Source organism: Macrosteles quadrilineatus, unplaced genomic scaffold, assembly GCF_028750875.1.
Source record: "Macrosteles quadrilineatus isolate MER2022 unplaced genomic scaffold, UCM_ALF_1.0 Scaffold_2__2_contigs__length_208266976, whole genome shotgun sequence".
Taxonomy (NCBI): Eukaryota; Metazoa; Arthropoda; class Insecta; order Hemiptera; family Cicadellidae; genus Macrosteles; species Macrosteles quadrilineatus.
Genome location: NW_026542595.1, coordinates 133,570,632 through 133,635,893, shown reverse-complemented (window position 1 = coordinate 133,635,893; position 65,262 = coordinate 133,570,632). Strand labels below are relative to the sequence as shown.

The window sequence follows — 65,262 nt, the reverse complement described above, 5'->3', positions numbered from 1 at the left end:
GCAGAACAGTCTGTAAGTATTTTCACCAATTTTTTGTACTACTTCATAAGGTCCTTCATAAATGTTAAATAGTTTAGCTGTTTCACCATAACCGGCATTTGATGTTAAATTATTTTTTAACAGAACTTTGTCTCCTTCGTTGAAACTATTATGTTTTATCTTTTTATTAAATTTGTTTGCTCTATTTGTTTGTTTCTTCAAAATCCTATCTCTTGCTATTTCACACTTTATTTCCCAAGGTACATCTTTGAGTTCAGGCATATTTAAAATATCTGACCAAAAACGTTTGTTTCGCTCATTCAGTTGTAATTCATTTGGTGTAAAACCCGTTGTTTCATGAGTTATTTCGTTCAAAAATTCATTAATAATAGGTATATGATTTGCCCAGTTGCTTTGATTAGAATGACAATATGTTCTCAAGCATCTATTCACTTCTTTATTTATTCTTTCAGCCAAATTACTCTGTGGTCTTCTGACTGCAGAAAAGATCGGTGTAATTCCATTATCCTGTAGAGTTTCAACCCATTTTTTACTATTAAACTGTGTCCCATTATCAGATTGTATCTTGTGAGGTGTCCCATATCTAGGGATGTAATCTCCAAATACTTTTTTTATTGCAATGTCGGTTGTTGCTCTTTTTACTGGATATAACTTCACAAACTTTGTGAAAATGTCAGTAATAACCAAAATATATTTTACTCCACCTATGCTTGTGGGGAAAGGACCAGAAAAGTCTATGGCTAATTGATCTCCTTTCTTGTTACATTTTATACCCTTTATAACACCTTGATTTGTATAATTTGATGTTTTGGCTTTTTGACAGGAATCGCATGAGGATAATAACTTCCTAATTTTTCTACCCATATTTTTAAATATGAAAGTTTCTTGAAGTATCAGTAAGCATTTCTTCGCTCCACAGTGCAAGTGGTATAAATGACATTCCCATATCAGTTTTTCTTCTAAGTGTTCAGGAACAATTATTTTCCATTCATCTTTATGTTTCTTAAACAACACTTCATTATATAATAAATATTTATCATATCCTTCACTGTTTGATATTTTTGAATCATATATTTCTTGTAGTTTCTGATCATGCCTTTGGTGTGTTTTTATATCTTTGAGCTCTTCAATCATCTCCATATTGACTTGTCTCTGGATTATTGTAATTGCTAACCCAGGATCTATTTTCATTTCATGCTCACTGCTTGTTTTCTGTCTACTCAAAGTATCTGCCACTATGTTTTCCTTTCCACTACAGTGTTCTATAGTGAAATCATACTCTTGTATTGCAAGTATCCACCTGGTTAAACGGGAATTTAAAAGTTTACATGTTTTTAGAAAAGTTAACGCCTGATGGTCGGTGATAATTTTAAGCTTTGCTCCTAAAACTAAATATCTTGCTTTCTCTAAACAAAATACTATTGCTAATAATTCCTTTTCACTTGTATAATAATTGAGTTCACTTCCTTTAAGAGTTCTGCTCATAAACATAATTGCTTTTTTCTCCCCAATGTCGTTATATTGGTAGATGTGGCCTCCAACAGCATAATCTGAACTGTCTGTTTGTAGGATGTATTCCTTGTTTGGATCTGGGTGTTTGAGTATACATGTATCCAGGAATAATCTTTTAGTATTTAGGAAAGCTTGTTCTTCTATATCGGTCCAAATAAACTTATTCTTTTTTGATGTAAGTTTTAATAGTGGCTGTATCGTCTTTGAATATTGGCCAACAAACTTGCTATAATAGTTTATCATTCCAAGGAATCCTTTTAATTGTTTTGGGTTACGAGGTCTTTGAAAGTTTTCTATAACTTCAAGCTTACTGGGATCGGCTTTAACTCCTTCAGTGGTAATAATAAATCCTAAAAATGGAACTTCTTCTCTGCAGAATAGTGATTTATTAAACTTAATGGTCATTCCAGCATTTCTAAACTTAGTAAATATAGTTCTTAAATGAATAAGGTGGTCTTGAAATGTTTCGGAGTGGCATAATATGTCATCAATGTAGACCATAGTGTAATCTTCAACTTCATCTCCGAGTACCAAACTTAGTGCTCGCACTAAAGCTGCTGAAGATGTAGCTAATCCAAATGGTGTAACTTTAAATTGGTAAACATTTCCTTGAAACATAAATGCTGTGTATTTTCTAGACTCTTTAGCCAGTGGTACCTGCCAAAAACTTGAAGTAAGATCAAGTGTAGTTAGCCAACTTGTGCTTCTTCCTTTTGCCATTATTTCATTTACTCCTCTATTACATTCATGGTCTGGAATAATCATACTGTTTATTTTTCTTGCATCTAAACATATTCTTATTTCATTATTCTTCTTTACAACTACTACAATTGGGTTTATAAATGGGCTATTACTCCTTTCAATAATGTCCTCTTCAATCATTTTATTTAACTCTCTTTTCACTGCATCTTGGTACTTAAATGGTACCGGATAATTCATTTGTTTAAAAGGTTGATTCTCTTTTATTTCAATTGAGTGTTCATAAAATATTTTTCAAAGTCTTCAATATCGTGTACTGAAGTCCTAACTAGATCCCACCATCGTGCTGCAGTTCCTTCCAAGCATATATCTAAGATTTCTTCTAAATTCAGTGATTGTTCATCCTGTGAAAGCCTTCGTTCATTTTCCCTGTTATAATAGTTTTTCAGCCTAGAAAGGAATTGATTTGGGTTTTTTGATTTTCCATTGAATTTTGGTAAGTCTTTAGCTATGGTGCTAGGACATGTGATATGTAGGCCTACTGGTTTCCCACTATTCCCAGCTTTTAACTTTGCCTCAAATTCCTTATTGATTCTTTCCTGATTCTCTTGAATCATTGCGATTCTTTCCTCAATATGGTTGTGTACTTCTTCCCTTAATTCTGTTATTTTTGTATCAAATTTGGATTCGATTTGTCTTATTTCGATGGTCAGATCCTTCCGAACTTTTTCTATTTCTTGTTTAGTTTGTTTAAATTGTGACAATACTTGTTCTTTAAACTCTTCAAGTGTCTGTAATATAGGCCTAATTATTGTTTGGTCCATGTTTGTGTGCTGTGTTCTACTGGGACTTGTTACGTTACTATGATTTAGATTGTCGCCAGACGCTAAATTTTGATTGTCGATACTGTATAAGTCATCTCCGGGATTGTCATTATTAGGGTTTAATAATTCTTCCATATTGATTTCGTCTAATTGCCGGCTCATATTTAAGTGTGCTTCTTGTGCTCTAAGTGTAGGTGTTATATATTTTCGTAAATTATATCTCTGCATTAAAATAATCTATAACCGTGATAAAATCAAGCCACCTAGTTGGGTGCCAATTTGTAACGTCTCAATGACTTAAATCTGAATTTCATTTAATTGTATTTATTTTATTTTGTATTTTTATCAAAGTTTCTCAGGGATGGGTTCTTTGCCACGTGACTGATTTTATCCTAACTGCAGAATGTGTGAAATGTGAGATGTAATGTTAAGTTATACAGAGCCACTATGTGTAAGTGTTATTTGGTCGCAGCACTCTTAAAATAAGGTGCCAGACAACTACCAAATATGCGTGCTTGTTTAGTGTTAAGCCGCAGCACCAGCGGTCAGCCGGGGCCTGACAAATGCTTTGTATGGAGTTAAATTGTTAGTGCCACTACTTGTAAGTGTTATTTCGGTCGCAGCACTCTTTAAAAAAGGTGCCAGACAACTACCGAATGTGCGTGAGTGTTGAGTGTTAAAGCCGCAGCACCAGCGGTCTGCCGGGGCCTGACAAATGCTTTGTGTGTAGGCCTATTCTAATTTCTATCCTACTTACTTGTCTAATTCAAATTACCTTATTAATATTTCAAATGAGTACACAATTGGGACTGACCTTATTCCTTGTTTTTATTTTCTTTTACAAATACAAATTTGATTACTATTGATTATTGTTTTATTTGCGCCTGGCAAATGGTTTAAACCCGCAGCGCTGACTGTCAACTCGTGAAGTGAAGACTGGCCCGTGGACTGCTGTATTTATACCCGATTTGGTTGCTATGGAGACCATGGAATGTTCTAGAACTTTAAACCCAGATGTTTCCACCAAAAGTTATCTTCCTTTTCCGGCAGCCTGACGTCATCGCTGCCCACTTGATCGTTCTTGATCCATCAGCTGCTGTCGGCTGGAGCTCGAGCTGTCAGAGAAGCTATTGTAAACTAGTAAACAAACATTGAAACAAATGTAATAAATAAATATGTTTTAATTATTTAGTTAGTTGTTAAATTTACATGTTTATCCCTTTGAATGTGAAATAAAATAGTAATGTACATTCATAACTGTTATTGTGTTGCTGAAATATTTACAATGGATAACCTAACCTAAATACGGTAAGTGGGTAAGCTAACCTAGGTACGGTAAGTGGGTAGAAATATTTTTTATTACCACTATTTACAAAATAAACTATTAGAAACATTATTTCATTAGTAATTTAAAGAACATTAAGAAATATTTAAACTATGAAAAATGTGAGATAGGCCTACTTTTATTACAATTGATCTAACAAAAACCTAACCTAGCCTAGGCATAACATAGCCTAAAACGGTTACTGGTAAGTTAAATTGAAACATTACAGGTTCTAACGTTTTAAGATCCTACATGTTATAACAACTTCATAGTTTTTTTTTTTTACTAATCCGTTTTGCTGCTTTCAAGCTTTGAAATTCATTGCCAAACTCAAAAATGACCCGAACGATTTTGGCACAACACCAAATTAGCTGTATGAATTACTGTTCAAAAGTTGTAACTTATGTTATTTTATTTTTATACTTATGTAATTGTATCACAACAAACACCTTTTTACTTGCCCTGTTGCAGCAAACCTAAGTACTCGTTAAACTAAATCTATTTAAATAGGGAATAAATGTGATATTTTTAAGGAGACATTTAGTGTAAATCCTTCAGGCAAATGGAAATTCGCTAAGTCTGCAGGTTTGCTGCGGCGGGGGTATTGTGTAATGTCTGGTTACTTTGGTGTTTGTGGATTGGTAATACACACTTTTTTATCTTGTTTTAAAATAAAACTTTAAACTTTGGTAAAAACATTAGAGGACAAACAATGCTTTATGAAGTCTTTTTAGCAAAAATTGATTTATTAAAAAAATAACTATTTTTTTAAATTTCACGTTATGTCCAGTGGCGTTTGTCTTGTTTCAGGGAAGGATATTAATTGGAATGTGGGAATTAAATCTTTCTTTTTCACAAAAGCATTTATCAAATCCAAAGCCAGTGTCATCATGTAGGGAGAGGGGCTAATTTCTGAAACAGACAAATAAAAATATTACAAAATGAATAGGATATGAACATGCTCAGCGATGAAAAATGTACCGTAGGCAATAATATTCTGAACAATACAGAGTTGCTTATGGACCCATGTCATAAATTGTCACTTACAAGAACGTAAAATTACAATTAATTGAGTTGGACCCACGAGCATTGGGACCAGTTGCGTTATTTGTCTATTTTCACTATCCATTCCGTGTCTGTTCTAATATTCGTGATTGGAAATTATCTAAACAAAAACACATAAAACAGAACTCGTCTTCATCAAAGTGTAATTTAAACACATAGTTTGTTTATATGTTAGGTGTTTGGTAATGCCTAAAATGTGTCGTCATTAATTGCATTACTGTTATCATTGACTTAAGTACAGTGTGTTTTTGAAAAAAAATAATAAAAATAAAACAATTAAACCCTCAGACAACACAATCCATCCCAAAACATATAGATAAACATATCGGGTAGCAAAACTTTGCTTAACCTTAGGTGAAAAGATTCCACCCTTTTCTCTAATTACCTTGAAATGTCCCAATCATTGCGATATCCAAAACCTTCCCGTCCAGTTCCCCATACTCTTCTTTGAGAAGTGGGTTCCAGAGAAAACCGCGCCCTTCATAAACTGTGTAGTCTCCACCTATGAGGAAACTAATGCAGAAGAAAAAAAATACCATTTAAATCAGTTAACTAAACCGTGTGTAATTCTATTGAGCCTTGTATATTGAAGTTACAAGAAAAACTGATCAGGCACGTTCAAATTAATAAGAGGGATTGAAGTGGAAATCTTCAATCCAGTAGTAGGTATAAATCGTGATATTTTTTCGTCATAATGCACAAAAATGGCTGTTTGAAATACATATGGTTTTGAATAAGTAGCTCTTTTTTCCCTAGGACAAAAAGTAATCGGTTTGAGTCAAGAACCTTAACAGTTTCATGCATTAACCATTCGTCCGCTGATTTTGCCAAATTTATTGTCCCATCAAAAATATAACTATATCGTTAATTTGTTTTTGCTTTTTATCTTGTCATTTATAGATTTCCATACAATTAAAGGGTGTTCAAAAAAGGTTGGGACATAGTTTACGTAGTGATTCCTTCACAAGTCACAGAATTTTCATATACAGTAGTTAAAGCGATTGTTATTTGGCGGGATTTGAACCCGATACCTCTGGACCGAAGTCCCACGTTCTGCTAACAGACCAGCTCGCCTCCATCGGTTTCATTAATACAACTATACTTAAACTTAACTGTGTTCTACTTCGTTTGGTCGACTTGTATGATGTCATAAATAGCCTATTTGGAGAAGAAAGCTAGCAATGTCAGTGACCCTTAGAGGTAATCAAAGACAATGCACTTACGATGGCGGTACAATTAGTATCAATACTTAAGCTACAAACTTCAAACAATTGCCTACTTCTTGTATGATTGGCTTGTATGGTATGTCTCAAAGCCCATTCGGCAAAGATAGCTACATGCCAAACCTGTAGAAATATTCAAAGACATTTTTTAAAATTACAATTAGTATCAATACTTGACCTACTAAAGTTTAAACTACTGTCTACTTCTAGTTTGTTTGGCTCACTTGTAAGGTATGTCACACAGCCCATTGTTCATATGGTAGGACTGCAACTTCTGCAGAGTTCCTGCACAGCCGACTCTATCAGCGCAGTAGTTACTGCGTGTTGTGGTCAACCTAACGTGGGAAGCGGGCTTGCACAGGTATCCTGAACTGTACACTTCAAATTAAGATTAACACAATATCAAACCTAATTAGGGAGTTATTTAATGCACAAACGCAGTTTTTGTCAGTATTATAAAATGTAAAATTAGTGAATGAAAATTGTTTAAAAAGGTGTAAAAATCTGCTTATGGTACCTACCTAGTCCAAAAATTGCACTAAGCTAGTTTTGGTACAAAATTGATGCTACTCTCAGACTGTGTTTGGATATAAGTTAACGTTGTAAATACTCTGTATGCTGAAGACCTTAATTTTTACACTGTTAATGTTCTGAGTAGGGTAAATCTAAGGTTTTTTAAATTACAAGGGTACTATTTCTCTAGCAATAAACTAATTTCTAGGTCTAATATCCTTCATCAAACTAGTGAATCATGTTTTTTTTATATTTCTTAAGATGCTATGGCCTTTATTATACCGAAGAAATTAGTTTATTGTTGGATAAATAATACCCATATACTTAAGAAGTGCATATGTACTCTGTATTCCACGATCACTGTGCAGTACGGAACACTCCCTGAGGCCATGTCTTTCAAAGGCGGTTTCATCATCGACACTAGCTGATCCAACAACGAAATGCTTCCTTACTTATCCTTGTTATTTTTTTACTACCATACAAATTTTAATTTTACAAAAGTAAAATTCAAAATCAGCAAGCCAAAATATCAATCTAAAAAGCATGAATTAAAATATATTTAAAATGTATTTGTGAGGACAGTTGATTCAACATATTTCCATTAATGTCAGCAGCACGACTATCTGTCATAAGACCTGTACTGCATGGTGAACGCGCAAAGGAGTATAGTTTGAAATTCTGACAAAATATTTTCATGTAGCCTTCTAACATCATCCCCAATCTTTAAATCTAATCTTTACATAATCTTTACTAATCTTTACATCCATCATAAGCTTTTCAACATATTTAAAGTCATTTGAAAATTCCACTTACCTTGGTCTTGGAGGCACGGCTCCCCATTCTTTTCTTGTACAATATTTCACTTCATAATTAAATCCAACATTTAAGTATCCCTTGACACTTCTAGCCACAGGTTCGCCTTGAGCATTGTACTTAATGTATTTATTACTGTATCTGCCTACATCTTCTATTTGCCCATACCTCGGTGTACGTACGTTTAGGTTAGACATCTGCAGTCCACGCTAAACCAGATCTTAGAAAATTAACCTTGTTAAGTTCCTAAAAAATATTTTAAAGATGATACCAGAAAAAAACACTTTGCTAAAAGTGTTTTGATGTAGCCTAACTAGTTATCATTAAGTTTTCAATAAAATTTTAACTAGGTTTTGGACTGGTAACCAGCTTCTAATGTTTAAAAAGATTATAAAGCATACACACAACCTATCACGAATATTAAACAAAACTTAATCTGCACTTACATTTTTAAATTTAATATATTTTTAAACTTATATTTTCAGGAGTGACAATGAGTTTCTTATGTTGGTACCATACAAAAAAACTTAATTTTTTAGATCTATTTTGATACAACAAATATTAGGACGAAAAATGGTTCATTTAAGATGAGCAAAAAGTGTCCAAAATGAAGAATTCATACTCGATTTAAATGAGTTTCAATATTCAAAGACTCCGTTTAAACTCAGCATAATATGTTTTTTACTATTTTTAACCGACTTCCCCACTACCAACAAAAGGAGGAGGTTTTCAATTTGTTTGTGGCGATGTTTTTTTTTTCTATGTATGTTCACCAATTTCTCTGTGATTCTTTGACCGATCAGTGTCGTTCCACCACCAAAATAACCAGGAGAGTTTCTATTTGGTACCTTATATATTATGTTTAAGTATAATATTTGTTTCGGTGAAAAATTCTGAAAACCTTAAATATTCAAAATTTATTTTGTTTACATTTGTGCAGAGAAGGCAATAAATAATGATAACATTCCTACAGCTGTTAGTTGAAACCATTTAAATGAAGCTAGAGACAATTCTTCATGAAACAGTTGCTTCATATTGATCAATAAACTATTTTTTTGCCATGCATTTTGTTTTGGTTACTATAAAAAATGTATTTTAACGTTTGATCTGATTTGTGTATACAGTAATTCTGTTTTTAGTATTGAATATTCTGACTTAAAAAAACATATATGTTTCAGTGAATAGCTGAATGATATTGACAAATAAAGGTGTATTGCGAAAACCAAAGTATTCGTAAAACAGGTCTAAATATAAATTAAATGCAATTATTTCTTACACGATCTAAGAAGTGTGACAGTGCATAATCGTCAATTGTCTTAAAAGTGTTAAATATTTTAATTACTAAACATGCATTTGCAGATGTGGAATGTTTATTGATATTCTCTACCCAGTTACTATATCATATCAATACTATTATGCCTGCTTCGGAAAGTCCTAGAGGAAGATGATTTGCAATTTCGACTAGGCTATATCTTGATCAAACAAAACCACCTACATGGCTTGCACCACTTTTAGCTGAACCAATCTTTCATATACATATTTCATTTTCAGATGTGGAATGTTTATTAATATTCTCTACCCAGTTACTATAACATATCAATACTATTATGCCTGCTTCGGAAAGTCCTAGAGGAAGATGATTTGCAATTTCGACTAGGCTATATCTTGAGCAAACAAAACCCCCTACATGACTTACACCACTTTTAGCTGAACCAATCTTTCATATTTTCCAAAGGTACTATAGGTACGTGTTATCGACCAATTTTCCACTTTTGAGAGATTTTTTAGTGCTGGTAGCTGAGGAATAACTTTCATATTGTTCCAAAAGGCTTGAGACGTTACTGTATTTCTTTTTATAATGTAGAAGTACACCGATTGCAGGAAACGATTATGTCTGACAATTCAATGTATCAAGAAAAGACAATTAGTTTTTCATTAGGCCTAATGTAATGGACAACTCTTTCTTTCTTAAGGAATATCTAAAAATGTTTATTTTCATACCCATTGATTATGTAACCTGAACAGGTGACTCAAGCAGTTTTAAAATAATGATTGTTCTGTGGAACTTTTGATTGTTTCAAACAGTTTTGCTTGTCACAAAACCTCAAGTAATTAATATATAAAAAATTATACAGTCACTAAAAATCATGAAATAATTTATTTTTGTAAAAAAATACAACCGACTTCAATCGCTCTAAAAAGAATGAAATAGGCCTAATTTCAATAAAGTAAACTTTTGTATTAGGCAAGCTCAGGTATTTCAAGTCGGCGCGGCTCAAACTGCAAATATGGTTGAAATTAAATATTGTGTGTGTATTTTGAAATAAATGCATTATGAAAATAACACACACAAATGTTCTATATGAATAGGAAAATAATTTAGTTTGATATTATGATAGGGAAAAGAAGCTAGTTTGGTATTAAAACATTACTTTTCTATGTTAGAAACATTCAAATGCGTTATAATCTTATTAAAGATGCTCGTTAACACCACTATAATGCCAATCTCTTATTACGGTAATAAAATTACACTTAACGCATAACTATGAAAAAGACATGCAGATTAACAACTTTAGTTATAGTCACCTGCAATATGGACACCCTCTTTCAATTTTGTATCAAAAATCATCATAGAGCCGCGCCGACTTAAAATACGTGAGCTTGCCTAATACAAAAGTTTACTTTATTGAAATTATTTCATTCTTTTTAGAGCGATTGAAGTCGGTTGTATTTTTTTACAAAAATAAATTATTATTTTTCATATATTTATTTGATCTGTTTCAACTATTTTTTGATAAATGGATCGTACGTTATCAAAGTAAAATTATTTCGGGTAGTTTCAAAATATTTAACTTTGTAATTTAGTACTTAACTATATTTCGGGGTAGAGGATTTGGAGGATGTTATTTTTTAACGCAAAACGTAGTAAATTGTTGTAGAAGTTTGGTTGTTTGTTTTACAAACATTTTCTTTGAATTATTGTTTGTGTAATTATTTTTTGTGTAGTAATTCGTGCTCAATCAAGTCAGGATTTTATTGAATGTATGATTATTACTCAGTTAATATCTGCAATATATTTTACATTAGTTTACGGCCAATAGAAATCCACACAATTTAAAATTATCAATAAGCCAATAGACATAGTTTAATAATTGACTATTTACAAAATCCAGACAGTCAGAAAACACCGTTACAGTAATCAAAAAGGATATCTCTTTTTAAAAATTAAAGCAAAATATCAAGCTGCATACACAAATGTCAAGCTCTCCTTAGTGTTAAGTTTTTAATTTGTCATAGAAAAAATACATATTGGTTAAGAGCAAATTCAGAGTAAATGATAATTTAACAATTTGTAACTCTGAGCCACACCAATAATTTGATTTTAAATATATTATACATCGTACGGTAACATGTATACTTTATAAATATACATTTTAAAATATCAGCTTTATAATCATACTTACATTACCTTATTTTCACTGATGCATAATGCAATTTTACTTAGCACAAACTTTCATACTTGATTTTAAGTCTCCTTTTTAATCCACAATTGTTTTGGATATACACTCTACAAATTTACATCTAAGTCTAAATATCCATACGAATTACCTAGAATACATCCAAGTTCAAGTAATCAAGAAATTAAAAGTTATCAAAGCATGTTCTATAATGTGCATGGTTGTAGTTGTTACACACGAAACTATACATGAGATCATGCTATATTACTGACCTAGGTTTTACATGGACTTATCTTAAATAGATAAAATACGTATGTGTGTGATAGTATTTGAACACAAAATATTAGATTGACAGTGTTGAACCAGTTTTGAAAGTTTTCCATGTGAATATATGTCATTGGTGTTTATGTATGTATGTTTTATGTTTAGTTATGAGCTTTATTGTAACATGTGCAATAAAGAATGAAACTGGTATTAATCTGAGTCAAATCTATGTCCATGTTAGTGTAACGAAAGGTCACACTCATCGAAGTATATAACACAATAACAAGTTGTGTTTTATACTTCGATGATCACACTACAATAATTATATTCCATACGATTTATATTTTACACATCTCGGTAAATATAATAATTTTATAATAATTATTTTTTACAGCTAAAATACTATATTATTTTTGGAAAAAATGAATCCTTATTACCTTAAACCGAATAAAAAACACGCTTAACACATTGTTTTAAAAGATTTAAAAAAGTTAATTATTTTCACCTACGACCATCTTTAAACTAGACTTTTTAATCCAGTTCTTAGAATTACAAAGATTCACTTTACAGTATTCTTTACTTGCTTTACAGTATTGTATTTTTACTTTACAGTACAAGTTTAGACCAATGAGGTTCAAGAATTGAGAGAAAAGAAGTAACATTGTAATACTTTCAACGTCACCTTATCAGCTGTTAAGACCAATTTAATTTATTAAACAATGAGACTCACAGGGTAGGACAAGTCGTTGAATAACGGTCAGTTGCAATAAAATGTTACAAAATAAAACATAACCACTCTCGAAATTTATGAGTAGTGATTTTTAGTAATTAAAAAACTGTCGTAGGTAAAGTAGGGTACGCAACTCACGTAAATGATCTTAAAGACACTCGTAGAAGTTTTTAAGGCTCTCACCAAGGATCGTGCCTTAAATTTCTACTCGTGTCTGTACACTATCTTTACGTGATCGTTTGATAAACTACTATAACCATATATGTTATAGTCTTAAATATCTTAAGTTGATTATAAAAATAACAAAACTTAATAAACCTAATTTTATTATAAACATAAGTTACATTAACGAGATCAGTCTTCTTAGCATACAACTTTCTCCCTGTAAGGAACAACTCGAAAAGTTGGTAGTATTTGTCTTGTCCGGATGACTCCGTATGCAACGAAGGTGAGGGCAGTTTCCATCATTTCCCATGGAGGGTCTTCAACTAAAAAACCATGATTGTGAAATTAAAAAACCAATTGCGAACCACAATATCATATTGTATGTAGGGTACATGCATATTGCTGATTTTAATAGCTTTAAGAACTTTTTTGACTAGACATTATCTGTGTGTGTGTGAATTAGTGTAACATTTCACTACAAACCTAGCTATTATTCAATTCATCTGGTTCTGTTTTACCAATTGTGCTAACCTAGACACCTACTGAGTTTAACAGCAACTATTTTAGCCTATCCTTAATTTATGGAAGTTTTAAGTTTGAAAACACATGGTTTGTCTATATATTATATGCAATGTCAACTACGTGTTTCTAAAAAAAATAATTTGTTAAAGGCATATCCTTTGAAAGGTTTAAGAGATAGAAAAATTCAGTGAATATAAATAGTTACACATTTTAAAACTGTACTTATATTTAGATAAACCTAATTTTGTAGGCCTAGTGCTGTGCCTTTTATAGAGAAGTTTATTCTCCAAGTCAGAAATAGCTCTCCCCATTTTATACAAATTTCCTTTAATTTTTTTCTAGATATAGAGACATTAACGTCTCCAAGACAAGATCGTGCACTTAAATCATTTGTCCAACCACGCCTCTTATTAAGTGATGACATTAATTGATTACATTCTGTTAAACACTCACCGCTAAAGTTGCCTATGTAAGCGATGTCGATACAGTCGTCCTCTAGATGCGCCAGATGCTTGGGAAGATCTGGTGTGAAATGAGTCGCTCTCCCTTCATAGACTACTTTGTCTCCTCCAATTAGGTAGCTGTGAAAGAGAAAGATTTAAATTTCTAGCAGTTCACAAAACAAAATAAACAACGTAAAATGTCACAATAAGCAACGTTATATAGCTGTAAATAAGCATTAAACACACTTTTTCATGTCGTGTTTAAAAGTTTTTGGGAATATTTTACTCGTTAGACTAATTTCTGCCATATTTGTGACCTATCAAGACTTGTCACATACGTAAAAAAACATGCTCCTCATTTGCTACAACTAGCGCGAGTTCTTTGAAAAGAAAATGGCAAAACTACTTAGACTAACTTGTAAGGTATATCCCAGAAGCCCTTGATTCCAAATACGTCGTACATTAAAATGAAATGATCTACAGGAATTCATTACTCAAACTCTTTAGTTTGTGTCTATAGTCAAAACGTTTCCTGAAGAAAATTCCCTTTCAAAAAAACAACTTTCAATGCATTAAGATTTGTTGTAACAATTAATTGTCCGAGTAACCAAGTCACCATCAAACCTGGTGGCTGATTCGATACAAAGCAAGATCGATTCCTGGATGCAGATGTCCATTGGTAGGGTTATCAATTAATGATGCCCTCCCCTAATAAGACTAGGGTTGAGACCATTTTGATCACCCGAAAACCCATTGGAACATGTCAAAGGAGTGAAGAATTTTTTTCCTAGGAGGCTAGGCACTAGCCTGTGATTGTTTTTGACATTACTTCAGGCTAGACCTAGGTGTTGCTGCATTATCACTTAGATCAAATCCATTGGTGAATTGGCGGGATTTGAACCCTGGACCTCAGGGACTGAAGTCCCGGTCTAACCACTAGACCAGCTCGCTCCCCTAGTGATGAAATACTACAGCTATTAGTTGTGTCACACCACAGAAGAGTAACAGAGGAAACCCGCTTGGGACGACCGTACGCTTTCAGGTCTGGTATGTTTTGCCGGAAATATACTTGTGACGAGCCAAAAGGAAAATACTATAACACAGGGCACATGGTCTTCCTCCACCTAAAACACGAGGGCGAGTAGGGGTTGGACTTTGCCCTGGACACCAGCAGTGCTAGACACCACTTGAGACTTCGGTGTACCATTGTATTTCCTCTGTACCTTACTAGGTAGCTACACTAACTTGTAAGGTATGTCCCAGAAGCCGTTGTCCAGAAAAGTTTCCTGGATGGTCCTGACCATCTTCCCGCAGGAGTAAGGGTCTTCACACCTGGGCGTCTCGGTGTGGCTAAACTTGACCCAGCCTACAGGAGGGCGCAGCCTGTTGGGTTTGATCCTGTACCTGTGTGCCAACCAGTCATCCCGTGTGGCGTAGTTCAAGTACTTGTTCGGCCAAACCTTTATCAGCATCGTGACCTAGCTGTAACCATAGTATCATCTGGAGAAAGGAAAGTGCTTTGGCTGTGGTTTTGAAATATTCTACTTTGGATGTAAAAATAAAAATACCCTTATAACAATGGTTGTATCAAATGTCGTGCTAAAGGAAAAAAGTATTCCCTTCTCAGTTATGCGAAAAACAAATAAATTGTGTTAACTGAAAAAATATGCCGCACATAATACTCTGTAAGAAAATTGTAAAAAATCCCCATACCTGTAAAATATTATTGAATATTCCTCAGATCAACTTAACTGATATAGACTGTTGAAATATTCTTGAAGAATGTAATTAATCAGTTCCATTTTACTAAACCAATTTCACCTCATGTAAAGGGTCTCAAACACCGCTCAAGCACTAACAACCAAGCAAAACATACAACACACTGAGAAACTGTGTTCCACTGAAAACACAAAATTATAACACTGACTCAATTGTTAATATCTTATATTATTTGATAAATTATTTGGTCTCATGTGTTAAAACTGTTGAATATTTTTTTATCTTTTATCTCATCATTACATCGTGTTATCAGTTTTATATACTAATTACCGTAACGTAGTTTGTAATTTCTGAATAATTATTAATGAAATTAGACATACAGGAAACTTTGTAAATTTGAATTAAATACACGAGACTAAAGTTTGAATTATATCCCCTAAAGTGTGAACAGTCAATGAAAAGGCCAATTCTAAAAATATACAGACACAAATGAACAAAAAGTAAAATACATTTGTAAGAACTTTTAAAGCTATCCAAGAATTTATATTAAATTGTAATCTTAATTTTCTAAACCAATCAATTAAACTGTATATTTAGGACCACGATAGATATAATTAAACTATTTTTATTATTAAACTTTGGGGTTTTATATAGCCTTAATTCAAATTGTTAATTAATATTTTTTCATACAACAATTTACAATTTACTACAAAGTTTTTGAAATGCTAACGTTGATTTTTTACTGAATGATGTTGAAGTCGTCAATTCGTCTACCACAGAGAATTAACATGTTTGGCCATCTTTCATTAAAATTTTAATAGAAAATAGTTTTTCTATGGGTCTATGTAGCACATTTGAGAGAACGTTAAAAAATGTACGAATGTTAATTTTTAATTTTTTGATAAAATATCACGAGATGATGATTCAATACTACAAGAACACGTCATAAAATGAGTACAAAATAAGACAAAATTAATATATTTCTTACATTAATAAAACAAATGTTTTCTACATTTTTTATTTATTTTAATAAACGTAGTGTTTATGGAAAATATATTTACTCTTGAAGTATCGATAATGATGTTTACAAAAATATTAGGAAAAATATACAGTATGTACTTTTTAATACTATACGTGACACAGTGGAACCTCGATAAGAAGACCCTTAATAAAGTGGCCCATGATAGCAAGTACCATTTAAAAACAACCTTGATTTTATTTTCCACTAATTGGATGTTATTCCAAACCTCTGTAAGGAGTCTACCTTGACAATAAGTCATAATTGATAAACCCCATGAGAGACTTGTTATTAAGGTTCTACTATATGTAATAACATATGCAGCACAATTTTTTTATTCAGTTTATACAACTATAAATAGTCAAGATCCCTTAATGTAACTGAAAATATAAATGACCAACACGCTTTAGATTTTAGGCCTAAATGAAAGTAAAACTATAGCATCAAATTAGCGAAACTTTTATATTAATTTCAGATGCAACGTAATATATTAATCAATTATCACTTTAAACATAGCTTTATAATCGTACTATAATTGTTAAAAAACATGGAAATAACAAGGCTTCGTTATTATTTTGATGTTTTATATCTTTTCAACTTCTTTTAAAGTCACTTAGATAAGTAAAAGATTGGAAGAAGGGCGTCAGTCGCGATACTTTGAGTCCGTACTTGAGAAAATCTGCAGCTGCCGACAGCATTTCATACGGGATCTTCTTATCTGGAAATTAGTATTTCGTAATATATAACAGTACACTTTTCAATGGATCAATAGTAAAATACTAAAATACCCACGCCACAGCTAACCTGCAGACTAAGCGAATTTCAATTTTTATTATCGATTTTAAGTAAAATATTTCTATACATAAGTTAAATTTATTACCCATTTAAACAATTTACTTTAAACGAATACTTAAGTTTCCTGCTACGGAAAAGGGAACATTGTTTTTGATAAAACATTAATGGTAGCTTATAGAATAACATAAATAAATGTACCTAATTTTATATTAATCTATCCAAAATAAGCAAACTACAACAGTTACCTTTTTTCTCTATAAGAATAACATAGACATTTTAAATGTACAGTTTTTTATTTTCTCCGTAACATTTAATTGTACAACAATGCTTCGCCGTAAGAAATCGTTTGTTTTAAGGCACAATGACACAAACTTACACGATGAAAAAACAATTGTAAATGCGTGAACAATAAAAAAAAACATAATTTTTGAGAAAAACTGTAAACCCCCCTGACACTTAGTTCCAATGACCCGATCTTGCTGGTTCGCGTAATAATTTAAGTTTATCCAGCTCTACACGTTCATGCCAAATTTCATCAAAAAATTGAAAAGTTAAACTTCGTAACTGCCTGCTTATCTATACCAAACTGTAATTTCCCCACTGTAATACAGTATTTGTCTCTTACCAACAAACTGGCCCATGTAAGCGACGTCCACACAGTTCTTCTTCAGCCTGTGAAAGGCTGGTGATCGGTCCGCTTGCTTCATCCATCCTCTGGCGTGGTAGACCACACCATCACCACCGATCAGGAAACTTTAACACATGATATTGTTAATACATTTTTACAGCGTTATAATCAAACAAATTAATAACTAATTAGGAAAACATAATTGGCCTTGGTTTATGTTGTAATTACTTTTCTGGCCTGTCGCTTGTTGGATATTATTTATGTAATCTATATCCGACTATCTATGTTAGTTTACCACTTGCATATTAAAGGGCCTTAGCTCATATTCTTGAGCGAATGTGTTGTCCCGGTTGTTCCCGTGATATTAAATGGAATACATATTTCTCGGGATGAACCCCTATGTGTATTTCGCAAATTGTGGCATAATCAGGGTAGAATGTACAACAGATTCCATGAATCCTGACAGCAATAAGGCAATAGATAGTTGTGTAAGAGCGCAAAGTACGACATTGCTTAAGAACTGTAGATGGATTGGATACATTACAAGAGTGGCAATGACTATCGAAATGGAATATTTTGCGTACTGTTTACAGGTGTGGCAATGTGACATTTTCCATGCAAATTATATAACCAATTGTTTTTCAAACTGAAATGATACATTACTTACTTGTAAGGTATGTCGGGAAAGCCCAGATCCATATAGTACTTCTGTAGGTTCCTACACTCCTGCATGCACTCCGCAGTGGTGGTGCAGTGAAGGGAGCCAGTCTGGGTAAACCGCACCTTGTTGCAAGGGGACCTCAGGGTCGCTCGTCCGTCCGGCTTGGCCGCACCCCAAGCCTCTCTCACCATCCTCTTCAGCGACTGTCCAAACCCGACGTTCGTCGACATTATCTCCCCTAAGTCTGGGAAGAGAGTTAAGTTAACTTTTGTTTCAAGTGTGGAACAAAAGTTAATTTAAAAAGAGTTAGAGTTATTTAAAAAAGTTTAAAAAATGAACCATGTCATAAATTAGGTCTTCGGGTGTTGACTGAGTTGAATGAGTAATAATATGCTTCGGATACGTTTCAGCTATCCATCTTCGTGGCAAACTACAGTACAATTAAACTCAGTTCTCATACTCAAACTACAATTAAACTAAACTGGTTCTCATACTCAAACTACAATTAAACTCAACTGGTTTTCAAGCTCAAACGATAATTTAATTTAACTCGTTTTAAAACTCAAACTGCAATTCAACTTGATGAATCGATCACCACCCAAAGACAAGGAGTTTACAATCTGTGGTGACTCTGAAAGCCCATCATCTAGATTATATTATTATTGTTAGGTATCTCAGGTATCTGAAATATAGGAGAAAGAGTAGATTTATTCATGGTAGATCCTCAGATCGAAATTTAAATGGTGTTTGCAACGTACGGAGAGAAAGATTTGACACTGATTTATTGTACCAACAGTTAGTTCAGCTTCCAGTAAGAAATTGTTATACGTTGATGCATGTAAGAGTATATGTCACAGTAAAGATTATTAGGGGGTTGGATTTTTGTAACAGACTGCCAATGTTCTAAGGACTATTACATGATTTATTGATTTATCATGGTTGAAAAGTGAATTTCAAGAAGTTTCATGGTATTTCAACAATAATCCTCTGACTTCAATAACCAGAAATGGAATTTGAGCAAAGGTGGTGATTTTTATGGCTGAAATTGATTACAAAGTTGGCAAGGACTTAAATATAGTAGGATATTAGAAGTCTACATTCGGTTGAACCACAACATTACGATAACTAAGGAAGCATCAAAATTGATTAACAGAGTTCGAGATTTAGTTTTGACACTTGGGAAGAGATAGAACCTGGTGTATACTGTATATCAATTTTCAATAATAGCCAAGCTGAATTTATGAAGGTTAAGACTGGAAAGGAAAAAAGAAAATATTGACCAATAGGTAAGAATGAAATAAAGGGGCAAAGTAATTGATGCGAAAGCACGGATAGGTCTCAAATAAGATTGTTGTAAAGTTCAGGAGGTGGACCCAAATTTTAGCACTACGCAAACGTGTTCCACAATGAGTGCAACGTTTTGATCATAAGAAATTTATGACACTTCTCTTTTACAATTGGCCATATAGTAGGCTATTCCTGTCAGACAAACCGAAGAAGGCACTTCACAGATCAGGTAAAATGCTCTATTATTCTCAAAGTAAATGTTAGATTGTCCATTGAGATGAGGGTAAGTCTCAGTTAGATGGAAATTCCTAATGTCAACGGTTGTAAATCGGTGTTATTTTTCATCATCTAACTTTTCTCAAGCACCATAGGGAACAAGTGCCTTTCTAGGTTGGTCTCACTTTTTACATTAAATTAATGGAAGTAAATTTTAAAGACCACGTTTACTCACTTGGTTTGCGCAATCCCATTTGGTAATCTTCTCGCTCGAACTTGCCCTGCACCGGTCTTCTAGAAACTCTTCCAGAATACTCCAGATCTTCTATGACGACCTTAGGAGGAGCCTCTACAGCTTCACCAGGAGCTTCACCAGTAACCGACCCAACAGGTGGTCGTTCCCATTCCTTCCTGTCCGGTTCCACACCAGTGTAAGTTCCACTGTACGTTGTGCCGACGCTTTCTTCTGCAAAGTCTTCCTTGTTCCAATGTGCATCTTCTATCTGTTCTTGTTTTACCTCGTCTTCCCACTCTTCACCTTCTCCTTCATTTTGATCCCATTCTTCCTCCATTTTTATCTTGGAAAAGTTAAAGAGCAAGTTACTAGTTGTAGTTCATGTTAATGAAGAGTAGTTGTGAATCAATGTCATAAATTAACTATAGCCGTTATCAGCTCGTGGTACTTATCAGTGACTGGATTATCAGTGGATATTTTAAGTTTGTAGCTCACAATGAAGACTCTTTGGTTATAAAACGATTTTTTTATGAACATTGATTTCTATCTTCAAGTAAAACTAGTATGGAAGGTTGCGGGATTATGTAAAATAGTATAAAAAGCTATCAAAGTGATAAATTTCTTAATCAATCCGTGTTTATTATTTTTATGTTTCGTATTTACCAACTTCCTCCGGATATCATAACAGAGATTTAAATTCTTGAATATTTATAATTTGTTTTCTATTTAACATATATATTTTAACAGATTTTAATACATCCATTTATTTGGATATTGAAGAAAATTTTAATTTTCAACTGAAAATGAGATTTTCCCTTTATTTTCTGTTTTCTAACATCCACCAGTAATTCGTTATAATATGGCATTGCATTATATAACGTATATAAACCCCTAGTTTTAAATTCTCATACAACCTGAGCATGTCAATAAAATTTATTCCATGAGATCAACAACCAAAACTAGCAAACATAAAATGCTTTTTTGACAAGAATAAGTTAGGCGACTTCAAATGCAGAACAAAACACAAGCCAAACACCGCCTCGCCAATTATCAAAGGCAAAGCGGTTACAGCACCTAAATTGCGTGTTCCTTTCTGCAGGCGTTTGTAAAATAATTCGCACACGTTTTTTTGTTTAGGCTGGGCTGTCTACGAATAGAGTGCACAAACTCTTGCCACGTAAATAACTTACAAGTTAAGTTAATCAATAAACTTCAAAAATATCAGAACCTGTAATAAATTATTCGTGATTGGGTCTAGCACGTTGAGATTTTTTTGCGAAAATTGACTTGGTTGATCTTAGAGTAGATTCAGTTCATATTATAAAACTAAATCTAAGTAGTTTTTGTTTAAGATTCGCATTCGTTTGTGTGGATTTTGTTTAATTTTTTAGTACATTTAAACAGGTACTGCTTGTTATAGTAAAATAGATGAAATATCTATTTATACAGAGAAGAAGTATTTGGACAGCGAGTGTCAACCAGGGTTTAATGAAATGTATTAGATAATTTACAAACGAGATTTAATTCTCAAGATAGAGCAATTGGCTTGTACTCGATAAACTTGAAAAATGGGTGTACATTGTAGTTCTTGACTCCATACTTGATGAGGTCCAATGCGGTGAAGAGCATATCAGTGGTTGGCCCGGTCGCTGAAAAATAATGTAAAATGAGCCTAAAAATCAACACTTCTCATTGCTTTGTAACAAATAAAACAAACATTTTGCATAATTTCTACTATGTATGATCTTTTAATAAAAATACTTAAATTTTAAACTGCGTCATAGTTTGACAACAATCTTTTAAATCCACAAAGGTACAATTAAAATCAAATCCAATATATAAAAAAATCTGAATCCACCACGAAACCTTGGATACCCTTAACCATAAGAAAATTGAACTATAAATCTTTATGTTCAAACTATTCATTTTATGACATAAAATACCCGTCAAATCTTTACATACCATCCCTGAAACAGTCCTTGAAATATTGAAATATTTTGAGTATGTAAACCTTTAGTACATTTTATTCCTGCATTTATATTAGTACAAATATCCTGAAAAACTTGTTAACCATTAATTTGATAAAGTCTATTATTTGTATGTGGCCTGTGTCTTGATACCAGTTATTTAAAACACCACGTACATTTGTTCCAATTATTAATTATCCATTTTATTGCATTTCATGAAGAAGGATTCTTTCTTTTTTAGGAAGAAATACATTACTTTTTATCTTTCATTTCCTTATATCCTTATCATATCCTTAATTTATTTTCTACTGTACCTTTCAAAAGACTTAAAGTTCTACTTTTATTAGTTTTTTTTTAATTAGCCATACTAATGACTTTTATTATTATTTCCTCGTACCTCGGTAGTCACCGATGTAGGCGATCTCCACACACTTCTCGTTGAATAATATATTCCCAGGAACAGTCATTGCTCTTCTGTACCATCCTCTACCCACGAACACAGTGCCTTCTCCTCCAATCAGGAAACTGTTCTTAACATAGAAAGTGTACTTCAATATGTGTGCCAGAAACTAGCTAATCATAAATTTTTACAAGTTGTAAAATATTCACAAAGATCCAAACTATGCACTGGCTGAACTGAAACTTCGTAATTGTTTCTTTAAGTATTTACAAAATCATTTTGAAAATGCGTAAATTAGTTTTTCACATGCGATTTTACCTTCTAAATAATAGTTAAAAATGATTTTTTTTCAACCACTGCAAGCTCTGATATGTTAAGAGCACAACAAGCACTTAATCATTGGAAACAAATTAGTTTTAGAATGTAGATGCATGTTCAGGAACATTAGCATGTTAAGCTACCAAATTGAATTATCTTGAAGAGTAAAATTCCTCAAGGATTTTGAAAGTTAGATTGCAGGAAATAATGTCAAATGAGGTACTTGAACGTCGTACAAACCGAAATTGATAGAAATTAAGATGAGAAGAATAGGGTGATGGATGAGATACAACATGAGGCAGAAGCCCTGTTATGAAATATTGGTAAAAGAGTTGAAAGGACCATTTGAATGAGGAAAATGGTGAAAGTAAAAAGTAGAAGAAAACAACTGAGAAGGTGTCAGGAGATATGCCCAATAGAATGAAGCTGAAAAATTTAGAGACTATGCTTCAGGAGAAGTTCTCAGCCTAAAAATATTTGTCCAAAGATCCTTATTTTATTCTTTCAACATACGTTCCGTGCTTTAGATAATTGAGTTACTTGTAAGGCTGGTCGGGGAAGCCCAAATTCATAAAGCCCCGCTGGAAGTCCTGAACTATCCTTGCACACTCGTGGGTCTGGTCACATCCTTCGGTCCCGGTGTCTGTCAGTCTAATGTGGGTCACTGGTTTGTGCATGATCCTGATAGCACCCGAGGGGGGCTGCAGCGCGCCCCAGCCAACGCGGTGCATTATGGGTATGGTCCAGCCGTGGCCAATACTGTACTTCCGTACAGTTAATGGAGCTGCAACGAGATTGGTTGATTAGTAAGTTGGTGTGTTAATGTGATGGTTTGATTACACAGGAAATGTTTACAACTAACCTGTTTTCGACCAAATATCCCAGTGTACTTGTAGTACTCGATAGCTTTAAGTTTACCCCTCTAGAAAAAGTCCCCACCTGATTTCAAGCCAACTAAAAAATTATTGAAGTGCACTTCGATCCACAAGTTGACAAGGCACAGGTAGAATTTTCTTTATTGGTTTCGTACGTACTCGAGGAAAAGTTTTTTTTTATTTTTAATAACTTGCTGTTGGACCTTGTAACCACCCCCCCCCCCCCCCGGTGCAATTGAGCTTTTAGTGTTAAAAAATGTTACAATGATTGGGGTGAGTTATAAAAATGATTAAGAAACCCCACCTTGGTCATTTTAGGAAAAAAGATGTGGAAGCAATTGTTTATTAACTATTGGGTATAGCAATATTTATTGTCTTACCTATTGTTTACATGGTTGTAAGACTTTTCTGCAGTATTTATAAACAACCAATAACTGTCTTAAAATCTTAAAATATTTTCTCCATATTACTATTTTCAGATTCTTTACCTATATTGTCAAGTGCAAATTATCTTTGAGGGAAATATTTGATCTCTTAATCAGAAGTTAGCTTAAACATAGTTGTACTAAATATATATTTTGTCTGTTGTTTATGTTGAAGAGATCTAATCCTTCTACTGTATAAGCACCTACCCAAAATTAATGTAAAAAACTTACAGGTGTCCTCGGCATAGTCGAAGTTATCTTCTGCATTTTCTTCTTTCTCCGAGTTTTCAAGTTCTTCTGCAAACTTCATCTTTATAATTATAGCGAAAACCAAAGAGCACTTTTGTAGCAGTTTAAATGTGTACATCCAGACATTTTTTTATAGTTTACAATAGTTCAACTAGTCAATTGATTGAAACTTTTAAACAAAACTATATCAGTGACAGAATATTTAGAGAAAATATAGCCCAGTGATAAAATTCACGTGTTGGATTAGGATTAGTGATAAGTACACAGGGTTGTTTTTCAATGCGGAACTAGCCCAATAAGGCTACTTGAGTTCATTCCGGTTCATTGTAATGAAGATTATAAAGATAATTTTTCAATTACTATCGAGTATAACCAAAACATATCCGTGCCACCTATCATACAATTAACTAAAACATGAGTGAGTAAATATCCACGAGTAGTTTTACGGAAATATAATTGTTTTATGGTTTTGAAATAAAAAAAATCCCAAATGTGGAAATCATTTGTACGAATACTATAGCAGTTTTGAATGCAAATATGAATCTAGTATCCCTCATTGATCGCATAAAAGTGAAGAGAATTATTTGGTTTTGAAGAAATGTTGAAGAAAGTAGTTAGTTTAGAAAGCCGAAGGCACTTTTCATCTTTATTCGGTCTAATACCTTTATAGGCGTGATTTTGTTAAAAACGTTTTCTTGTAACTTCATAACTAGTAAAAAAACCCTAATTAAATGACTGGAACGGTGGCATCGTCCTGTAATCCAGCTACTAGGAGGTCATGAATTGTTGGGTATTTATAGACATGCACTGTGAATGCGATACTCCCTGGTGTGGATTAACGTCCGCACTAGTGAGTACTACGACTATCTGCAGTACTATCCTGATAATTAGCAATTCGTTAAATACAAGGAAAAAATGTGGTTCGGCTTCCACTATTAACAGTAGGTCCCTTAGTTGCCATAAGCTGTGTGGGCTATTAATTAACATGTGTGTGTAAGGAACATGTCAGCCTTAGTCACTAACAAGACTACAAGATCGCGCTACTCATCCTACACTTATCCTTCACTCATATTTAGGTTAAATAAAATACGCACATTGTAGTGTCTCCTTCTTAAATAATTTATATAATTGAACTGATCGTCCACTGACTTATAAAAAAAATTAAAACACTAATCATTAAATTACCCATGAAACAGTAGAATAAAAATCTGTCTACACCAGCGCTCAGTGTCACCAACATTAACAATACATGAAAAAAGCTTATGATTTTACAATAGAATGAAAAGACTACTTAACTTATTCGTCCGTTTATAAGATACAGACAGACCACAGAGAGTTTTAGAGTTAAACAAACCAGTTTGTTAAAACTCGTTCGCAATTTGACTCATTTTCTGAGTCTAAATCCACAATTAGACATCTGATACGGGACCAGTTCACAAGGGTATCACTAAACCACTATTTAAATGTATCTTAAATACACTTAACCAAATTCAATCTTTGCCAAATTGCAAAGATCTGAAAAAAGACTTTTACCACCATAGGAAATAAATAAGATGACTTACTAGTATTTTGAAAACTAAACTTTATTTAGTTTTTAACAAACCGGTCGAAAGACGTGAATTGAGCTTGGAGATCTTCACGTAACTATTGAGTCTTCGTTGTACTGGATAGTTTGATACAAAGGATGGATTAATCTACCCTTGACTCCATACTTGATAAGGTCAACTCCTGCATTTACCATTAACCAGGGTATAGGTTGATCTGGAAAAAATATAAAAGTTTGAGTAATTATTGAAAAGTGATATCCTGGCTTGTTGAAAATTGTAAGAATATTTTGGTTTACCGTTAAAGATTATTTTTGTTTATTGATCATTCATATACTATTTAAGTTATGTTTGGAATACTGTAGCAAAAATAAACTACAACACAACAAACCTTCCATTCTCTAAAAAGGCTCGAGTGGTTTAGAATTTTCAAGCTATGCATCGTACAACAAATCATACAATAATACATTTATCATTTGAAAACAAGCAACAGTTTCGTTGTCAAACGCAAAAAATGTGTATATGGGCCAGCTGAACTTTTATACATAATTTAATGACCCCTATAAAATGTATGAGTCGTGTTTGTCACTGTGATAGTTGATGTTAAATAAAGTGTGCTTTGGCTTTCAAGATTTGTCCTCTAAATGTGAATTTAACCAAAAGTTTGATGGCCCATATAGGTTTTGATGTTAAGTTTAGTATCCAAAAGTCCACTTTTTTGCTAAATAGTTGGTACCTTTGAATTCTCCGATGTAGCCAATGTCCAGGCATTTCCCCTTCAGAGGCTCAAACCCCGGAGGTCGAGTAGGCTCCACGTTCCACCCCCTCCCCTCATACACTGTCCCGTCAGCGCCGATCATGAAACTGCAAACAGACTGGATGGGTGTGACAATGTGGCATAGAGATGTTGGATTTATGTTTAATAAGATGAAAGTTAAGTTATAAACCATTATTGCAACCATGTAAGTTTTAATCGAAAAAGATCATGTTTCTTTTGAAACAGCAGACCATGTCACTGTTGATCACTGAGCAGACCTATTGATCACTAGGTGAATGAAAGTGGAGAGTGCGACATTTTTTATTATAACTTGGTTGTAAGCTTTTATTCTCTAAAGTCTGTACCACATGTTTTGCCCAAATAATGTAAAGGACATTTTGTTAACTAACATATTCACAAACGGGTTTATTTAAACAATAATTCATATTGATCTGATGGTAACTAGTTTGCACTTCTTTATGCTCCCATTTATTCTAAGCTCCTCATGTCTTTTTTCACTTGATGAAATACTCTTATTACAGTTTGATCAAATGAAGGTGGTCAGAAAGGAGACATAACTGCAGCCAATGAATACAAACCTCATTAATTGGCTGGTAATTCCCACCCCAACCTCTTTCGTTTTTTGAACAAACTGTAGCGATCCGGCAATCAAACAGTAGCTTACTTATATGCTATATCCGGGTACCCCAGGTACTTCATTTGATCATGCTGCAGGATCCTTAGTTCGGCTATACAGTCTGGCCAGAGAGTCATCTCTGTCCCGGTGTAGGTGAACCGGACGTATATGAGGGGTCCAGGGGGCATGTTCTCCTGGTGACTAGGGTCCTTCGCCCTCCAGGAGTATCGGCTCACTAGGGGAATGTGGGGTCCCAGGGGGTCCTTGGAGATGTACCGCACCCATTCCTCTTTCTCTGGGTGCAAAATTTTGTTTCATCATTGCATTATGAATATTGCAAAAAAACTTACATTATCGAGTCTTAAGATAAATTATTCTATTGTTTTACAAATACTCCTGAACGGCTAAAGTGATCTGCACGAAATTTAGCACAGTCATAGCTATGGAAAGGGGTAAACCTGAAATTGTACAAATCGGACAACAGGGGATTTCCCTACCGGAATTTAAACTTTTATGAGTTTAAATATGGGCCAATTGGTCACCATATAAGTTTTGCAAGTTACCAAAAAAATCTTAAACAAAAGAGTCATAAGTGCAAGCACATTACAAAAATACAGAACAAAGGCAAAGCAATCGGATTAATACCGTTGAGCATAATATACTGCAAAACGAATAACCATGTAGAGCCCAAGCACCATTGACTTTGTACTGCAAATAGATATGCCATTTTGAACCAGATATACCATTGACTTTAGATACTGCCAATTACTGCAAGTAGACATCCTATTAATGTGAACCCGAGGCCATTGAGAACAATCGATCGTGGTTACATATCTCAGAAGTATTGGATTAATATGCTTACTCGGTTCAATATTGCAAGCAGATAACTGCATTGTAAACCTAATATTTAGGTGGAATTAAGGCAGCCATGGTCATAAAAACTATCTGCTAGGCCATCTGGACACAACCACATCTGAGAGCGAAGTTTATTACTGTGAAGTTTTGGCCTCGTTTTAATCATTGGAAATAGTGTCATGCACTACCTGCTGGCGTAGGCAATCCTATTCTATTGTGCAGTTCGAACCTTGTTTAGATTTAGCTTTCATGTTGTTAACCTTTTGGAGAGCTACTATCTGGTATCCACCAAAGAATTATCTCTTATTTTGGATCAAGTTTTCATCGAGCGCTTTTTAAAAACATGATTTAAGGTTTGTTGTCAGAAACAAAAATAGACTATAAATTGGTCAAATCAGTCATCTTCTTTGATGATGGGTGATTTTTAAATATACGTATAAAACATTTTTTGTCAGAGCTCTCTTTGCGAGTATATTATACTAAATAACTCTGGTTGGACAATCATAACGGATTATTTTAGAACTGTATAATTTAAACACAATAATATGTCATTAGAACGTACTTACCAAGCTTATCTTCGTCATCTCCAGTTGATCGTAGCACCGTATGATCAAATGAAAGAGACATTTTTTCTATTTATGTTACAAATTTCTCAATTTTCCTTATTCTTTCATCCTGTTTTGTAAAGGTGGCTAATTTCACACAAAAAACAGTTCCTATGAAACCAATAGGCTAGCCCAATGCTTGCCTCTTTGGAAACAAAACAAAGATAGGTAAATGATCTCATAAACATTTCTACAGACCTTTATCTCTGAAAACTATTCCATTAATAGTATAACAAATTATTATCCTAGCAAATGGAATTCATAACAAAATTTTGAAGTTTTAAAACTAAACTTTGATTATAATTGATAACATATCAACCAGTTAAAATATGTTGAATCCAAGTTAGTTGTTTTATCAATAAAAGACAGTGCATGTTGATACGAAATTTGCATTTTTTTAATTGTTAAAGAAAGAAAATTTTGAAAAGTTATTAAAAAAACTAAGATGAATTGACATTTCTCGATGTTGAGATTCCAAACTCATAATCGTGGTTTTACAAAGCTTTATTTATTTTATAAATAAGCATTATAAAATACATTTCATACAATATAAAAACACTTATAGCCCTACTGAATAGTAGAAAGGAAAAAAGGAAAGAAGAAATTGTATATCGCCATGTTTAATACTCTTTTTATTTTAGAAAAATATTGTGTTTATAAACTTTGTATACTGCTTGGAAAACAATAAACTTTGGTCTCTTCCAAAACACTAGAATGCGCGTTTTTCACAAATGTTACAGTGTCAAAACTGAATAGCTTAAAGGCAATTGAATGTTTTCCAAATAATTACAACATATAAGGCCCTTCAATGTTAAAACACTTACAATTAAAATAACAATAATAAACTCCCTATTTATACCATTGTGTACTTCAATTGCTTGATCAATAGTTACCGATGAGGTTTAAGAAAGTATGATGGCCTCCAACCGTCTAAGGGGAGCTGCAGATATGTCGGGGAAATGTAGTTTTTTTCTATACCGTACTTGATGACATCAATAGCTGCTTTGAACATTTCGCTTGATGGCATGAATCCGTCTGCAACAAAATTTTAGATTTACATACCACATACGCATGTTTCAAATAGCATTTTACAAGATGTTATAAAATTCGTGCAATTAGCTTTTTAAAAACAAAATATTCTGCAATACACCAACAGGGTCTGTATTGCATCTTTGGGATGTGAATTGTTGTATACATTAATATATCCATGCAACTTAATGCTTGGTGTGGTGTATTTGCAATAATTAGGTCTTCAAGTCATTCTATCAGTAATTCAAGTAGTTAAACTATCATAGCTTCGAAGTTCTTTGCTTCTTAGGCTCTTCGGATTTCATGGGTTTGAAACTGAGTAGGTTCTACTACTGCAGTAGAATAACTTGGTGATAAACAAGGCCATTCAACCTACTTATTATATATCATAATGATTTAAAGGCTACACCACAATGAAATTGAAGGAAAAATATTTGTTATCTGCCTACAACTCTAGTGATTGTTGGTTAGTATCAACAGGAAAATTCAAGAATATTTTTGCTGGAAGGACATTTATGGTGGTTAGGTTAGGGACTAAAAACAGATTCTGATATAGACGACTATAAAGCGTGGTTTAGTTAGGTTAGCTTAGCTTACACACATATAGCAGTATTTAAAATGAATTATGGTATAAATACCCTATACTGTAAAAGTGATCTGTGAAGTGTACTGTAAGTGTGCGTGTGTAGTAGGCCTATATAGGATGGATCCTATATAGGATATAGGATATAGGATATCCTATATAGGATGGATTTTTAGGATGGCTTTGTAGTGGTATGGATTTTTACCATGACGACTTCCGTTGTAATGAAATTTCGATGTCTTTCGAAGCCTGATGAAGTTCCCCTCGGGAATGAAACTGCAGTAGCCTATATAGACTACAAGGAATACCTTTGACAGTACAAGGTATTCAAACCATTATGTATTACTATACCAGTGATCCGGAGGCTAACAAAATGAAGTATTTAAAACACAATTTTTCCGAAAACATAAAATAACGGACTGGGATAAACGAATCAAAACTAACCTAACCTAACCTCCGTATACTTGCTTTCAGCACAGAATTCCTATATTTTCCTGTTGCTAATAACCAACAGAACAATCTCCAGAGTTGCGGACAGATAATGGATTTTAACCAAGCTGAATATACATCAGTCAAACACATTTTGACGTATAACCTGTATTCAAACAAATGCATTAACTTTCATACTTTACTTTTGATTAAAAATCGAGCAAAAATTGCTTTCTTATCAATGTTACTTTTTCGAACACTACCTTCTAGCGGTTTTACTGTACAACTCCTACTTACCCTCAAGATCGCCAATGAAGGCTATATCCAGGCAGTCACCTAGCAGATACCTTAGCTTCAGAGGTCGGTCTACTTCTACCTTCCAACCAACCCCCTCATACACTAAGCTGTCCGAGCCCACCACGAAACTTAAACAAAAGAAAAGCTTTTTATTTGACCATTTTAGTTGTTTTTAACTATTTTACCTACAACAGTTTTTTTTAAATAGCCGTTTTAGTCCAGTCCTTAGAAATGAAAAGATTAACTTAACAATATTGTTTGCTTACTTAACAGCATGATTTTACTTAACGATACGACTAACTATAATGAGGTTCAAGGATTGAGAGAAACGACGTAGAACTGTATTGCTTCGAACTTCAACTTCAAGCTGTTAAGACCAATTTAATTGTTAATGAGTGTAATGGTACAATGAGTTTTTGCATCACTGTCAGTGGCAATGATAGGTTATAAACGAAAACCAAACCTCTCTTATATAGAAGTTATGAGGAGTGATTTAAGTAATTAAAAAACGGTCGTAGGTAAAGTAGTGTACGCAACTCACGTACACAGCCTTAACGACATTCGTTAAAGTTTTTAAAGCACTCGCCCCTTTAATTTCTACTCGTATCGTTAAAGCCCCGTTCACACGGGGCGAGTTTACAAGCTACACGCCGGCTTTTTTACACGCAGCTAGTAAAATAGCTCAGTGTGAACGATGTACTCGCCCAAAAGCTGCTTGTAAAAAAGCTCTGGAAAAAGTTGACGATGCCGCTACTTTACACGCCAACTCGCCAGCTTTTGAGCTAGTAGGCGTGTAAAGTAGCCCAGTGTGAACACAGTTGCTTGTGCTTGTGCGCGTGTTATTCAAAGATGGTGGAGGATTTGGTTCGAGCCAGCTACTGAGCGAGTGGAAAAAGCATCGTGTGAACGACTACAAGCGCACTCGCCGACTCGCCGGCGTCTTTTTACACGTCGGCGAGTTGGCGAGTGGACAAGCTCCGTGTGAACGAATACAAGCACACTCGCCAACCCGCCGGCTTTTTACACGCTGGTGAGTAGCTTGTAAACTCGCCCCGTGTGAACGAGGCTTAACGCTATTTTCACGCAATCGTTGCGTAAACTACTTATGTAGTAGTACAACTTTTGTTGTAGAAATATTTTAAGCACGAACTTTTATTTTGTAAAAACATGAGCTAAGATTCCGTGGCTTGGTGCAATGATCATGTTTTGGAAATTTTGTTCAAAATCGGAAAACATTTAATATTCTTTCCTGTTACATTTCAGTTAGCTAACTCTGACTAGGTCCGTCCCCTTTTATCACAAGGTACCAACAAGGTAGGTTTGTATGCATGCTTTACTTTTGAGTATAATACAGGGTTCAGGGGAATCAGAAAGTCCCATTTGAAAGAAATGTTTTTACTTTTCATAAAACTAAACGACATTAAAACAAACATAAAGACGAAGAAACATAGAATCCTTCCAATGTTCAAAAGCTTACGATTGAAATATCATTTTTGTTTTACCGACGAGACTTTAGATAAGTTTTGTTGATAGCTGTTGGTAAAATGAATTTATTTCAAATAGTCTTTACTTGCTTTTGTCAGCTGATTATTTAAATGATTTAAATTAGTCATCTGCCAATGTTTTGTTTTTTAGTTTTTATATACACAATTCTTGTTCAGTTCATGAAAATAAAATAATGTTAGAAGTGTTTGTTAATCTGTGAGTTTATCTTAAATTAAGCTTACCAACATGGTGTCAGGTTATTAGAAGAATTACAATAATGAATGGAATACCTCTACCAGATCCACTTGACATTTCGGACAAAACAAATGCAGCAGAGAAATGGATGTTATTCAAGGTCCAATGGAACAACTATCTAACTTTGGCTGAAGCGTGTGGTGGCTCAAAATGCAGCAAGATAACAAGCAAAAAAGTTCAGGTAGCTTTATTCCAGTCTCTCATTGGAGGTAAAACATTACAGCTAATAAATAAAATATGCAATGACAAGGCCAGTGTTGATGAGATTATTGATAGACTAGATGATTATTTTAATAATGCTAAGAATGTTACTTTTGAGCGCTTTATGTTTAATAGTGCTACACAATCACCAAATGAGTCTTGTAAAGAGTATATTAACAGGTTACATGAAATGATAGGAAGATGTGAATTTGAGTCACTGTCAAATTTATCTAGGCTTGAAATTGAAGAGCAGCTCTTATGTGATAGGTTAGTAGTAGGTTTATCAAATAATGACTTAAGAAAACGGCTCTTATCAAAAAAAGATCTGACTCTTGATAATGCGACAAGCATATGTCTTTCTGATGAGCAGGCTAGTAATCTTGCTAAAAAAATCAATGAACGTAGGACTAACGAGACTGAACCTTCTACGGAAAATATAGTTAATGAGTCGTTTAGAATAAACAGTGATCAAAAACTTCTTTCGTGTAAATTCTGTGGGGGAAAACACCAAAGGGGAGCAAGTTACTGTCCTGCGTTTGGAAAAGCGTGTAGTTTATGTCGAAAAAACAATCATTTTGCTAAAATGTGCCTTAAAGCAAAAGAAAAGATTAAAGTAGTAAGCTCTGCTTGTGAAGATACCATTCCTGGAGATTATGTTGACAAAAATGACATATATGAAATGGAAGATGACATTCCAAAAAAACGTCTATTCGTCCATTTGAAAGTCCCATTTAGGAAAGATAATCGAATGCTAAAATGTCAACTTGATAGCGGGGCGACATGCAATGTAATGAGTTACGATATTTTGAAGGAGCTGGTTGGAGTTGATCGTCCAGTCCTCCAAAAAAGTAATACAACGCTTACTTTCTATGGTGGTGCTTCAAAGGCTTCTCTTGGGAAAATAACATTGCATGTTATATGGAAGAATATTAAGCAAAGAATGTCCTTTGAAGTTATCAATACGAAGCATATTCCATTGATTGGAGCTCAAGACTGTTTACGGTTAGGGCTTATTGCAGTAGATGAGGATGTTTTTGAGTTAAAGAATTCTCCAAATCCAAGCTCCATTCTATCTTCTTTTCAAGACATTGGTCAAGGTCTAGGATGCTTTGAGGGTAAACATAAATTTAGACTTGACGAATCTGTTGTTCCTGTAGTGGTTCCACCTCGAAGATATCCTCTGGTTTTACAAGATGAGATAAAAAGTGAAATACAACGTCTTCAAGAATTAGGTGTAATACGTAAGGTAACGGAACCTTCCTCATGGGTCAGTGCTATGGTTGTCGTTAAGAAACCGAACAAGTTACGCATTTGTATTGACCCACATCAACTAAACAAAGCTATCCAGCGGTCACATTATCAGGTCCCCACTATAGAAGAAGTTGCTCCAAAAACTTATAAAAGCCAGGATATTTAGTACTCTAGACCTAAAAGATGGGTTCTGGCATATAAAGTTAACCGAAGAGGCAAGCAAATTAACGACATTTTGGACTCCATTTGGGAGGTACCGCTGGCTAAGGATGCCTTTCGGAGTAAAGTCAGCTCCAGAAGAATTTCAACGGCGAGTACACGAAGAGCTGGAAGGACTAAAAGGAATTTTTACGATTGCAGATGATGTCGTAGTTTACGGCAGTGGAGACACAGATGAACAAGCTTTAGAGGACCATAACAAGAATCTGCATGCATTGCTTGAGCGAGCTAGACAAAGAAATATAAAGTTCAACATGAATAAATGTAAAATCGGACTGAAGGAAGTTAAGTACATGGGACATGTTTTGAGCAGTGATGGCTTGAAAGCAGATCCTGACAAGATATCAGCAGTCTCAAATATGAAAGAGCCTCAGAACAAGGAGGAAGCTCAAAGGTTCTTGGGATTTATCAATTATTTAAGTAAATTTCTGCCAGGACTGTCAGAAGTAGCAGTTCCAATAAGAACTCTAATTAAAGAAGATGTTAAGTGGACGTGGCAGGAATTACATTCATTGGCTTTCAAGAAATTAGTTAACATGGTGACCAACTCTCCAACCCTACAGTATTACAATAAGGACTCTCCTGTGACGTTGCAATGTGATGCAAGTCAGTTTGGTTTGGGTGCTTCGCTATTGCAAAATGGTAAGCCAGTTTCATATATATCAAGGACTTTAAATTCAACAGAATGCCACTATGCTCAGATCGAGAAAGAATGCCTGGCAGTTCTATTTGCCTTTGAAAGGTTTGAACAGTATTTGTTCGGTAAGTGTGATATTACGGTAGAAACCGATCACAAACCTCTTGAGACTATTTTCAAAAAACCTTTGGTCAACGCACCTAAGCGGTTGCAAAGAATGTTGCTGCGATTGCAGAAGTTTACATTTACTGTTGTTTATCGACCAGGTAAAACAATGCTTTTAGCAGATTTTTTGTCACGCGCCCCAGAAACTAAGTATGAATGCAGTATGCAGGACAATTCAGTAATGATTTTTGAAACCTCAATGAACAGCTCGACAAAGGAGTTTGAACAGTGTAAGTCCTTAGAGTACATAAATGTTACGGATGAGCGTTTAAACCAACTGAAAGAACACACATACAAAGACCCCGTGCTTCAGAAGCTTATACCGGTGATTATAAATGGTTGGCCTAATAGAAAGACTCAAGTTCCCAAGGAGCTATGGAATTACTGGCCTTTTAAGGAAGAGCTTGGAGTTGAAGACGGACTTGTCCTCAAAGGAGAGCGGATTGTTATCCCAAGTAGCATGACAATTGAACTAGTCCATAGAATTCATTTTTCACATCAAGGGGTTGAATCATGTATAAGGAGAGCAAAAGATGTATTTTTTTGGCCGGGAATGGCAGGAGATATAAGAAAAGAAGTTGAAAAATGTTTAGTATGCAAGAAATATGCACCGACTCAACGGAAAGAACCCCTCTTACTTCAAGAAACACCATCACGACCATGGCAGCGAATCGGGGTTGATTTTGCTCAAGAAGGCTCAACTCACTTCATTATTGTGACTGATTACTATTCGTCATTTTTTGAGATTAGGAAAACACAAAAATGTACCTCTGAATCATTGATTGTTTTCTGTAAAGAGTTATTTGCAAGATACGGCATTCCAGACATTGTAGTTGGTGATAGTGGCACCCCTATATTAAGTCAAGCATTTAAAGATTTTTCAGAAGAGTGGAAATTTAAGATAATTACTTCCTCTCCATATCACCACCAGGCAAATGGAAAAGTTGAATCTGCTGTAAAGATATTTAAGAGTATTTTAAAAAAAGTGAGAGAAGACAAAGGCGACTTTCAGCAGGCTCTTCTTGAGTTGAGAAATACACCACTCAAAGAAATTGGTAAGAGTCCAGCTCAGTTGTTAATGTCTAGAAGAACTAAAAGCTTTGTACCCACTTGTGAAGATCTGCTGCGTCCTAATGTTCCTGTGAAAGTAATTGAAAAGTGGGATAAAAAGAAAGATGCATACAAAACATATTTTGACAAAGGAGCTAAAGACCTCGCCCCACTGATACCAGGACAAGTTGTTTGGGTTCAAAGGAAACCTCAAGAGAGAAGGGATCCCTGGGTAGAAGGTAAAGTTATAAAAAAAGAAAGAGATCGAAGATATGTGGTACAAGTTGGTGGAAACTTATATGTTCGCAACAGACGCTTTTTAAAGACATAAAAAAAAAGTTAAGAAAGGGAGGATGTTGGTAAAATGAATTTATTTCAAATAGTCTTTACTTGCTTTTGTCAGCTGATTATTTAAATGATTTAAATTAGTCATCTGCCAATGTTTTGTTTTTTAGTTTTTATATACACAATTCTTGTTCAGTTCATGAAAATAAAATAATGTTAGAAGTGTTTGTTAATCTGTGAGTTTATCTTAAATTAAGCTTTCCAACAATAGCTATATCATTTTACTTTATATACGGGACAGAAATAAGTCTAAGAATATGATCCTCAAGTATATAGAAAGAAAGGCCTATATTAAGCTCTGGCATAAGTCATACTTACTTGTAAGGTATGTCCGTGTCTCCTGTGAACATTCTGAACTTCTGAACCTCCTTCATGTACTCTGAACAATCCTCGTACGAGTCGGCGTCCGTCGTCGTATCTAAGAACCTCACAAAGTTCACTGGATGCTTTAACCGCTGTTTCTTCGGCGTCCTCGAAGCTTGAGCTCCCCATTTTCTTCTGGTTATCACCTTAAGAATTGAGTCGGTGTCATCAGTACTCTTATCCTCTGAAAATATTTAACAGTTAGGGTAAAATATTTAAAAAGGGTGAAATCAGTTTTTGGAAATTAATTTTAGTACCATAGTTTTTTTCATAGAAACATTTAAGTACGCCTTAATTTACAATATTCTAGCATGAAAAAAAATAGGAATGAAAAACAACCTTTTTAAATGTTTTATAAAGTATACAGTATTATATACCTGGATCAGGGTTATCCTCTGATGTTTCTTTCATGTTGAATCACCTTAAATATCAATTCGCCCTAAAGATGAACTTGGAATTACATATTGAAATGGTAATGGAAACAAGTTTTAGCTTATCAACATTGATTCAAGTCAATTTTTTTACAATAAAAACTCAATTCAGTGACATAGTGCCAAAAGAATGTGCTGTTTAGATTTGAAATGAATGAAACGTATATCATGACGATTAAGTGTTATCACGGTGCAATTTTTCTGTAATCGTTTTTTGTCAACGAATGACTAGTAAATATGCCAATAAACTTAACCCTTTGCGGTCGAATGGTGAGTAAGGTCGCTGCCCACCATTTTCCCGACTGCTTTAAAATGGCGACCCATACTAAAAAAATAAAAATAAAAAAAGTTTATTTTTGCAGTTAAAGTTGAGTATAGGTCACCGGGCGCCATTTTCCTGACTGCTCCAATGGTAAACTATACTCGGTGTAAAATGGAAAAAAGATTCGACCTCAAAGGGTTAATCTTTGAAATTGTAAACCACTTACAGTTCATAGTATTTTACTATCACCTATCAATATTCCCGCACATTATAGTGATACATTCATTACCTAATTACAATATAACATTCTGTGCTGTGTTATAATTGTAATTATTCTTTAGTTTAGTCAAAGAACTGACATAAAACCCTTTGTACAAACATGTTTTATATTATCGCAAAAGCTACCAAATGCTTTGCACCTTTCATAACTGTGAGAATTTTAGTAGACCATCAGTTTTTAACTCGATTCGGATGATAAAGCTTTTTAGTACAATACCGTCCTTAACTGCCTTCCAACGGAGATTCAAACAAATAATATCTCCTAATATACCCTTATATACTAGATGCCTATCTCTTAAGCTTTGTGTAGGTTTTCAGTGGTTTAATAACTACAAGCAGTGAACACTACTCTTCATTAAACTAGCTCAAGTAATTATATACCACCATACAGTATTTTCATACCACCGCCATTTTGGCTTGAATTAACCGTTATGTCATTGGTCAGTTTTAATTAACCGTTATGTCATTGGTCAGTTTTTCTGACAAAAAGATATATAATTGCTCCACTTTGTACTCCTCATAAAGATACTTAATTTTATTTACTCCCCTTATTCTCATGCTTAAGAATTATCTCGGTTCCTTGTGGACTAGTCTTAGTATGATGATGAGAACATATCGGCTTCAAATAACATAACTTCAACGACTATATTTTTAGGTATGCATATAATGTAAGTAAAGCATCGTTGCGTTATATGCAATGGTTTAGAAAATCAAATTAAATGCTCGTCGGACTGTGGAGTGGACTCTGAATACTAAACTTATGGCATAATGGGTTTGGAACGTATCCTTTCAAAACTATAAAAATCCTTTAGCGTATATAATACACAAAAAGAAAGAAATCAATACAAATAGATCTTGTCATTAATTATCATTATCTATTTTTGGCTAGGTTTTTGCTGAACGATTAACCTAACAATAAAGTCTCTCATACTGTCTAAAAACGAATTTATTGTTTCAATTATTTAGAATGTACATCATACCGAGTCAGTATTAAATCAAGCAGAAAATAAAGGAAATGAAGTGGGTTGTATATTTTGTCTACACAGTGTATAATATGTACTCGGAATGTTACATAATACAATTTGAATACAAGTTCCCTAGATTTTGAACAAGTTAGGGAACAATATGTACCTATTTTCCTTCTTATCTACTATTGTTACACAACATTATTTACCATTTACAACAATTAATCGTAAGTCGTATACAATCAGTGGGGGGGGGGGGGTTTCCACCCTCTGGAAAAAATTGTTATTTTGAAAGCCGTTTGGTGACTTTCTAAAGAAATTTTTACATCTACAACTGTGCCCAAAATCCTAAGTTACGGTTATCAGACGAAATATATGTTTAAACCTATTTTCCAGGGTACAATGTTGAGGGGGGGGGGTTCAACCCCTTTAGCCCCCCCTCACCATTGTATACAATATTCAGTATTTCATTAATACCAGTAGCAATACATTATTTCCCAACAAGCAGCCTTGAAAGAACAATTACCCAGTACACATTAACCTAACATATTATGATTTCCAGAATCTCAATACCCTTAAAACATAAGAAAATATATCACTATTTAAGTTACAATATATTTTGGGGAAGGGTTATGGATGGTTTGATAGTAAAGTAGTTTTTATTTCGGTAGTTGGTCATGAGGTCTGAACGGGATGACCTTGAATTTTGGGTCGAGCACTCTGATTTCCACAGCATAGCGGATCACATCCATGGCACCCTTCAGCAGAAACCAGGGAGGGTCGGACTCTACGGAAAATACACAAAATGAATACAATTAAAAAGGTAACACAGGTTAAATCTGTGTTAGAGAAGTTGCCAGAATAAGAAGCATGTCAAAAAACTTGGTTTGATTTTTTTGTACCGAAACCTTAAAAAATTATTAGAAAGAAAACTTGTCTTTTTCAATTCGGTTAGATATAACAAATATTTACTTCAAGTGATATTTGGAAACTGACTCAACATTTTACTATACTAATACATTACCGTACCTAAAACAATTTAATAATGTTAATGGTTTATTCTAACTGATGTGACGTTATACTACTAAGTAGTATGAGAAATATCTAAACTATTTCTTTTGCAATGTTGACATCTAATATGCAATGATTTGTTGAATAGAAGCCCAGTTGTAAAATTCTAACTTTACATAGTTGATTATGCTGCTGTCAAAGCATCGGTTTGCTCCTTTGGTTTTTGGTACTAATACCATGACATTTGATGTAATGTGAAAAGTGTTATAATTTACAATACAGTGTCTTTTTAAGTTGCTCAATTAAACTGTGCCAATTTTTATTATAAAACTGGATAAATCTTCAACAGTGGATGCTGATGTGTGATTCAATCAGTAGTCAAAGATAAAACATACTTGTTTAAGAAATGTTCGAGTACTTTCAAAACACTATCTAACGCAAACGATACTAAACATTTTCTTCTAGAACATTAGTTTGGAATTCTAAGATCTGAAAGGCAGAATCAGTGTTTCAGTTATTAGATCAATATGTGGAGATACTTACTGCTAAAGTCTCCCATGTACGCGATGTCGAGACAGTCTCCTTGAAGATGGGCAAACTCAGGAGGTCTCTCAGCGTCGACATACCATCCTCGACCTTCGAAAATGGCACCGTCTCGGGAAATCATGTAACTGGGTATAACAAAAAAGAAGAGAAGTTAAATTAAGTATTTCATACTCTAAAATACAAAAGATAAACAGTATGATTCAATGAGGTTTTTTTACCACCCAATTGTTAAACATCTTATCATGTTTAATTTAAGAGTTTCCTTGAAAAACAGAGAACGGGGTTTTAAGAAAATTCTCATTTATAGAATCAGGAAGGTTTAGGTTCCTTATTTTTATACAGTTTTCTCATCAAAGGTTGAGGAGAATGTATCAAATTCAAGGGGACTTCTTACTCTCTCTGACTCAATGGAGTTACGTAAGCCCTACTCCTGTAAATTACTTAGTTGAGTTTTAGGCCAGTCTCAGTTACAGAACAATTGTGGATATTTCCATCATACCTATGACTCAAGTGTAACAAAGGGCATCTAGGTTTCTCGATCCTTGATGATCTCTTGTGTCTATACTGATTTTGTGTTTGGCCAAAGAAAGCACTTAAGTGGTTCTCCGATCTCCGGCTAAAGTTAGACGTATTTTGGCTCTTGTAGTTGTTGAATATGTAATATTAATTAACAAAACCCAACCTTCTGGCTTCAAAAACAAACCGACCTTACTGGCTCTAAAGCGTTACGTGAGTAAGTTTTGTATCTTACACAATAGAAAAATATACCTTTCAGCCTCCCAAATAGGTAATCTTCAAGAGGGTTTGTTCTCAGTTTGGCTCAAAAGAAGCATGTATACAGATAATCAACTTTCAGTCATACAAAAATTGATTTTCTACCCTTATTTCTAAGGGGTAGTGTATCTTCCACAATAAAAGAAGGAATTCTGGTCCTATCAGAGACGCTGATCACCAACAACTCCTCCACTCGACTTACTTGTAAGCTATATCGTCCAATCCATCCTTCCTGTGTTGCTTCTGCATTTCCTGTATGATACCCATCGCCTCAGGGTAGTCGTCGGTCGGGCCGTTGGTGTATGTGAACCTGACATGCTTCACTGGGACGTTCAGTGGCTTCTTGGGCTTCCAAGGCAGCGCTCCCCACTCCTTGCGAACTACGGTGCCGATAACAGGGCCATGGTACTCTTTGTAGAGCCACAGATTGCGGGGGTCATCATCTATATAGCACTTCCCCTTTAAGAGCTAAAAGCAACATGGCGTGGATTAAAACTACATGGATGATTACGATGTGTCTTCAGTTATTTATAGTTATAGTTAGTTATAACCTTCAGTTATTTATTGCAATCTTATGAATTTTAAGGGAACTTTTCTAATGTCTGCTCTCCTTATAGGAAAAGGTCTGACACTGATGGGAAATGTGGTTCAAACCCTTCAAATAATTTGTAGATTTTTAGGGAATTGATTTTTTTTTATCCATTTGACCGTTTTTCATGAGTTTTTTTATGGGAAAATAACATAAGTTACGATAACTTTTGAACCGTAATTTTTACACCGGGGGTTGCACTATGTTGTTAAAAATTATAAGGATTATCACATAAAAATTCAATCAAAGCCGGTTTTTTATACGACTTTATCTTATTTTATGTTTTTTATAGGAAAATAACATAATTTAAAATAACTTATGAACCGTATTTTTCACAGAAAGAGGAGCTATACCATTTGGTTTAGAATTGAAAGGGCTACAACATACTACATATTTATAAAAATCGTTTTGGGCCATTTACGATAAAATCCAATATTTCCGTTATTTTATTGGTTTTTATGGAAAAACATTAAAATCTAAATTTGAAAAAATGAAAAAATGCCTTAAGATACTATAGATTAGTACCTACATACCAAATTCTATCACAATCGGACCACAGGTGTAGTCCGTAGCTCTGTACACATCCACCCATACACACACACACACACACACACACATCACTTCGAAACCCACTTTTTTCGACCCAAAACGGATATATCAACTGAAAACTCAAACTCGAAGATTTTGACGAAAACAATACTTTCTCCATTTACTATGGTATAGCCGGAAAGAGTAAAGAAAACGACGTTAGTCCAGTAAGAAAGCTGGTTAATTAATATAATTTACTTTAAATACTTTATTCTGAAAGAGCGGATTAAATTCTACAATTGTCACATTTCTCGCTCTTTCTCATACTTTGGCTTTATACGCCACCAAAAAATGTTAGAAATAGCTATTTGTTATAAAGCTTAATAACAAGAAAGTAGCAAAATAATAATCTTCTGCACAGTGTTTATAACAATATACCTGTTATTACTGGTATTAGCATGGCCACGGGTCGGCCGGTTGACGTTGCCACACCAACGCCACGGCCTTTGTATTAGAGGATGTGATCAAGGATTTATGTAACTATTATGACATTTTATCATGACACTAAGCTATATACCCTCTCTCCCTCCCTCATGCTGGCCAGTGTTGGTGGTTCCATGTATTTTCGGAGCCATGGCACGATGTAGGTAATGTCTGGCTTACTAGGGTCCACCTTCATGTCATCCTTATCGAAATATATCGGTTTGTCCTCCTCGTCCGTCTCGTACTCAAAAGCATCAATCTCGGGGTCGGACACATCGGGCCAATCTTGAGAAAGAGAACACAACTTTTACCAAGCTCATATAGTACAGTACTTACTAAATATATACTATATTATGAACTACAGTACGTTCCACGAGAGTCTGTAGTTGAGGGAGGAGCCTATTTACCACGTGACTTCGAAGGAGCCAATGAGGACAGTGCGGTGTTGCCAAAGGTAATAATAATAGCCAATTTGAAAATATTGATTAGTATATTTTAATTAGTGTCAAGAATTAGTAAACGGGAGATGTTGCAACGTCGCGCTAGTCCAGTCTTGCTATCGGCTGCAGCCAACTGTAGACTCTCGTGGTCCCTAGTATAGATAAAAATACCGGGTGTCTAAAAAATGGACCAAAAGTAAACTGGTATAAACACTTAATTATCTTTATATACATTTTTTCCTTAACTTCCTAAGTTTTTCCTACCATGGTGACCCAACCTCTACATTTTACTCCATTATTTGCTCAAAGAAAGTCTAATTGGTTTACCAGCTCTGACCACACATTGAGGCGAACTTCATTAGATATTTTTCAAAAGATTTCCCTTATCGTTGCTTTAAGTCTATGTTTGAGATTGACAGCGATAGATACACTTGTTCTTTCAAAAAACCCCAGACAAAAACAATCGCACAGCAGATTTCGGCTCTAAGCCATTCAATGCGCTGTGCTTTCAACTGCACCTCAATTATTATGTTATGAGAATTCAAACGTGCTGACAACAATGGAACAGCTGATAACTGTTGAAGGGTAAAAAATTAAGACACCAGCAGCCTTTAAAACTAGCTTTTCTATAACCCTTGATACTATGTAGATCAAGCTGTAGATTTGATCCATTCTTTTTGGTACACGGTGTTCGATAATTACACTGTACACTTTGTTTGCTACATTCACTACCAACTGGCTTATCCGTTCACATAAGTATTGCTAGGAATTTGTTTGATGATCTGAATCTATGTGATATTTTAAACGTGCGTTTTTAAATAAAGATCCAGGATGTTTGTCCAAATATTAGGTAAAGATAGCGTGCCGAACAGGAATGAACACTACTAATTAATTTATTGCTGAAATGCGACCCCATGGGTGTTGTATTTCTAAAAACCGTCATAGTACTTTCTCAAAACCACTTACTTCTTAAGTTTTCAACTTATATTAAAATTATTGTCAAATGTATATACTGTGTATATCAAGATGTAACTATTCCAATTTCCGTGGTGTCGTTTGAAAGAGGCATTTGGTATTTTGGTTACACGACTCTTAATGATCAATGGATGTTTTCATAATTATTTGTATATAATATTTGAGAGAATGTTTTGAAATAATACAGTATTCAATAGTGTTACAATTAAAATTTAAGTAAAAAAAAGGACATTGAGGTTCAAAATACAAGACTCGCATTTGCCTATACTTATGTGTTTGAGATTTTGGGGAGTGATTAATACTTTTAAATATAGTTTTTGCTGACAATAACTTATATCTAGGGTAACTAAATTAAGTTCTTAAATGATTTTTAATCTTCAAGCAAGTTAGAAATATCAAATGCACCTTACGTCAACATTTAGCCCAAAGACCCAAATGAACTTGTGGATTTCTAAGATGAAAGTTGAAGATCATAATCATCTTTATGAAAGGCAAAATAAAAAGGACGGGAAAGAATACTAAAGGATGAAGTAGAATCAATACACGTCGCCATTCTGTTGTTGAAATTAATGAAAATAAAATAAAATACCCCCGCCGCAGCAAACCTGCCGTCTAAGCGAATTTCCATTTGTCCGAATTGATTTTCAATTGATCTATTTAAATAACATTAGGTTTAACGAGTACCTAGGTTTGCTGCTACAAGGAAACTAATAAAGTAGTGTGTTTTTAGTAAAATATTGATAGCTTACTATAAAATAAATAAATTTGCCAACTTTGATCAAAATATATCCATAAACAAGCAAACTACAACATTTTACAATATTCTCCATAAGAATAACATGGGAATTTTAAATTTACCATTTTTTTAGTTTTCTCCGTAACCAATAACCGTACAAAAACACTTTGATATACTGAATTGTTTGTTTTTTTAAGCTCTTTAAGAAGGTTTGGAGAAAAATTGGGAAATTTTGTGTTTTGAGGGTAAAACGTGAGAAAAACCCATTTTTACCCCATAAAACCCCCCATAAAACCCTGTTCCCATGGTCCGATCATGCTGGATCGCGAACTCATTCAAGTTTATCCCGCCTTACACCTTCAAACCAAATGTCATCAAAATCGGATAAAAATTACTCAAGTTATCGTGTTCACGGACACATATATATATATATAAATCTATATATATACCTATATATATATATATATATATATATATATATACATATATAAAAATTTGAAAGAATGGTGTTTTTGGCCTCTGGGGACATAAAAATGAAAAAGTAAATCGGTCCCGGGCCTAAGTCTTACCATGAGACCTACGGTAATAGCTACTTCCCTATAGGGAAATTCGCTAAAAGCCACCAAAAATCAAAGTTCTACCCACGTTCTCTACCCGTTGGAAGACAATGTCGAGAAAAAAATTATATCAATGTTTTTTTTTTTACTATCACCATGCATCTTAGGTCTTCTAAGCCCAAATTTCCAATACCACTAGCAACAAAATATGTATCCCGATTTCGTTCTATCCCTGTGTTAGCAATAGTTACTTCGAATAAAAACAAAGTTTTCTAAAAGTAATGAACAAATCTACTTCTATAAAAGCTTAACAATTTACTTGGATGGCTTTCCAAAGGATGATCATGTACTTTGTCATCATCATCATCTTGCCAAAGGAAAGGCTTTTCATAATTCAGCTCCTCGTCGTCCATTTTCGAATCCATTTTCCTCCAAAACAACGCACAGAATCAATCGTATAAACACCAAACAAAACTATCGTACATCAGTTTTAACACATACTTATACAATATTAATCATTCTGATCAGTAAGTAAACTTTTCATAAAAAAGTGAAAATTGCAGTAAGTGATTAAATTGTTGTGTCTAGTGTAACTGTTGCTCCACATTAACAAAGTCTTTTATGATAAGATTGGAAAAAATCCAATATGATGTAAAACGTGAGTTGAAATGTAGCATTAATGAATAATATAACAGTGTTTGAAGCAGTTTATTTCTTTACATAATTAACATTTCACGGTCAATATATGTACAACTGTACTATAACATTCGATAAAGTTTAATTTGATTTGTTATCTTTTGTTTGTAAGTAATTTTCTCTTGGAGTCAAAAATTAATAATGGCCGTATTTACAAAATTCAACTGTTGGATCAGTTACACAACAACACCATTGAAAGATGTACACTGCAGGTTGAAATATCTTGCATGTTTCATAATATTCTTGAGGAAAGTGAGAACAGAAAGAGAAATAGAAAATATCTTTTAGAACTGTGGATAAAAACACATAAAATTACTTCTAGCAAAGATTTATACAATTATGTTCTCAGCCATTACAAAACTATAATTTTGTTTTTTGAAATTACGTTTTCGTTAGGTATAAGTTGTTGAAATAAAATGTCAAAGTTAAAATTAACTTTTTACATTTTATTTTACATTTGTGGCATTATCTGCTACTTAATTCGTGTCTATAAATATTTATAGTACAAAAATTTTGGAATAATATTTAAGTACCTCATAAACGCATGAATAAAATAGATTTGGCTTCTAAGAATATTTTTAATGGAATCTTGAAAATAGAAATCACAAACCTGGAATATTTTAAACACATTTTTATTACAAAATTACAAAATTATTTTAACCTACACTTTTTACACAATTATTAATCAATTTTCTGAAACAGGTAAGGACTCATCCCTCCAGTTTATTAAGTTGTATTGTGGAGTTATATAAAACTGTTTGAGACCGTAGATTACTAACCGCATCCCCACCAGAAACTGTTCATAGGGTGGGCTTGAGTCTGAAAAAAACACAAAATATTAAATTAATCGGTTTATGATTTTTTTAATCACAGGTTGTAAAATACAGATATTGTTGTTATTTTCAACTAAATCTAAACCTTTATCAGTTGGCTGTGATACTATAGCGAAATTATATCACAATTTCTTAAATGTACCAGTTGATATTAGAAATATTCAGTCAACATCAACCAACTCCAACTTTTCAATATTTAACAAACATCAAGTCAGGATCCAGATTTTATAAATGAGGTTATAGTTATTTAATTTCAATATGGATGAAAAATACGTGACGTGAACGAGACGTTTCAAGGGAGTTGATCTAGGGACCTTTGTCCTCTTTAGCCCAGGGTAGGAAGGGGTTTTGACGGACACTACTTCTATTACGAATGATGTGGATTACTTTTCAGCAACCTGTCTTAGTTGTTGGTTAGGGCACGATTATGTGGATGTTAAAATATGTTATGATGTCAATGGTGAAATCAATTCTAAATGTAAGAAAGGGGATAACAGTATAATTTTGTTTGGTTATGAGTTTTGAGTTGGGATTAAGGGAAGCTTATGGTGGTCAATGTAGTTGTGGGTATGCTGTTGTGGTTTAGTTGGGTTGGTGTTGGTTTAGTCAAGTCGTTAGTTTGGTAAAATCGGAGTTTGTATTGCTCGAACCTCAGGGAGGTTCGGGCTGAGCCATTCCGAGATGAAGTGGTTAAGGAAGTCTCTAAGGGTTGGCATGGAGTGAATGGTGTAGACATCTTTGTTCCTGGTCCACAATGGATTTGGAATGATCACCATAAGAAATAAGGGGGGGGGAGATGGGTTGCCTTTTGGTAGCTTCTAGGCTTGAGAGAGTGTGCTTGTATTTAAACAAAACTACTCTACTATAGTCTGTATGATGGAACAAGTCTCCTCCATCAACCTGGGGATCGGCCAATGGTTTAAGGCCCGGGCCAACCCCAGGTCCCGTCATACAGACTATAACTGACCTTCGCTCTTGTAGTCTCCCACATAACATATGTTCAAACACCTGTCTAAACCTTGGAAGGCCTCAGGTAGTTGTGGCTGGACCTTCCAACCCCGCCCTTCGTAAACTTTTCCGGTCACGTCAACTATGAAACTGTAACAAAATATGACACAAGATGAATGACACATATTAAGTTTATGTTTATACGTATTTAGACTGTAAATACCATTGACCATCTTAATGTTGTTTCTTATCGTATGTATTGCAGCGGGATGATATTAACTATGCTTCTGTTACACGACCAAGAAGTTCCAATTGGCAGATTTACATAAGTGTCTACTGTATGTAAGTCATTTATGTCCAATCAAAATATTACATGTATCAAAATACCCAAGCACTCACATATTTCTGGATATGCTAGGGATAATTCTGCCCCTCTCTTAAAGACTGCTAAGGCGTTAGTCAGAGATATAGATGGTAGATGGTATACTATTGCCACACGGCTACCATGCCTTAGGCCTATAAGATACTGTGTAGCATTTTAAATACACACTGGAAAATACATTCGGTCTTTGAATGAATTAATTCAACTACAGTATATAGATATAAAAATTTAGGATTAAGCAATTATCTTACTTGTAGGGGATGTCAGTGTATCCATCGTTCATGTATTTCAGCTGCGTGTCCAGAAGGCCATCTATGATGTCCTTGTCTCCTGGGGTGATATCCTCTGAAGTAAACCTCACCCAGGTGATGGGATGTTCCAGAGGGGAAGTCTCCTCCGCGTCCTCAGCTCCCCACCATCCTCTGCCTACGAGTTCTATGTCGTGTCGCTCGTCTACTTCTAGACGCATCCTTAGGACCTGGATGATAATTGGCCTTTTGATAACGCATGAAACCTAGTATAGGCCTCCTAAAATACAAGGCCGTGTCATAGAGGTGTGGCAACATCGCGCCGGCCGGCCTATTGTCATGGCAATAACAGTTGTAACAAACGTGTAGACATTAACAGGCAGGCGCTCCTTTATGAATATGCAAGAGCAGCTGTTTGAGTAGGCCGGGAATTCAGCGTTGCCACTTGTATCTCGCCGTGGCCTTGTATTAGAGGAGGCAATGTTAAAACTAGAAGTGTTCGTGTACTAAGGATTTACAGTCTAACAGTATTAATACTTGATCAGGTCCTACACTACAGATAACAATCAGTCCTTTTTCTTCGTAGAGGGGAAAAATACTTGACAGTAGCTGCAGCATTTGATTCTGTAGGGAACTTATTTAATTATTTACACACATACATATATATATATATATATATATAATACTTTTATATAGATTTTACTTTATATAGATAAAATACTTTTAGTTATAATTACTCGCCAATTCATTATATGAACTGAGTCTAAAAGAATACTCACAAAAACCATTTGCTTAAAACAAAATAAACCAGCTAAAACACCCTACATCCAAACACCCCCCCCCCCTACACCCCCCCTACATCCCCCCTACATCCCCCCCTACATCCCCCCCTACTTCCCCCCACACCCCCCTGCATCCCCTACATCTAAATCTGAAAACCACCGACATGTTTATAACTCCTAAAAAAATGGAAAAATGGAAAATGGATGGTTAATGGAAAATTTAACATGACTTACCTTGTTAAGCTGTATTAACAATCAAGTTGTTCAGCAGCAATTATAAACGTTGAAAGTTGAGCCTCCATATTGTTTGGGCTTTCCGAAGTCATACAAAGAAATCATAAATGATTCATGTTATCTTGAGACTTAAAAGCATGTGTTAGGGCCTACTTATTATTTCAAAATATCAGTGTGTGTAGCAAACGTTATCAACATTCTAGTGATAACAATTCTAGTAGGCCTAATATCAGTAGAAGGCCTAGTAACAGTTCTAGTAGGTTTATTAGTACTTCAGTAGTTTTTTTGTTGTTGATCTAGTTAGTCCTAATTATTAATTACATAGTTTGGCTAAGTAAATCATATAGTGCGTTATGTTAAAACACATTGCGGTTGAATTAGAATACGGTACACATACTAAACAACTATTTTACCAATAAAAAATCTTAAACCATCCCTCGTGTGGTTTATTTATTCTTACGAGCTAAGAGATACATCTGAGATTTAAATTTACCTATTTGCTCTAAAATTAGAGACAGAAAGGCGGCACACCAAATTTAAGTTCATCAGCTTGAGTATTTGTCAAAATAAATGATTCCATAGGAACAAAAGAGTTTCTGCCTACCAAGGTCGTTACCATTTGAAATGACAAATATACATAACTCTTTTATTTTACAAATATTTGTACAAAAGTAAATCCTAACATTAATCTTCCCTCAACAGGTGGCCCTCAGGGGTGTCGCTGTCTTCGGATAGGAATTGATAAACCCCAGCCTTGTCTCTGTAAGGGATGGTCTGGAAGGCAGAACTGATGTAGTTGTTTTTCAGTCCGTGCATGATCAGGTACATTCCGGAGCGGACCATCTCCCATGTCGGGTCCGTTGCTGAAAAAAGTGGAAACAAAGAAATTATTAGAGGAATAGGTAAATAATTGTTGTTTAATCAGTGAGGATATTGGTTCAAAACATCAGAATGTCGTTAGTGTACTTTTTTAAGAGATAGATGACCTCGTTTTCGTCCACATAGGTGACAGAGGCCAGTGCATAGAAAGTGCGTGCTGTATCAAGTAAAGTAAGGAATTAGCTGGATCTGTACAAGGGTGAACTGTGGTGATAAAAATTAGTGGCAGATAACAGGATACGAACCCAAGACATAGGTGCATTGGACCCGAATTCCGTGGCGCTACGGACTCACCAAATTTGATAGACTTAATTTCATTATTTCCAACTTGGTAGTTAACAACCTATTTCCCCAAGGAATACTTCATATAATAATTTATTTAGTTACTTAGTGTTTAATCTTTCATTAATCTTTTTATCGATTCAAATTTTCGTATGGAGAGAAAATTTTATCTGGGTTCAGAATTGGCCACCTTTTGGAATGGAACAAGAAACCAGGTTTTCAGGGATTCAGGTTTTAAGGCGAGCACTTAAACCCCTCCGATACGCAGATAATTTAGCTAGTTTTTGGAAACAGTCAATACAATACCCTAACTTAAATTTCTTCTTACGGGGAGTCTAGGAAACTAGGGAAAATTTGTATTCAATTCCTCCTCGTAAGAATAAACATTTATAAATCATGTAAATTAACTAATTTAGAAGTATATTGACGAATTTGAAAAAAAAACTGCTTGAGCGGCTCGTATATTTAATTGTGAGTAGCGTTTGCTAATTCTCTGTTGCTAATAAAAGAGGAAGACAGATGACATGGAGACAGGCCAAGGCACTTGCTGAGGATCGAGACGGGTGGCGGGATTTTGTCGAGGCCCTATGTTCCACCCACGAATGTTCACGGAAATAAGTCAAGTAAGTCAAGTCAATAAAAGGGAAGAGAACTCATGCAATTTACTTAAAGATAGCACTAAGAGAGCTTACAGAGTATAAAGAAATGTAATGCCTTCTTGAATCTCCTTCGTCTTGAAAAGCGATAATCAAGTTGATGGCAAGCCAATTCGGTTCTAAACTTACGCCTTCTTTAATTCTTGGAGTCATTGATACACATACATTTACTAGCCCCTAAACGTGCTCTATTTTATTACTGTTCCATTACAAGGAGTCTTACTCACATAGGTCTGCGTAATCCCCGATGTAGGCGATGTCTAAGCAACTTTTACCCTTAAGTTCTGGAAACTTTTCCTCGGGCCGCCATGGCTGCGTGTGCCATCCACGGCCCTCCACGATGATGCCTCCGGGACCAACCAGAAAACTGGAGGGGAAACAAAAATATCAGTCTTCTTACAATTTATATTTACTATCAAAGACAATTCGTTTATTGATATAAAAACTATGGGAGACGTTCTGTATGTCAGATTCTTCACTGAACATTTCTGTTAAAGAACTATACTGAATAAAAACTGTAAATGTGTGATAGGACTAATTAAAATAAACGGTATCAGCATTCTGACACATACTTTCTCCCATAAGTTTGTCAACAACCTTTATCATGTGTAAGCGGTGAGAGTAAATATACGGAAATGGGATTTGTAAGATTTTCTTCAGAATTTAAAGGACTATAACATACTAAATTTTTATCAAAATCGTTCGAGCCAATATTGGGAAAATATGATTTTCCGTTATTTTATGGGGTTTTTATGGGGGAAATAACATAATTTACAATAACTTTTGAACCGTAATTTTTACAGAGATGGGATTTGTACAATTTTGTTCAGAATATAAAGGACTATAAGATACTAAATTTTTATCGAAATCGTTCAGGCCATTTTTGGGAAAATCTTTTTTTTCCGTAATTTTATGGGGTTTTATGGGAAAATACCCATTAAAAATAAAAATTCCTAAGAAATGAGAAAAACTATCAAAATTGTAAGGATCATAACATACTATGTTAAATAAAAACGGATTTTTTTTGTCTAAAATCCTATTTTTCGTTATTTTATGGGATTTTTATGGGAAAATAACATAATTTACCATAACTTTTGAACCGTAATTTTTACAGAAATGGGATTTGTACCATTTTGTTTAGAATTTAAAGGGCTACAACATACTAAATTTTTATCAAAATCGTTTGGGCCATTTTTGAGAAAATCCGATTTTTCCGGTTTTTTATGGGTTTTTATGGGAAAATCCCCATTAAAAATCAAAATTTCAAAAAAATGATAAAAACGCCTGGAGATACCATGGATTAGAACCTACTTACCAAATTTCATCGAAATCGGACCACAGGTGTAGTCTCTAGCTCTGTACACATCCAGACACACAGACACACAGACACACAGACACACAGACACACACACACACACACAGACATCACTTCGAAAACCACTTTTTTGGGTCCAGGGGGACCCAAAACGAATATATCCACTCAAAACTCAAACTCGAAAATTTTGACGAAAACAATACTTTCTCCATATACTATGGTATAGGGGGAGAAAGTAAAAAGTTAGTTTGCTAGTGGGAGAGAAATATCTACAAATTTGACTGCCACCTTGGACAAAGGCTGTTATAAAGTCAATGCTGTTATTTAGTATTGTAAATCGTACGTAGACTGAATCAACGAAATAGATTACAGATGCAAAACCGATACCCACCATTCTCTTGTTAAAGTTGTGGGAAGTTTATGAAAACAGGGAAGGCCTAGTTGAACCAAGTCTTTGATTAAATACCTTCTTCGGATCAAACACCTTCAGCGTAATCTTTCTAAATTGAAATAATGCATTTCCAACTCAGCTTGTGAGAGCCGTCAGATAGGCGTGTGTTGGAACAATTATATAACATAATGGTTACCGATGAAATTCCTTTTGATTATAAATTAATAGTTACTGAATGACCTCAAATACATATAAATTAGTCCTCACAAAAAATACTACATCCATATTAGACGTATATCAAGGTGGTCTTCAAACTACCGGCTTACGGAATATTTAAGTGGGAATATGCTATTGCCAAATGGCAGAATCTGTATCCAGACAGGACAAAATAAACACCCTCTAAACACAAGACTAAATAAATGAAATGTAAAACTATACAAGTTTCACTCACTTCCAAGGTACATCAGGGAGGCCCATCTTTTCCATGTAGTGTTTCTGGCATTCCGGCATCATCTGGAACATATCATCGTTGTACTTCCTCAGGTCCTCGTAGGTGAACCGGACATGGGTGATGGGATGACACAGGGGCTCCGTAGACTTGGGGAGGAGTCCCTTCCAGGTCTGCCGGTTGACCAGAGGCACCTGAATACCTCCGTCCATCTCCAAGCATTGCATGGTTGCTGGTGTTCAACTGCCTGAAACGGTGTCAATTTTTACAATTTTGTTGTGGTGAATGAAATTACGTACATTTCTCAATGTTGCTAAGATAATTGACTTTGAGATGGATAAGAAGTCCCAGAACCAGCTACATCCAATATCTCGATGAAATAGAACTTAGTTGAATGCCCCAGAGTGTTCTGCTGTCAAAATAATATTTTCTCCGTTATTTCTTACTATGATAGTAGCTTTCGCATAAAAGATTCTATAATTTAGTCTGTATTCTTATCAGCTTTAGTTTGAAAATTGGCATATTCTGCAGAAATAAGTAATTTAACTCAACGGACTCTGTAAAAAAAAAATCACTCTATTCTTAACTTGGGGATTTAACTTCTATTTGTGATGGCTAGGCTGTAGATCATTCTGAAAGCTTGATACCACTGGCTAAAGGATTATTGTACGGTTTGGTTTACTTAGTTCATACCAACCACTCTTAAACCCGAAGTTTCAGAACTTGTTTTAAAATGGACTTTCTGTACTGCTACAATATTAACACCAATAAACCGTTATCGATCGTAAAAGAGTTAGTATTATGACAAATCAGTACATTTCTTTTAAACAACCATTTTCTATTAGAAAATTAAATTCATTCCATAACCAACATCTATGGTTTACGCTGTGTTATTTACTTATATTTTCTATCTCACCTCTTATGTAAAAAAATCAATATATTAGAACGTAAACATATTTCATTGATTTATTTTCGTATCCACGCACTCACTAAAACATGATGCACCTACCATGATAGGCCTACTACCATTATTGCACTGATATCAATATATTACAAAATAGACTTATCTATTGGATGATAGATGATACTTTTTACATAATGCTATATTTGGGATCATTTGTATTAGTTTCAAATTGGTCAAATGACAGTATCTGAGTCCGTGCCATAGAGATGATGTGTTGTAAAAGTAGTTTGAATTAGTTTTTAATTTAAAGTTAGAGACGAAAAGTTCTCAAATGAGTGCTGTAAGAACTTAAAACTTGTATGACGCATATATGTCAAGCTGTAACTTTAAAAATTGTTTCAAACGTGCGAAAAGAACCATTTTATACACTTAATATTAATTTGAAAATACTATGTTTTTCTACGGTTTAGTTTTTTATGTTTTAACTTATATATAAAGTAGTTGATCGTTGAATGCAATATTGGTGCAATCGATTTTATTTCCTAAAACGATGTAGAATTGAATATCATATAAAATGAGTATATTTTATTCTACCAAAGATTTTGATTCAACCAAACTAACCAAAGATATCTGCGTGATTTGTATTGAATTAAACATGAATCAGTATGAACGAGGGCTCGCCCCGTGGTCGAAAACTCGAACAAAATTATGTTTTTTGCAAACTTCTCTATTTTCAACCCACGCTGTAACGTGTGATTGGAATTTCTTCAGTTTGTTTAGTTTTTCTGTTTATATTTTGTTGTTATTTTGTTACCAGCATGGCAACCCATAAGACCCATGTAATTTTTTTTACATTTCAAATTAACTTTTTGTGCTTATTTTTGAGTCTATTTTAATTTATAAAGGGATTCGGCACACCTACAGGAACATATCTTTCATTTGGTACCAACCGCGTGTAATTTGGTCCAGTAGTATGGTCAGGCTAGCTGTAATAAGTTTTGCAAAAGTTTTTAAGTATATAAGATTATTGGTCAATTGTATTAATCGTTCATTTTGAAATACCATTACCTAGGCCTAGTAAATGTAGTTTATAGCTTAAATTGTACTTTTCTCAGCTTACGTATAATTATAAATAACTAAGTAAATAAATAGTAGAATATTTAAGTATCAGAAATAAAGAATCAATTGCTATTCTCTGATTCATGTTTGACCTACCCTCAATAAGGTTAAGGTTAGTAAATTATGAGTCGGTGACTACATCGGTAGCCCTAGCATAACGGACTGAAAGCTGAAAACCATGGTTCACACCCTGATAATCTTACACGAATTGTCAGTTCAGCTTATTCATACGCTTTAGCTTACCCTTTGCTTTGCTTGATGTGCTCCATCATATAGTCAATGATGGCTTCAATCTTTTACATTGGATAGAAAGTCTACTCCTTGTATAGTCAATGTTAATATTATTTATAGTTGTTTATGGTACATGAATGAGATAAAATATAAAATAGCAAACAGGATCAAATAAAAGAAGAAGCATTTAAGGCGTTTAATTTCCCCAAGGAGCCTTAACAGGTATTGATGAATTGTCGTGGTTTGGGAAGAATTCAAGAGCACTTGGTGGGACAGATGACTTACTCCTCATTGAATAAATGGAGAAATTAATATCTACTAATTTCTTGCGTACTCCATCCATAAGGAGGCTGTGAGCGGCATCACACTTCTCGTAGGACGGCCTTTCATAAGGTCCTGGAAAAAGTAAAATATATAAAAATGTGAAGTTTCAATTAGAGTAAATGAATGCAAATATAAGTTTGTATTGTAAAATATAAATGAACCGCAAAATTTTGTTAGAACTATAATTAACAAAGAGTTCCTTAGTGTAAATAAAACCCCTGTGTGGATTATTGCAGTTGATACTTAAGTGTAGCTTGAGAAACCGTTAGGAAATGTGGATAAAACTTTAAAGGTGAAATATTATTGTAGATGGAACCTTTGTGTAGACAAAACAGAATAAATAAAAAAGTTAGTATTAATTAAACAACTAATGTAAAAGAAATACTATTTATTTAGACGAGTTCTCATTGTAAATTTCTAATAGAGCCTAAATGTACACTTTATAATAGATAAGACCTGTAGGATGTGGAAAAATAATGTATAGTGTTGATGTATCTATTAGTTTTATCTTTAATATACAGTAAATATTCACCCTTGTATATGTAGTTATTAGTGTAAGTAAATCCCTGTAAGGGTATATTTAAAACTGCTAGTAGAAATAAACCGCTAGTATAGATTTAAAAATAATTTACCTCAATAAAACTCATTGCTTAAATAAAACAATCGAAAGTGTTGGTTAAGGATATGATCCAGTGAAATGTCATGTAACCACAACTGTTTTTCTGGATCAAACTCGTCCGTGAGAAAACTTTTTTTGTCTCACTTGATTTTATAATTAAAACTTTAAATAATTAACTAAATTATTTAATTATTATTTAATACTACCGAACATGTATTTAACTAGGAATGAATGTGTTTGTGAAGTTTTAAAGGCTTAGCTTACAGTTGAACAATTATGTGTTCGGATCTTAAAAGTATTCATCTTAAGGAAATAGCGAGCGAATCTACTCAAGAGTAAAATAGATATTGCAATTATAAATTTCCAAAATTAAAAAATCTAACAAAAATGATACAACATACTAAATAACACAGTGTACTTTAAGTCACGGTGTGTAACAAGAATCGAGTTAAAATGGGTGTAAAATGGGTAAAATGGTGTCTTGCTAAATACTTACCATCGTATTTCCCAAGAAAAGCGATTTCAACAATATCATTTCCTCTTGAAGGGGCGGAATTCCACCCTCTTCCCTCGTATATAAGGCCTCCTTCGTCCACAAGGAAACTAATAACAAATCAATAATATTAATAGTTCTATAGTTTTAATGAAATTTTAAGTCGATTTCCGCCAAGTCACCAATGGGTATATAAGTGATAATGCCGCAGACCTTAGGTCTAGCCTGAAGTAATGTGAAAAACAATCCCGGGCTCGTGCATAGCGTCATAGAATAAAAAATAGTTTTAATGCAAAGTGTAAGTTTTTCTTTACTGACAATGGAGTTCAACACTACTAAAATGAAAATCAAATTTATCTGATCAAAATTACATTAAAAATCCTATTTTAATGAAGTCATTTTAAGTTTAAGAAGAAGACATTTTAAGACCTTATGTTGGTTTAGTACTTTTAAGACGGTTTTTAAACCATTTACATTGTTTGAGCGTTGGTTGTTTGCACATCGCTGTTTTTTCTTGGATCTTACAGTCAATGTTTTTGAAAGTAATCAAACATTACATTTTGGGTTAATAGTGACTTGAAACCCAAAAAAATGAATATTCATCAATTAATTCTACAGCCCAGTTGTTCGGTTTACATAGCGTTTAAATATGGAGTAGTGTGAAAACACTGTAATATGTTTTTCACCACACTATGATGTTTTTGGCTGTATTACATACGTTAATTGGTGGCTGAAAGTTACGTTTTGCTGGCCATGCCAGCTGTCGCCAATTTGGGGACCGAGCAGGTTTTTACAGGCCGGGGCCGCAAAATCAGCTGTCCGCTTACTTAATTAAAACATGAATGCGTTTTAAATACACAATCAAAATCCATAGCATTGCAATATAGAATTGTGTTATTGTCACCGTTGCCTAGCAACTATTTATTTATATTTTTGCTGATTCCTCAAATTATTTCTTCACATAACCTTAAAGTTGTAGTTGTTGACTATCAGTGTGCATTATTATAGTGGTGAATAGTGGTAATAGGGTATAGTGTGGTGAAAAATAGCGTTCGTACCACGGACCGAAATGGTTTTGCAGCTCTCGATCGATTTAAGTTCTCGACTTCGTCTCGAACTTAAAAACTATCTCGAGCCGGCAAAACCTAATTTTCGGCCCTAGGTACGAAATATACTATTACGGATTTAGCAGTAATTGAAAAAAATATTAATCCACTAAAAAGCTAGACATATTCCTTGGTGTGTTGCAACGCTGGTTCTATTTGGAAGTTTCTTAGTTTGATGTCTGTTAAGGTTTCGATGATGTTACTAAATTATATTTCCCCGTTTCTGAAAGAGTTTTACCGACTAAACGAGCAAGAGCCATGTTAGCTTTGCATTTCTACTTTTACTTGTAAACAAATAGATGCATGTTGGGGTGCTTCAAGTAAATACTTCAGGTTTAGAGCCCTATGGTGAAATCCTATAAGCAGCTTCGTTTAGGTGTTTCGGGGTTCACTTTATTTTCCTATTTAGTAAGAAATGTCTACTTAGTAAAAGCAAACAGCTTCATCACAGTCTACAAAATTAATTCCTCTACGACAATTCATTACGTAAATCGCAGTACGGTTAAAGTTACCAGTTATTGCTAGCCCATTGCAACATGTATTAACTGTTGCGTAAAAAATCAAACTCATTTTTACTCTATGTAACTTACTTAAAAGGCACGTCATCTTCCCCCATCTTGTCCATATGGAAGTCCTGCATCGCCCTCAAGGCTTTTGTCAGATGCTCGTCATAATGATAGACGTCTTGACTTGTAAATTTCACCTTCAAAATTGGGAATACCATTGGGATCTGCTTTTTTGGGGGGCGAATACTCCATGATGATCTAGGAACGACGGCAAATGGAGTTTCATCCTCCAAGCTTGAGCCTGGTTCAAAAGGCTCCTCGAAGCGAGGCTCGTCGAACAAGTAGTCTGGGAGGGGGAAACCTCCCGGATACTTCTTTACCGGATTTGGAACCATTTTGATCTGAAAATTTAATATACAATGTTTATTAAAGGTAATTGAGGAGCATCTGGGTGTATTTAAATCCTAATATGAACATCCTAATATGAGGGTAGTAAAACATTGAGATGCCTTGTTACTGACTAATACAAACTGAATCCTTGGCCAGATTGAATGAACCTTCCAATAAATTTAAGGACACTGTCTCTAGTTAAATGAAAGATATTATTTAGGATCGAAACTGTGACTTTCTGACAGGTAGGCGAGCTTAATATCTCAACCCTAAAAACTATACTAATCTTTTCAGGATTGCTAAGTACTTACCAGTGTATTTAACAAGAAATACATTATATGTACATATATGTCCAGTCGTGAAGGTGTACATCTGTATACAAGGTAGAAAGGACACATTGTTATTGGGTCAATTGTTTAGTGGGAAAAACATGTTTTTTTTTGTAAAAATACTGATCACTGAAGATATTAGAAGATATTTTTTACACGTGTTTGGCACTGTGCCTGGTTCCAGGAAGAAGTTTTGAATTAAATTTAAGATCTTTATGTTTATGATTTTGGAAGTTCCTGCGTTGTTAAATTTATAGAATAAAGCATTGATGTTTAGAAGAATATTACTATCATACATTTATTAAACAGGCCATGTTTCAAAACACCTTGATTTGAGTTAGTAATTTTACACACGCTTAAAACTCGCTCCATTGGTCTTTCATGGTGTGTCATTATTTTTATGAGTATAATAATTCCACAATTGCTTATGTTTATTGACAACCAACTATGGGTAATGGTTGATTGAAAAAATGTTGTAATTTATGTTCGGGAAATAGTTTATTTTTTTATATACGTTTATTGTACATTTCGAGTGTAAAATAAATGAGAAAATAAAAAATTATAGTAAAAACTCAACTCTTTTTGTGCTTCAGACAGTAGTCAGACCGTAGCCTCAATCTATTTTAATCGAACATTTAATTTAATATTAAAATACTCACTCGTACTTAAAATGTATTATGTTACAAAAAAAAATTATCAAACTACTTACGTATAGCCTATTGTTGTAGATGAGTTTTAGTTGACTATTTCCTAATGGATTTAAAGATCTCGTCGTTTATTAATTTAAAAACACTTCACTATCGTGAACATTTTGGTAAGACAATATATTCAGCTTTAATCTTTTTGTAAAAGAAATTATTGCACGAATTTCTCCCCATGTTTTTATCTTAAATAATGCCTTTATCTCTGATGGAAGTGTAAACAAAAGATAACCTTAAAAAAGCGATTGGTTCGATTCTAACACCCAACAAACATCATTATAGTACACTTCAGAAGATAAAAATATTGCAATCATGTTCTATTCATATTCCTTAAAAGGTATGAGCAACAATGGATGGTTCTTGTAACACTTTCGTCCAAAAACTAATGAAAAATTCTAAATCACTTAAAAAGAAATAACACAAAACTACAATGACAATAAATAAAAAAATATCACCGTTTGTTGGACAATTTAAAACATAAGTTTTGAACTAGCTGGCGTAATAGAAAATATATTTTACTCACATGTGTATCTCTCACTCTTAATTTGTTTTTTTAATTATTTACAAGGTTAACAGACAGAATAACCACAAAGTAAACCCTATTAATTTTTCGTTGCTGATTAACCATCCGTCCTTGAGTATTTTATATGATGAGCTAAAAGAAGAAAAGCTTAGTGACAGAAACCTTTATTACGAAGTTACATAGAAAATGGCATGGGAATTAAGTAAATAACTCATATTCAACAAAAGTCGATACAAATATTTATTTAAAAAGATAAAAAAACATACAATTGGTCCTACGATGGTTGTGGGCTTTCGATTTTGTTTTTTGTGTATGTTTCTAATGAAAAATGTTTTTCGATGTAATTTTCCTTTATTCCGTAGAGAATCAGGTTATGAACAGCGTATATTCTGTCCCAATCAGGATCATCATCTGAAAAGTTTTTAATGATATATATTATAAATTCATAATTTCATAAAGATTTGATTTGATTTGATTGGAGTTTGTAAATGGTAAGTTATTTAAATAGTTCTATACTGATTACTGAATGAATTATACAATTACAATCACGATACAAGTGACTGACTAGGCAATCAATAATCTTCTTCTGTATATTAATTTATGCAGAGAAACAGGAACCGTTAGGATTACCTATTCAAACGTACTAGATAGAGGTCGTCCAGTGGTAAAAAACTCGACCAATAATATGTAATTTACATACTTCTCTATTTTCACCCCACACTGTAAATAAAACTTGGGATTGGAATTTCTTCCATTTGTTTTGATTTTCAGTTTATATTTCGGTGTTATTTCGTCACTAGCATGGCAACCCATAAGACCAATGTAAATGTAAAAAAAATTAATTTTTTGCTTATTTTTTTGGTTTTTTTTAATTTATAAAGAGATTCTGCACATCTACAGCAAAATATCATTCTAACAATAGACGTAGATTTTCCCTGTGATGTACACGAGCTGGGAAAAAAGGTTTTAAAGAAATATGCTTGCCTATTAATATATAGACTAGAGGTCGTCCAGTGGTCGAAAACTCGACCATTCATATGTAATGTAAATTGCAGACTTCTATAAATCAATCCCCAGCTGTAAATGTGATTGGAATTCCTTCCATTTGTTTTGATTTTCTGTTTATATTTTGTTGTTATTTCGTCACCAGCATGACAACCCTTAAGTCCCATGTTAATTTTTAAAGATTTAAAATTCATTTTTGTGCTTATTTTTGAGCCAACTTTAATTTGTAAAGGGATTCTACACATCTACAGCAAAAAATCTTTCTAACAATATGTGTAGATAATAGATTCCCTGCGATGTACACGAGCTGAGAAAAAAGGTTTTACAAAATATGCTTGCCTATTAATATATAGATAATACAGCAACTTATACACACTCGTTGTTAAGATAAATACTTTCCTGAAAGCAAAAAACTACTACAAATTTGGTTAGCTTGCTAGTTTGCTGCAACAGGGTAATTTTTACCTGTGAAGTTGCCGAGGTAGCAGATCCAAAACTCGTTTATTTCTGGCGGGTAGTACTCCCAACTTCGTCCTTCATACACTATACCATCATTGCCCACTAAGAAACTAAAATCAGACAAATAATAGTAATTTTTAATTCGATACAAAAGAGAATTAAGAAACCACATGTTTAAATGCTATGTAAGGATGCACAATCTTAAATATTTTTTATAACAAAGTTTAATCCAAATTTAAATACCGTTTTCTTAGATTCTGGATGTACAACCAAAAAAGAAACACATAAACCAAAAGAAATAAACTAAGCAAAATATAATAGCACTCTATTCTCTGGAGAACAGGAAATTCAGCGTACAAAATCATCATAGAATAATTGCAAATGATCGCTCTCAAAGTACATACAAAGTGAATTTAGTTAGCCTATGTGATTTTTTAATTCAAATTTTTGTCTTTAGGAAGGGATATTTAATCTTTGAATTTGACTAGTCTAAACTGATAAAATTTCAACGATGGGGAGGTAATACAATTAAGGTTGGTAACGATTATGGCTAAGCATGAAATTATAAATAGGACTGATGTTTTACCTACTGATAAATGAATGTAATTTAAAAAGTTAGAGGAAGAAAATTCACAACTAAAGGTGGTCGAAAAGTCATATTATAAAACAAACAAATATTTTTATGTTGCTATTGGTGAATTGTGCTAAGTCATAGTTATAGAGGATTCGGACTTTTAATCATTGTTGTGCATCTAGTGCATTGATATAATTGTTTAATGATTAGTGGTTATAATACCTTAACAACAACAGTCCATGAATCATTGGTTACCACAAGTTCAACGCAATACTCATGCCACAAAATGGAAATTTTATTAGTATTTTTTGGGGGATATGTAACACAAACATTTATAAATTTGGACGTATAAATGGGACGTCACTGGCCGGCATGTTGAAAACTCACTGAGTTTCCTTAGTATTATCGGTTAGCAACTTACCAAATTTCCAACACGCCAGCCACGAAGTATTGACACCAACTAGTTGAATATTTTCCATTTTACCGTTAGTAATTTGTTGACGTCCACTACACAAAATATACGATTTTTAAAACTTAAAATTTCAGCCTTTATAAAAATGTCTTGAAACCATTGTAAACAATAAATGTTGTGGTGGTTGTTTTACTTGTGGTGCATTAAATCACTAATGGGTTTAGTTCAAAACCCCGGGTCAATCGTAACAAAAACTAATAATTACAATTTGAGATGTTATTAGATCCCATCTTGGCTTGGTGGTGTATAATAAATGCCTTGCGTAAAGTAATGTGCTGAACTGTTCAAGGCTAGTCCCTAAGTAGATAAGGGCAAGGGTTTAGTGGGTTCGGCGAGTACCACATTACTTTCGCAAAATAACTGCCACATTCCCCATAAAAAGGCTCTTATTACGCATTATTTTCTGGCAATTATATCTACCACAGCTGAGGAACTAACTAATGACGTCACACTCGACAATGTATACCATGTAACTCTACTTGTAAGGGATGTCAGGTTGATTTTCCTGGGTCATCAAACGGGCCTCCCATTTCTCCATGACGTCAATCAGGTCGATTTGATCACCTCGTCCGATGTCGTCACAGAACAGTTTTATCTTCGGGAAGGGACCTGTGACTTTGACCATTTCCTCTTTCTTCCGTTCCAAATCTCCCCACCACAGTCGGTCCACCACGGGCAAGAAAAGTTCGTCGTCTAGATCAATACGACCCATTGTGGAGTGGTGTCTGAAAAATGAGCCTTTTGAAAACTGATGACGTAGGCCTAATTAATGGACAGAATGAGTAGGAAATAGGAAAACCACCTAGGTGCGTGTTTAAAGTGAACAACAAATAATTGAACACAAATACAAATAGGTACAAACGAGTGAAGGATGTGTGTGAGATGACCTGTGTAGCTTTGTTACCGACTAAGATCAGCTGTTTCATCAGTCAGGTCCATTTATTTAAAAGCCCAATGCTCAGGAATAGCTGGGTCCAGTTTCAAACCACCATAAAGCTACTGAGTTTTTCTAAAGGCGAGCACTCAGCTACTGCAGTGGGTTCGTTTCTTGCTTCCCCATTAGTTTTATCATTGAGTATACTGTCCACTTTAGTAGTGTACCCAGTAGTTTGTTGGATTGTAAAAAATACTGTATAGGCATATACTTAGATAAACCAATTTTCTGGCCTTACTAAGAACCTAAGTTAGGCTACTGTACTCGTGTCAATACAAAGGTAAATCATCACAATCTACATGTAATTTTCGTGATACAGTACTCGAAGTAGAGTTTATTATTAAGAAATTTTATTTCTTAAGTGTAATAAATATACTAATAGATAATTCCTGAGAATAATTACCTGCAGGTAAGAATTACATTGCCAATGTAACACCGGAGTTATGAAGATGTACAAGCGAGTAACTTAATTCAGAAAAAAGTTTCGAAATAAATACAGTACTCATATTGTACCTCTAGTAACAATAGGAAATAGAGTGCTATTATTATTGAGATGATAACGGTTTGTTTAACCAACCAGTAAACCCGGAAGTGTTATTTTCGGTTTTAATCACAAGTGTTTATGATAAGATTGAATTTAAATTTTACATCCTAAATGTTAGATTTAAAAGACACAATCATGTGTGAGGTGTTTCAAAGATTTGTCAGTATCTTTTTGTTTGTGCAGAGGTGCGATATGCTTATTTATAATAAATGTGGTACATAAAATGTATAATATACAATAAAACTAAACTTATAAAAAATAAAACTAAGTAATGTGGTATTTATTTATTAATATTATTTTTTTA

At 34.0% G+C, this 65,262-nt stretch overlaps 10 protein-coding genes and 1 long non-coding RNA gene across 11 annotated transcripts; all 11 read right to left on the bottom strand.

The window, feature by feature from the left end:
- Nucleotides 1-5,134: 5,134 nt before the first annotated feature.
- Nucleotides 5,135-11,659, bottom strand: LOC128984913 (peptidoglycan-recognition protein SD-like). Its single transcript, XM_054404283.1, has 5 exons — nt 11,443-11,659; nt 7,974-8,219; nt 6,872-7,018; nt 5,810-5,937; nt 5,135-5,271 (listed from the first exon to the last, which is right to left on the bottom strand). Exons 2-5 carry the CDS (start codon nt 8,168-8,170, stop codon nt 5,135-5,137), a joined length of 609 nt encoding a protein of 202 aa, XP_054260258.1. The 5' UTR covers nt 8,171-8,219; nt 11,443-11,659.
- A 1,120-nt stretch (nt 11,660-12,779) lies between these two features.
- Nucleotides 12,780-15,353, bottom strand: LOC128985455 (peptidoglycan-recognition protein SB2-like). Its single transcript, XM_054404943.1, has 4 exons — nt 15,269-15,353; nt 14,801-15,037; nt 13,566-13,693; nt 12,780-12,913 (listed from the first exon to the last, which is right to left on the bottom strand). The coding sequence occupies exons 2-4, from the start codon at nt 15,025-15,027 to the stop codon at nt 12,789-12,791; spliced, it is 480 nt and encodes a 159-aa protein (XP_054260918.1). The 5' UTR covers nt 15,028-15,037; nt 15,269-15,353; the 3' UTR covers nt 12,780-12,788.
- Nucleotides 15,354-16,668: 1,315 nt separating this feature from the next.
- On the bottom strand, nt 16,669-20,503 carry LOC128987601 (peptidoglycan recognition protein 3-like). Its single transcript, XM_054408543.1, has 4 exons — nt 20,115-20,503; nt 18,383-18,620; nt 17,713-17,840; nt 16,669-17,010 (listed from the first exon to the last, which is right to left on the bottom strand). The coding sequence occupies exons 1-4, from the start codon at nt 20,449-20,451 to the stop codon at nt 16,886-16,888; spliced, it is 828 nt and encodes a 275-aa protein (XP_054264518.1). The 5' UTR covers nt 20,452-20,503; the 3' UTR covers nt 16,669-16,885.
- A 1,114-nt stretch (nt 20,504-21,617) lies between these two features.
- On the bottom strand, nt 21,618-24,473 carry LOC128985363 (peptidoglycan-recognition protein 2-like). Its single transcript, XM_054404790.1, has 4 exons — nt 24,331-24,473; nt 23,340-23,583; nt 22,479-22,606; nt 21,618-21,763 (listed from the first exon to the last, which is right to left on the bottom strand). The coding sequence occupies exons 1-4, from the start codon at nt 24,464-24,466 to the stop codon at nt 21,642-21,644; spliced, it is 630 nt and encodes a 209-aa protein (XP_054260765.1). The 5' UTR covers nt 24,467-24,473; the 3' UTR covers nt 21,618-21,641.
- Nucleotides 24,474-25,959: 1,486 nt separating this feature from the next.
- On the bottom strand, nt 25,960-28,768 carry LOC128984912 (peptidoglycan-recognition protein LF-like). The gene is made up of 4 exons (XM_054404282.1): nt 28,708-28,768; nt 27,335-27,581; nt 26,629-26,756; nt 25,960-26,109 (listed from the first exon to the last, which is right to left on the bottom strand). Exons 1-4 carry the CDS (start codon nt 28,766-28,768, stop codon nt 25,985-25,987), a joined length of 561 nt encoding a protein of 186 aa, XP_054260257.1. The 3' UTR covers nt 25,960-25,984.
- A 598-nt stretch (nt 28,769-29,366) lies between these two features.
- LOC128988089 (peptidoglycan recognition protein 3-like) lies at nt 29,367-37,600 on the bottom strand. The gene is made up of 4 exons (XM_054409291.1): nt 37,433-37,600; nt 37,011-37,239; nt 31,085-31,212; nt 29,367-29,781 (listed from the first exon to the last, which is right to left on the bottom strand). Exons 1-4 carry the CDS (start codon nt 37,464-37,466, stop codon nt 29,636-29,638), a joined length of 537 nt encoding a protein of 178 aa, XP_054265266.1. The 5' UTR covers nt 37,467-37,600; the 3' UTR covers nt 29,367-29,635.
- Nucleotides 37,601-39,632: 2,032 nt separating this feature from the next.
- On the bottom strand, nt 39,633-46,280 carry LOC128987573 (peptidoglycan recognition protein 1-like). Its single transcript, XM_054408496.1, has 5 exons — nt 45,951-46,280; nt 43,018-43,208; nt 41,526-41,791; nt 40,547-40,674; nt 39,633-39,779 (listed from the first exon to the last, which is right to left on the bottom strand). The coding sequence occupies exons 1-5, from the start codon at nt 46,054-46,056 to the stop codon at nt 39,652-39,654; spliced, it is 819 nt and encodes a 272-aa protein (XP_054264471.1). The 5' UTR covers nt 46,057-46,280; the 3' UTR covers nt 39,633-39,651.
- A 662-nt stretch (nt 46,281-46,942) lies between these two features.
- LOC128985586 (uncharacterized) lies at nt 46,943-48,249 on the bottom strand. The gene is made up of 2 exons (XR_008490043.1): nt 48,128-48,249; nt 46,943-47,146 (listed from the first exon to the last, which is right to left on the bottom strand). It is a non-coding gene; the product is annotated as an uncharacterized LOC128985586 (long non-coding RNA).
- A 2,152-nt stretch (nt 48,250-50,401) lies between these two features.
- Nucleotides 50,402-53,968, bottom strand: LOC128988202 (peptidoglycan recognition protein 1-like). Its single transcript, XM_054409466.1, has 3 exons — nt 53,729-53,968; nt 51,799-51,938; nt 50,402-50,617 (listed from the first exon to the last, which is right to left on the bottom strand). Exons 1-3 carry the CDS (start codon nt 53,950-53,952, stop codon nt 50,439-50,441), a joined length of 543 nt encoding a protein of 180 aa, XP_054265441.1. The 5' UTR covers nt 53,953-53,968; the 3' UTR covers nt 50,402-50,438.
- A 2,183-nt stretch (nt 53,969-56,151) lies between these two features.
- LOC128987829 (peptidoglycan recognition protein 1-like) lies at nt 56,152-59,422 on the bottom strand. The gene is made up of 3 exons (XM_054408865.1): nt 59,112-59,422; nt 57,419-57,525; nt 56,152-56,375 (listed from the first exon to the last, which is right to left on the bottom strand). The coding sequence occupies exons 1-3, from the start codon at nt 59,420-59,422 to the stop codon at nt 56,176-56,178; spliced, it is 618 nt and encodes a 205-aa protein (XP_054264840.1). The 3' UTR covers nt 56,152-56,175.
- A 1,696-nt stretch (nt 59,423-61,118) lies between these two features.
- LOC128988177 (peptidoglycan-recognition protein SA-like) lies at nt 61,119-64,893 on the bottom strand. Its single transcript, XM_054409416.1, has 4 exons — nt 64,818-64,893; nt 63,960-64,205; nt 62,441-62,544; nt 61,119-61,381 (listed from the first exon to the last, which is right to left on the bottom strand). Exons 2-4 carry the CDS (start codon nt 64,190-64,192, stop codon nt 61,245-61,247), a joined length of 474 nt encoding a protein of 157 aa, XP_054265391.1. The 5' UTR covers nt 64,193-64,205; nt 64,818-64,893; the 3' UTR covers nt 61,119-61,244.
- Nucleotides 64,894-65,262: the final 369 nt, after the last annotated feature.

Bases quoted from the DNA above. Each gene is read 5' to 3' on its own strand.
- LOC128984913 (XM_054404283.1), bottom strand. From the start codon at position 8,170: ATGTCTAACCTAAACGTACGTACACCGAGGTATGGGCAAATAGAAGAT. The intron at 7,019-7,973 runs GTAAGTGGAATT...TGAAGTGTACAG, and splicing joins GCCGTGCCTCCAAGACCAAG to TTCAGGATACCTGTGCAAGC. The intron at 5,272-5,809 runs GTAATTAGAGAA...TGTCTGTTTCAG, and splicing joins AATGATTGGGACATTTCAAG to AAATTAGCCCCTCTCCCTAC.
- LOC128985455 (XM_054404943.1), bottom strand. From the start codon at position 15,027: ATGCTGATAAAGGTTTGGCCGAACAAGTACTTGAACTACGCCACACGG. The intron at 13,694-14,800 runs GTTAGTGTAGCT...TCTCTTTCACAG, and splicing joins TTCTGGGACATACCTTACAA to CTACCTAATTGGAGGAGACA. The intron at 12,914-13,565 runs GTGAGTGTTTAA...ATGGTTTTTTAG, and splicing joins TTACATAGGCAACTTTAGCG to TTGAAGACCCTCCATGGGAA.
- LOC128987601 (XM_054408543.1), bottom strand. From the start codon at position 20,451: ATGGAGGAAGAATGGGATCAAAATGAAGGAGAAGGTGAAGAGTGGGAA. The intron at 18,621-20,114 runs GTGAGTAAACGT...CTCTCTTCCCAG, and splicing joins AATGGGATTGCGCAAACCAA to ACTTAGGGGAGATAATGTCG. The intron at 17,011-17,712 runs GTAAGAGACAAA...ACTAATTTCCAG, and splicing joins TTACATGGGCCAGTTTGTTG to ATAAGAAGATCCCGTATGAA.
- LOC128985363 (XM_054404790.1), bottom strand. From the start codon at position 24,466: ATGTACACATTTAAACTGCTACAAAAGTGCTCTTTGGTTTTCGCTATA. The intron at 22,607-23,339 runs GTAACTCAATTA...TGTTAAGAACAG, and splicing joins TTCCCCGACCAGCCTTACAA to TTTCCTGATTGGAGGAGAAG. The intron at 21,764-22,478 runs GTACGAGGAAAT...ATTATTTTTCAG, and splicing joins CTACATCGGTGACTACCGAG to CGACCGGGCCAACCACTGAT.
- LOC128984912 (XM_054404282.1), bottom strand. From the start codon at position 28,768: ATGTCTCTTTCATTTGATCATACGGTGCTACGATCAACTGGAGATGAC. The intron at 26,757-27,334 runs GTAAGCTACTGT...GTCTGTTTGCAG, and splicing joins TACCCGGATATAGCATATAA to TTTCATGATCGGCGCTGACG. The intron at 26,110-26,628 runs GTACCAACTATT...TATTTTTTCCAG, and splicing joins CTACATCGGAGAATTCAAAG to ATCAACCTATACCCTGGTTA.
- LOC128988089 (XM_054409291.1), bottom strand. From the start codon at position 37,466: ATGAAAGAAACATCAGAGGATAACCCTGATCCAG. The intron at 37,240-37,432 runs GTATATAATACT...AAATATTTTCAG, and splicing joins AGAGGATAACCCTGATCCAG to AGGATAAGAGTACTGATGAC. The intron at 31,213-37,010 runs GTAAGTATGACT...CTTTTGTTTAAG, and splicing joins GACACGGACATACCTTACAA to TTTCGTGGTGGGCTCGGACA.
- LOC128987573 (XM_054408496.1), bottom strand. From the start codon at position 46,056: ATGGATTCGAAAATGGACGACGAGGAGCTGAATTATGAAAAGCCTTTC. The intron at 43,209-45,950 runs GTAAATTGTTAA...CTCTTTCTCAAG, and splicing joins TCCTTTGGAAAGCCATCCAA to ATTGGCCCGATGTGTCCGAC. The intron at 41,792-43,017 runs GTATATAGCTTA...TGTTGCTTTTAG, and splicing joins GCATGAGGGAGGGAGAGAGG to CTCTTAAAGGGGAAGTGCTA.
- LOC128988202 (XM_054409466.1), bottom strand. From the start codon at position 53,952: ATGCAATGCTTGGAGATGGACGGAGGTATTCAGGTGCCTCTGGTCAAC. The intron at 51,939-53,728 runs GTGAGTGAAACT...TTTCCCCTCCAG, and splicing joins CTCCCTGATGTACCTTGGAA to TTTTCTGGTTGGTCCCGGAG. The intron at 50,618-51,798 runs GTGAGTAAGACT...CACTTTTTTCAG, and splicing joins CGGGGATTACGCAGACCTAT to CAACGGACCCGACATGGGAG.
- LOC128987829 (XM_054408865.1), bottom strand. From the start codon at position 59,422: ATGGTTCCAAATCCGGTAAAGAAGTATCCGGGAGGTTTCCCCCTCCCA. The intron at 57,526-59,111 runs GTAAGTTACATA...ATTTGTTATTAG, and splicing joins GAAGATGACGTGCCTTTTAA to TTTCCTTGTGGACGAAGGAG. The intron at 56,376-57,418 runs GTAAGTATTTAG...TACTTTTTCCAG, and splicing joins TTTTCTTGGGAAATACGATG to GACCTTATGAAAGGCCGTCC.
- LOC128988177 (XM_054409416.1), bottom strand. From the start codon at position 64,192: ATGGGTCGTATTGATCTAGACGACGAACTTTTCTTGCCCGTGGTGGAC. The intron at 62,545-63,959 runs GTAGAGTTACAT...GTCTGATTTTAG, and splicing joins CAACCTGACATCCCTTACAA to TTTCTTAGTGGGCAATGATG. The intron at 61,382-62,440 runs GTAAAAATTACC...AAAACTTTTCAG, and splicing joins CTACCTCGGCAACTTCACAG to ATGATGATCCTGATTGGGAC.